Below are 70,735 nucleotides of genomic sequence, written 5' to 3'. Positions count from 1 at the left end.
AGCTATCGCCACTCTTAGCGGAGGTTTTCATGAAAGATTTTGAAACAGAGTTGGCGAAAGAAAAATTCTTCCCTCGAATGTGGAGACGCTATGTAGATGACATCTTCGCAGTTGTGAAAGAACGTTACTTGAAGCAGACGTTGGAGTTGTTGAATTCCCGACATAGGACGATTAAGTTTACCGTCGAAAAAGAAAAAGACGGTACACTTCCTTTTCTGGACCTGTACATTACCCGGAAGGAAGATAATCGGCTAAAGTTTGGGATATACCGTAAACCAACGTCTACGAATAGATATATAACTTCCGACTCTAATCACTTCGGCGCACAAAAACAAGCAGCCTTCCACTCCATGGTGTATCGTCTCCTCAACATACCAATGGAGAGAGATGATTACATAGCGGAGAAAAATAGAATCTACCATGCTGCAGAGCTGAATGGGTACAAGAGATGTTTTGTGGAGAAAATCCTTCGGAAACACGAGAAGAAGAAATGGAGAAAAAACAACACCACATTAGAGCCTGAGAAGGAACAACACAAAAGGATCAGCCTACCGTACTATCCCAAAATAACCAACACAGTCCAGTCTACACTCCGGAAACACGGATTTCATGTGGTGTACAAAAGTGAGAGCACCCTGAAAGACCTTTTGTGCAACCTGAAAGATAGAATTCCACCGGATGAAAAATCAGGGATCTATCAGATTCCCTGCAAAGACTGTACTAGTGTATACATCGGTCAAACTCGTCGGAAATTCAAAATCCGCCTACGTGAACATAAGAATGCGGTGGATAATGAACGAGCCAGCGAATCAAGTGTGGCAGCACATGCTTTAACTCAAGCCCACTGCGTAGACTGGGAGAAGGCAAAAATTATTAGAAATGTACGAAAAGCCTCACAGTTGAATGCATGGGAATCAATGTACATCTCAACCAGCGATTCCCCACTTATGAATGAAGAAGATGCACCAATATCATCTCAACTCTTCCATCTGACGAAGCTGATAACTCAGCAAACTATATCTTCGACAAGTACTGATAACCGTATGAATATGTGTTAGTGCTCCATCGTAACCAGTCGGACACCGTCCAGTAGATGGGCAACATCGAGCCCGAAACCGGTTAAAAAATCCCTAGAATACATAGATACACATCATTACAATCAGTCTTCCGAAAAACACTTACACATGTCCACGCGATGTGAAAATTCCATGTTTTTGTTTGAATTCGAACATGATTCTGTGTCTATCCCCAACACGAACAATGATACACAAACATAGACATGTGAAAACAAACACGATGTTTATAATTCAAGAACATCATGTACAAACATATCACCCGATGTCGCAGTATTCATTGCTTTCGTCTCGTTTCTTTTCATACACGGAAAGAAATTATTCATCCCAGAATACTACTTCACAGAAACGAACTTGAAATTTAGTTTGCATTTCAAAAATTGCACGAACTAAGAGGCTATAAGTTCATGCACCACAATATATATTTTTATTAAGGCTCATATGGAGTCAGCCTAACGGGGCCGGGAGTTCAATATTTTGACAATGTTTGCTTACAACTATGTTAGTAATATGTAACCGATTACTCGCAGTTGGCCCGAGGTTAGTATTACAAGTGTTTTCATAATTGGGATGTTGCAGTCTTCAGTGCTCTGTACGTGTGCCCGACATGGGATACTTCGTATTGGGATGCAGCTGACCGTTAATCAGCAACGACCCCCTAGTCTGCACCCCATATCTAGCGTGGTGCGTCTTTTTCGACTCGAGGAATCCAGGATAGAATGATCACTAGCCGGCGCAATCATCAGCTCGTGTAGAGTTGTCATGAGCGGTACAACCTTTGGCTCTTGTTGAATCATCACAACCTTCGGCTCGTGTATCTGTAAAGAGTGTGTGTATGTATTGCCGCGACTAAGTAAAAGTTTATAGATCGTTCATGCACATTTTGCAAGTCTGATTAAATAATCCTTGGTTTCGTTCAAAGAAAACATTCTCTGAATAGAAAGAAACTTTCTATTTTTTTTTGCGTACATGTTGGCAATTAAAGTCTGGGGAGCCGACTGCATAGCGGGCGACGTCGTACAAATGCTGACCAAAAAAAATAAATACCTAAAAAGTCGGGTGGGTAATGTTGGGGACATAACCGGAGTGACGTAGGACTATACAAAGGGGACAGCTTTTGTTAAATATATATATTAAATATATTGTTTTATTTCCTTCTCCTACGTGAATTCCTACCTATCTACCTGAAAAATGGATTAGTTTACTGTTTACTCTTAATGAATATGTTGATGGTTCTGAAAAGAACCTTTGGTGTTGTGTTTTTGTTATCACTCGATATTCCCATCTTGTTCGGTTAAACCTTCCTGTTTAGCTATTGCGTTTGCCACTCGCCACAGCTTTCACAGTTGGAAAATTTATTCCCATCCAGCTTGTGACATATTGTTCAGTAAATTACATTTAATGCGACGTGCCGGAGAAACACTTTGCCACTCACTGAAACTAATTGTTGCCTTGATGAGCGCCGAACCGAAGCTGCTCTGTTCTTGATGCGGGTTTTCTGATTGTCGTGAGCAGCTTTGCAAGCCAACTCGAGCACTCCGACGGCCGAAACTCTATAATCGCTGTTAGGTATACTGGTGCTCCGGCACCAATCCGAGCAATCAGTGAATGCGACCAACAGGGAACTGGAGACCTGCACGGTTCGAGTGAGACTTTGCCTTTCCCTTAACTTGTCCTCCTTTGTTACGTCCACGATGCCGATGCCGTACAACCACACGGGTTTACGGTTTGAAAGAAAATAAGATATTTTTTTGGGGTCCGCGTGTTTTATACTCTAGCGGTACACACTCACAGGATAGAGACAAATCGGCAGACTCAGCCAAAGAGGCGAGTCCAACGAGACGAACGAATGAGCGTTAAAAGGGAGCGATGGCAAAAAAATACATTCATTATGATTTGTTCGCTCGTTGGATTCACATGCAGGCTAAAAAGGGTCCTTTTCAGGATCACAAAATTATCTTCAATCTAAAGAGTTTATTGTTTTGTTATCACTAGATATCCCCATCTTGTTCGGCTAAACCTTCCTGTTTAGCGATTTGTTGCCACTCGCCACAGCTTTCACAGTTGGAAAATTTCTTCCCATCCAGCTTTGTGACATGTTGTACAGTAAATTACATTCAATGCGACGTGCCGAAGCGCCACTCAGTGTCGCATTGGAGGCGATTTTAACCTGTAATGGAACATTTGCGATGACAGTGGACAGTGTCGACTTTCAATGTGGGGTCATAATTTGGATCTCTATGTTCACAAATGTCCAACTAAATAAGTCGCATTACATGTCCGTCCAATTAGCTAAATGTCGAACAAATTGTAAATTACTGTACTTTCAATCTGGAAACAATTTAAGAATTGGTGAAAATTGAATAATCAGGAAAGTCCCCAACTATCAATAAGCTCAGAACAACTGCCAAATTCACATACTCATCAGATCCTGGCAAACAAATTATGAAAAAATCAATTTGTGTTTTATTATTATTTTGGATAATGTTTTAGAAAGCATTGAACTGTATTTCCTAAACTCTTTTTTGGAAGGTTTAATGGCCCTGAAAAGCGCCTTGTTTTATGGAATGGTTCCAATTTAGAAAACTTTGTACTCGTGGTTTTGAAAAAAACCATTTCGAACGCCCTCGATGCCGCCTTGTTCTGGATTTGCCACCAAAGTATAAAGAACAAACTTTTTTCTTCTGCTACCTGATGCCGTTTTGCGATTGCGTTTGCCACTCGCCACTCACTGCAACTGCCTGTTGTCTTGATGTCCACCGAACCGAATGTGTTCTGTTCCGAATGCGGGTTTTCTTATCGTCGCAAGCAGCTTTGCCAGCTAACTCGATCACTTCGGCGGCCGAAACTATATAACGCCGACTAGGTGGACTGGCGCACTGGTACTAACGCGCTCGGCCTAGCTACCCTTGCGGGGAACTCCAGATCAACACGGTTCGAGCGGGATTTTGCCTTTCCCTTCACTTTTCCTCCTTTACCATGTCCAGACATGGCTGCTTGGGTTGGTTTGTTGATGTGTTGTGATGCGAACCGATGTGGTGTACGGTTTGAATGAGAATGATCGTTGCGGCAGCGGAGCGGGGATTTTTAAGCTGACTGGCTGGCTCGAGAATTACGCATGTGTGAGACTGCGACCAATGTTTCGTTCATTTTTTTCTTTTTCCTTTCCAATCGTGCTTCATACTATTTCGCTGCTGCTCTGGTTGCCCGTTTTGGTCGGTACGATTTGAGGAGCACAAAATGGACCAATCAAAAATGGGCACATAGTGCATTTTGACAATGCTTGATATTTCACAATTATTCAATTATTTATCTCAAGAAAAATGAAATATTATTCGTTATGATAGATGCGTAGATATATTTCCTATCAATTGATGCAAAAACCTTTGCGATCTATTGAGAAATGCTCGAGTAATAAGCGTTCCAAATCTTGCATTTTTTCCTACTTGTTCAGTGCCTAGATTTCCATTTCACCCCCTATATCTTCCGGTTAGACGTAGTCCTACGTCAAAAATTAGTTTTAGATGCAACCTTCAGCGGCACACAGCAGAACCAGCAGAGAAATTTCAGCGGCTAAAACACACCATTAATTTCTCGATGTTATCACAAACTGAATGAAGGAAAAAACTATAAGCTACACTTACACTGCACTACATATGCTATGTGTGCATGCGATTGCATCATCCTTTCTTCTCCTCTTCTCCGCTCGTTTTATAGCTCGGGTCGCGATCGTCGCGAACAAGCAGTATTGGCCATTTGTATTCAAAGATCCAGCCAAAATTGTTGCTCCCGTGGTCGAGTGGTTAGCGTCACGCCTAGCATGTCACTGCTGAATAATTCAATTTTAGTACTTGTTCAAATAGCTAATAAGAGCGAATGTTACATGAATTCAATATATAAATTGATGCGTGCACTAAATAATGATATCAAATGTGAAAAACTCTCATATCAATCGATGTTTATTTTGTTCAGAACAGAAAAAGAGGTTTATTTTATTTGCCCAATATTTTTGATGAAGCACCCATTGTCATGAAAGGAAAGCATTTTTTCCATGTCAACATACCAACGCGTTGAGTGGTGGTGGTGTGGTGTACGATTCGCTTCTTCTACTCTACGCACTGCCGGTGCTTGGGGTGAAAATGCAAGAGAAACTGTACACCATTTGCGTTCGGCGACTACAATCAGTCTGGTTTAGTGTGGAATATCCCGTCGAATGCTCCACCTTCTGTTGACTGCTCACGATCACGTTTTTCGACTGCTTCCTCGGCCTTACTCGATGGATTCTGTTTCCATGGTCTAACGCAGATCAATCCAGTGCCGAACAGGAATGGCCGCTTGCTCGATCTAGTGCTGGCGAATGATGCTGCTTTATCGAGGTGCTCGATCACCGAGGCTGCCGATCCAGTTACTCCGCTCGACACCGATCATCCAGCACTAGAAGTTGACGTCAATCTACCGACGCCAACTGGATTTGAAGATGTACCAGATCTGACTTCCTTCAATTTCCAGAAAGCTGATTTCGCAGCATTACATCAAGCTATAGCTCAAGTCGACTGGGAATTTCTGGAGACCATCGAGGATGTGGATGCTGCCGTTGCCAGGTTTTCTGATGTCATGACCCGTATCATCGTTGATTGCGTTCCTGTGCGGAGGACTGCACGGAGACCAATCTGGGGCAATAGACGACTGGGAGAACTCAAAAGATTGCGATCCTCTGCTCTCCGGCGTTTCTGTAGGTTGCGCTGTCCGTTTGCTAAGCAAGAGCTGAACCGAACGAGCAACGAATACCGTTTGTACAATCGCTTCCTGTATAAACAGTATACGAGGCGTATGCAGAAAAATCTCCGTAGAAACCCGAAACTTTTCTGGTCCTTTGTCAACTCCAAGAGAATGGAAAAAGGCTTGCCCGTGAACATGTTTCTGGTGAACCACTCGGTTAACACTGCACTCGAGAAATGCAATCTTTTCGCTACTCACTTCAAGCGAGCATTCAATTACCGTTCGTCCTCCGAAATGCAAGTTGCTGCCGCCGTTAGAGACACTCAAACCAACGTATTGAATCTTGACATCTTCCGAGTCACCAGCGATGTTGTGGAGGCTGCGATCCGCAAATTGAAGTATTCTTTGACTCCCGGTCCGGACGGTATCCCTTCTTGTGTACTCAAAAAATGTGCGCCAAGTCTTGCCTACCCTTTATCGGTTCTATTCGACACCTCTCTACAGCAGAGTATGTTTCCTTCGCTATGGAAGCAGTCAGTGATGTTTCCAGTACACAAGAAAGGAGACAAACGTAACATAGAAAACTACCGAGGAATCACATCACTTTGCGCCTGTTCAAAAGTTTTCGAAATCATTGTCAATGATGCTGTGTTTTCCTGTTGCAAGAACTATCTGTCAATGGATCAGCACGGTTTTTTCCCAAAAAGGTCTGTCACAACCAATTTGGTCGACTTTGTTTCCATTTGTCTGCGCAATATGGAGCAAGGTACACAGGTGGACGCAGTGTATACGGACCTCAAGGCTGCTTTCGATCGCGTCGATCACAAAATCCTTCTAGCAAGGCTGAACAAACTCGGGATTTCATCAAGACTAACGACATGGTTGAACTCGTATCTGAAAGATAGACAGATGTGTGTCAAAATCGGACCTGCACAATCTGCGACATTCTCTAATCCTTCGGGAGTGCCTCAAGGAAGCAACCTAGGTCCATTGTTGTTCTCACTATACATCAACGAAGTATCCTTGATACTTCCAACTGGGTGCCGCTTATTCTATGCTGATGATGTGAAAATTTATATGGCAATCAGGAACGCACTAGATTGCCATAGGCTTCAGGATCTGGTCAACCGCTTTGAAGAATGGTGCTTGAGGAATATGATGTCGCTCAGTATCTCGAAATGCAGCACTATTTCGTTTCACCGGAAGCTTAAGCCAATAGTGTTTAACTACTCCATTTCTGGTCAAGTTCTGTCGCGAGTGAGCCACATCCGTGACCTTGGAGTGACCCTTGATAATGCGCTCAGTTTCCGACTGCACTTCAACGAAATTATTGCTAAAGCCAACCGGCAGTTGGGATTCGTTCATAAAATTACAAGTGAATTTCGTGATCCACACTGTCTTCGATCTCTATACTGCTCGCTAGTTCGATCTACACTGGAGTTTAGTGCAGTTGTCTGGTGCCCGTTTCAAACTAACTGGATTTGTAGGATTGAGTCTATTCAGCGGAAATTTGTGCGACATGCTCTCCGGAATCTTCCGTGGCGGGATCCACTAAACTTGCCACCGTACGAGGCTCGTTGCCAACTCTTGGGACTGGAGACGCTGGAAAGGAGACGTTTCAACGCTCAGGCTATGTTTGTCGCCAAACTTTTGACCGGAGAAATCGACTGCCCTGCACTGTTGGAGCAAATTAATATGTATGCGCCTGAACGTATTCTTCGTACCAGAAACTTTTTGTATCTTGAGGGACGCAGTGTGAACTATGCGTTGCACAATCCTGTTCGTTTTATGTCAGTCCGTTTCAATGATGTGTTCGACTTATTTGACTTTAATATCTCTTCGGACACCTTTTACAGACGACTCACTCGTAGATGAAATCTTTGTATTGTTTTATTTTGTTGGACCATTGTATTTTGATTTAGTAGTGTCGTTTAGTTTTAAGAAAATCATTAAGACCAAGTGTGAGTCAGATGGTTTAAAGAAAAGAAATAAAGAAATAAAGAAATAAAGAAATGTTCGAACATCATGTGAAACATTGGGATTAAACATCGTATGTCCAAACATACCACGAATACAAACATGTCACATTTTCTAACATAGGTACGAAAAAATCATGTTTGTACTCAAACACAAAACTGTGAACAGCAGCGTGGACATGTTTATTCCGGACGCAGTGTTTTTTGTGAAACATGGAAGACTGATTACAATCATTATATTCACATCATTACATTCAATACATTCATTCATGTTACTACATAGATTACATAATTCACTTCATATTCATTGTCTTCATCACAATAAGCTGTATCAGATAAGTTTCAATTTTTCAGGATCGCTATGTCTCAGGTAAGTATCTATTTTCTAGTATTATTAATCATGATAATCAAACATGTATTCAAAACAATTCTTTCTTTTCAGGTTTATTCCTTGTCTTTGTTATGCAAAATAGTCAACTACTCACGTTTAATCTCTCGCTAAAAATCCCCAATTTATGCGGGCTGGGCTTCTAAGAGTTTTGTTACCTATAAAAGCTTTCCTTTAGAGAGTTTCAATAATGTATACCTGTTACCTTTTTGGAAGGCTAAAATTGGCTCAATTTATATTTGATTATTGTATTCAATTCACTCTAACTTGTATTTCTTTCTATCGATGTTTTTGTTATTCTTATGCTTCTCTTGTGACAATTCGCGATGCAATGTTATTCAAGAGAGGTTAGTCACACTCCGCAGGGGTGTGACAACCACGATCTCGCTTTCTGTGTGAACAAATGATGAGCAAATTGAAATAATTCAATTTCGGAAAAACCTTCTGATCGAGCATTGAATTCTATCTCCTTCAAGAATTCGTTCAATTTTCTCCCGTTATCCATTCCATCGTAACGAATGTTCCATTTATGAATGGGCAAACGGTTTCTACTGTCTATCTCTACCGTTTGAACTTGTCTCACCTTCCTGTCGAACTTGTGGTTGCCTTACCATATTGGTTTCAACACATGCATTACAAAATTTGGAATCGCCTTGGACATCGTCCAGTCCATTCATCATTTTGGAATTCTTCAGCTTGAGCAAATTCTTGTAGCTAAGATGCCCATGCCGCTTATGCCAAAGCTGCAGCTCCTCGTTGCTATCGGCCGCTAAAGCCGATCCATTGGGTAAACAATTCATCCGCAAATGAAAGAGATTACCCTTCAACGTCGCAACACCGATGGTTTCGTCATCTTTTGTCAATATTGCACGATCAGGCTTGAATTCGACGTGCACTCCCGCTTTCATAAGTCTCACCAGCGATAGCAGATTGTACTTCAGTTTCCTTACGAACAAAACGTTTCCGAAGGACAACGTATATCGGTTTCCTCCTACATTCAACTTGCCCTTCACAGTGCCTTCCTTATTGGCTACCAGCACCTCACCATCCTTCGCACTATCGATGTGAATAGGCACGTGTAGTTCGTGGATCTCCTGGAAATAATCTTCGTTGCTGACCATATGACAGCTTGCACCTGAATCCAGGCCCCACTCGATTTCTTGTTGGTCATTTGACACCTTTGCACCGGAAACAAGAGCCACTTCCTTGTCAACTGGAGTCTTCGCTACTTGAGCTTTATCGGAACGATTTTTCATCTTGGGACAGGCAAACTTTTTATGCCCAACCTCTTCACAAAAGTAGCATTTACCGGGGAATTTAACTGATTTTTCACCACGCTTGTTTCGGGATTTGACCGCCAACACTATTCCACCAGAGCCATTTGCAGCACTCGAACCAGATTCCCTTCCAGAACGCTTTTGTTCCTCCGCTAGAAGGCGTGCTTTGACGGTCTCTAGCTTGAGTTGTTGATCGTCCAAATTTTCCATCGCCGTGGTAGCCGCATCGTAACTAGGTGGCAACGAAATAAACAACTGGCTCACCATGTCGAGTTCCGTTACCGTAGCGCCTGCGTCTTTCAGCTGTCTTCCCAGCTCGTCGAATCGTCGGAAGTGATAAGCCATAGACGTTCCCTCCTCCATTCGCAACAAAACCATCGACCGCCGGATGTACGTCTGAACAGTAAAACCTTTCTTCGCAAAGGTATTTTCCAATGACGTCCACATCTCTTTTACTGTCTTCTTGTCGCGAATATACTCCAAATGGCTGTCCGCAATATACGCTACCAGAAGTGCTTTTGCTTTTTCGTCCTTCTCCAGAAAAGCCACTTTCGCTTCCTGCTCCTCAGGGGGATCATTCGTGATGGCTTCTTTCACATCGTGCGCTGAAATCTGAGTCTCCACTCGGAACGTCCACGTATCGTAGCCTTCACCGCCAAACTGCACGATTCCTGCTTTCCTCGCACTGGACATTCTGGAACGACTGTTGCACTTTTCACTTTACTTTCAGGTATGGTGTGACTGGGCCCATAACCTGTTGATAACAGCGTGTATAAGCGTGGTGGCTTTATTTAGCAATACTGATGCTTAACCTATTGATAACGGTTCTTTTTATACCCTAGTGTTTATTATGCAGTTGTTATTTACATCATGCATATTAACCGTTGTTGCTATGAATGTTATATGAAATAAACCTACGAAACTAACTGGAAATCATAGCCTACCCTGGTTTTCAACATATTTTTATTAAGGCTCATACGGCGTCAGCCTCACGGGGCCGGGAGTAAAATATTTCGACAATGTTTGCTTACAACTATGTTATTAATATGTAACCGATAACTCGCGGTTGGCTCGAGGTTAGTATTACAAGTGTTCTCATAATTGGGATGTTGTAGTCTTCAATGCTCTGCAAGATTTCAGTGAATTTAAAGCTGTTTCTTACCGTGTATGTATCTGTGGCATCTTGTGAAGAGGCTTATCAGAGTTGAAATTAATTAAAAATTTGTGGTCAACCAACGCATGAAGACTTTGTGATTTCTTGGTCGTCCTATCTATAATTATAATAAATAATTAATCTTGTTTACATAACTTTGATTTTTCATTCGAAAACAAAAACTAAGTATTATGGGGGGTAACACCCTAGTAACACTACGCCACTGCGTAGCTCTGGTAGATGGTATGACCATCGCGACACGTACGTACTATAGATCCAACACACTTCCCGCAGCGCTACGATGTAAATCTTACGGTTTTTCAACAGTTTGAAAAGTAAACGACTACTTCCGATGAAATTGAGAAATCGACAACTCCACGTACAAATTTTCCAATCGTTAGTCCGTTTTCGTCCCCTGGGTCTACGTCGATAAATCCGGCTTAAATCTTCTTGTATTATTTGGCTACGAAGATCCACATAAGTTCAAACGATTTATAGTCTTTTCTTGTCAATCAGCAATCGTATGAGGAATAAGGAATAAGAAACTTATCAATAAGGGTGCTGTTTCATGGGGAGCGTAGAGGCTATACATAAAGCTAGACATAAAAGTCTTAGCCGTGAAGCTGCCGGCCTAGAATAGCACTTCGGGTCTTGGTCCCTGTCCCTGTCGTAAGAGGCGACTAATCGGGTGACAACGCGAGTAAGGGCGCGGTGAAGCATATGGAGATTGCACGGGGGAAATACCGTGAGCAGGAGCAATGGAAGGAGTGCTAAGCACATCAGGATCGACGCCAGTAAGATCCTGATTACAACAAACTGGTTATTATATGGAAAACGGACATGATATGGAAACGAGTGAGATTTGACGCTAAAGGCTGACATTCGTGCCATCCTGCTCCCTCAGTAAGGAAGGGTGAAACCTTCCTGAAATGTCGTGTGGGTCAATGGCGCGATTGCCCCCGTCCCGATAAAAACCTTGGCAGGCCTTCGGGTACGTTCGATGCTCGTCTAGGCTCAGGCACTAGGTACTAGGCATCAGATGTCACATTCCTGACTTGCGCTGATCTGGCTCTGAACACGGTCCCCATGAAGAACCGTGTCAACCCTTTGCATGGCCTCACTGCTTGCATAGATAACCATGGGATCACAAAAAAGCGACTATGTACAACGAGCGGAGATAGCGGCCCGAAGTGGGGACCCAACAAAATATGAATTTACAAAAAAATTCCACAGAATTCGAGAACGAAATTGAAGAGGTAGGCATCTTTGCCAGAAGGGGTGATTGGTGATGAGATCACCAATATTGACCCAATCTCCAGCACAAAAACCGAAATCCATCGACGTTCAACTACACCATGAAAAATCGAAGCTGAGTGAAGCCAAGAGAGCATGCGAGGAACTTTACGAATATATCAAGCCTCGCAGTAATGTACACGCCGTGATAAGAAACCTCACGATAAAAATCAAATCAGCGCTTGCTGCAGCTGATCGTGAGCAGCAATCCTGGAGAGCTAGAGCAGAGAAGGCGGAGAACGCACTGAACGAGGCTGCGCAGAGTAGACCGAAGGAAGCGGTTTCGACCCCAACGGGAGATTCTACCCCATTAACCACAAAACGAAGAAGGCAAACCCCAGAAGAAAAAAGACAAGTAAAGAAACAGAAAGATGCCTGCGAAGGTACTAGTAGAGAAAATAGTGACAACAACCAAAATCCTAACGAGTGGCAGAAAATTGAGAAAAAAACAAAAGGAGAGAAAGCAAAAGAGAAGCCGAAACCCCGAAAAGAGAGGCAGAAACCAGATGATCTAATTGTTTCAGCAGCAGGCGCTCCAACCTACGCTGATATCCTGAAGAAAGTGAAAGGCGATCCGACCTTGAAAAATCTGGGTGAGAATGTGGCTAAAGTGAGGCGCACCCAGAACGGTGATATGTTGTTCGAGTTGAAAGGAGATCCGACGATTAAGAGCTCAGCCTATAAAGATCTGGTAGAGAAATCGCTAGGGGAAACGGCAAAAGTTAGAGCACTATCACAAGAAACCGTGATCGAATGTAGAAATCTGGATGAAATCACGACGGTAGACGAACTGAAAGAAGCCTTGAATGGCCAGTTCGAGCTGACAGACACTTCCCTATCAATACGCCTGAGGAAGGCTTTCGGAGGTACGCAAATGGCTACGATAAGACTGCCAAGGAGGGCAGCAACTAAGATTCTGGAGGTTGGCAAGGTGAAAGTAGGGTGGACAATATGCCCCCTTAAAGTTGTCCAACGAATTGTAAGGTGCTTTAACTGCTTGAGCTTCGGTCATCTCGCGACAAAGTGCAATGGCCCCGATAGATCGAAGCTTTGCCTAAGATGCGGCGGAACGGAACATGTAGCTAAAGACTGTAGCAGGCCACCGAAATGTATGCTCTGCAAAAAAAAAGGAAAGGAATGACCACTTTACAGGAGGCCCAAGATGCCCGGTCTTCAAAGAGGCATTGGTTGACAGAAGAAAATGGAAGTAATCCAAATCAACCTTAACCACTGTGACACGGCACAACAATTGCTTTGGCAAGCCGTAGTGGAATCATCATCAACTCGAAGGCCAAGGCCCAGAGAACGGAGGTGGAAGATTAAGAATTTTGACAAAGATCTCTTCATCGAAGCACTTCGTGTACAAACTCCGCCCAACATGAATGCAAGCGAACTGACCGATACTGTGACAAGAGCCTGTGACACTGCCATGCCACGAATGCTACAACCAAAAAACGTACGCCAATCAGTTTACTGGTGGAGCGAAGAGATTAACTCTCTACGCGCTAGCTGTCTTCGAGCTAGGCGGAGCATGCAAAGAGCTAGGTCTCCCGCAGACAGAGAAGAACGCAGGGAAGCACTTAGAGTGGCGAAATCTTCACTAAAACGTGAAATCAGGCTCAACAAGAGACGATGTTTTAAAGAACTCTGCCATGACGTTGATGCAAACCCTTGGGGAAACGCGTATAGAGTTTTGATGGCAAAAATCAAAGGCCCGTCGACCCTCACCGAACAGTGTTCGGAAAGGATAAATAGCATTATTGATGGGCTCTTCCCGCAGCATGCACCGACGAGTTGGCCACGTCCACCATACAGCCAAGAACGAGAAGGAGTCTAAATAGTAACCACGGAAGAACTATTAGCTGCAGCAAAAAGATTGAAGGGAAATAAATCCCCAGGCCCTGACGGAATCCCCAATGTGGCGTTAAAAGCGGCCATACAAGCGAACCCGAATATGTTCAGAGAAACTCTGCAAAATTGTCTGAATGAAGGAGTCTTCCCCGATATATGGAAGAGGCAGAAACTCATACTACTGCCGAAGCCGGGAAAAACACCAGGAGAGCCGTCATCATACAGGCCTATTTGTCTTCTAGATACACTTGGTAAGCTGCTGGAGAGAATTATACTAAACAGGCTGACGAAGTGTACAGAGAGCGAACATGGACTCTCATCGTCGCAGTTCGGGTTCCGGAAGGGTAGATCGACTGTGGATGCTATTATGCGCGTCATCGAAATAGCCGAGAAAGCTCTGAAACAAAAAATACGGGGCGACCGGTTCTGCGCCGTAGTAACAGTGGACGTAAAAAACGCGTTCAATAGTGCCAGCTGGGAAGCCATTGCAAAGGCGTTACACAGGATGTTGGTACCGAACTACCTGTGCGCGATCCTGAAGAGTTACTTTGAGAACAGAATCCTGCTCTACATCGCAGGAAAGGCAGAAAAAGTGTTCAATATAACTGCAGGTGTCCCCCAGGGCTCCATTCTGGGCCCAACTCTTTGGAACGAGATGTACGATGGAGTGTTAAAGCTAAAATTGCCAAAAGGCGTCAACATCATTAGATTCGCAGATGACATCTCTCTAACAGTAACGGGCGAGACACTGGAGGAGGTGGAAATGCTGGCTACCAAGGCGATAAGAACGATAGAGAGCTGGATGCTCGAGGCAAAACTGCAGATAGCGCATCACAAGACGGAAATTATACTGGTCAGCAACTGCAGGGCTGTACAAAGAGCGGAAATGACTGTGGGGGACCACACCATTACCTCCAAACGGGAACTTAAGTACTTGGGTGTGATCATAGACGACCGACTTAACTTCAGGAGTCATGTCAGCTACGCCTGCAAGAAGGCGGCAAAGGCCATAACGGCGATAGCCAGAATCATGCCGAATAATGACTGGAATAGTAGCAGTAAAAGGCGACTTCTGGCTTGCGTATCCACATCGATACTCAGATATGCTGGTCCAGCCTGGGTGGCAGCGATCAACAATAAACAAAACAGAACGCTGCTGAACAGAACCTACAGAGCTATGGCGATGAGAGTAGCGAGTGCATATAGGACCATATCCATGGAAGCTGTATGTGTCATAGCGGGAATGATTCCCATCGATATTGTTCTGGCGGAAGACAATGCGTGCTATAAAGAGCGTGCTTCAACTGGACGGAATACCAGAGATGCTCGAAAACGAGCAAGAAGTGACTCGTTGAGGAAGTGGCAGCAAGAGTGAAACAACACCTCAAAAGGAAGATGGACCCACAGGCTGATTCCAGACATAACCAAGTGGATTACCAGAAATCACGGAGAAACGAACTTCCAGCTGACGCAGTTCCTGTCAGGTCATGGTTGCTATCGGGAATATCTCCACAGATTCGGACATGCGAATTCGCCCCACTGCCCCCAGTGTGCACACATAGTGGAAACTCCGTTCCACGTAGTGTTCGAATGTCCTCGATTCGTCCAAGAACGTTCTGAAATGCTCGCATCTGATGTCGAAATCAACGAGAGTAATGTGACCCAAAAAACAGGAAGTGGGTTATATCTATGGTATAACCGCAAGGGTGACGTAGGACTATCGTTGATTTAGAGATCATTTGTTTGAAGTTGAATCTAAATCCATCCTGAATGGATGAATAAATAAATATTTGGGTGACTTCAAAAACGAGAGTGTTACGTTGGAGACTCAAGGTTTTATGCATCCAATATTGGATACAAAAAACCTTGTTCTGAAGAATAATCTTCAGAAGCTTTCCTGCTAACAGCACTTGATTGACAAATCACAAAACCATATGTATGTGGTCGCAGTATTATATGGATAGAAAACATTAAAATAAACTCGCTTGAATGTAATTTTCAATTCCAAGGGGAACTGGCAGATTATTTTTCAGCAACGATCATTTCTTTCCAGGTTTCCTCTCGATAACCAGCAAACGAAAAGAGTTGCGCGCGTGTATGTGTGTGTGTGGCGGCTGCTTCTATGTCTTCCCGAGGAACCGTATTTCGATGCTGATACTCTCTTGGTCACGAGAGTATCAGCATCGGCTTTTCTGTGCTCCCTCACAGTTAAAACAAACTGATTGCATTTCAGGTCAGGTCAGGCCAGGTAATGAATCCCTCGATCCCTCGCCGTTCAGCTCGTTCAGTAACGATGTTGTCTTGTCGATGTCCTCAGGCGTCGTGCACAAATTACGTAACGCTAAAAATCCGAATTTTGAACCACCTCTCCCCCCCCTTTCGTAACGCAATTTCCTATCACTCTCCTCCTGATGAATTTCCTTTTGGCCTTAGGTGCACAAACAGGCTCTTGGTGACACCGTTCATCAGCGCTTTCATGATAAACGAAATTAGCTTCACAACAACAGCGATAACATGCTCCAATCGCTGTTCAATCATAACTGAGTGGGTTTACGAGCGGCGCTCGCTTATATACCGATTTTTGATTTCAATAGCCTGTTTTGAATGCAATTTTAAGACTATTGAAACAAGTTTTTGGATGAAAAAGTAACAAGAATATGACGCGTAGACATTTTATCTTTCAAATGAAGTGTTTATCATACCATTTCGTTCAGTTGTTTAAGAGCTATTAATGCTCAAAATCTCGGTCTCCAGCGTAACGCTTTCGTTCTCGAAACTTTGGTTTTACACCCCGGTATAGAAATGAAAGACGTAGTCCTACGTCAAAATGTGCCGCGACGAGAGTACGTGGAATGCAGTAACAAAAGCGATTACGCTGATAATGTCAGAGCTTCAACGCAAATGGAGAGAAGACCAGAGAATGGCCCAATGAAATGAGTGCGTGAGCACTGCCTCCCCCTGAAGTAATACCAATGGGTGGTTCCGGGGGGGAAAAAAGGCACAGCGCATAGGAGGTGGTTTTAGTGAGTAAGAATCTCACACTACCCAGTCAACATGACGACTGGGTGTCTATAAAGATCTCCACCTTCTTCACCAAAAAAAAAAAAAAAGACATAAAAGTCTGATGGACGGTATTCGGAATTGTGTCAGACAATTCACAAAAAACACAATTTTACAAAAGGACACTTTATTTCAACGGACACTACATTTATTGGGGACAACTATTTTACGACTAATTTAAATCTGTGGTGGCGAACAAAAGCTCATCAGCTGTGTTATGCTGTTGTATTGGTGAATTTCTTGTTGATGTAACTAAGCGAGATGGACGTATAGCCTATTTCGAAATGCAATCACAGGGTTGAACAGCAATTGATTTCGGGCGAAATTCAATCGTCACTCACCCGTTGCTTATTAAATACACTAACTACTAACTCAACTCAACAAAGTCGATTAGTCAGGTCTTCTTCTAAATGGTTGCAACTAACCATCTTTGTGTGTTATTCTTGCTACTATGTCCACGCAACAATCACCATGTGACGGTAATCCCAGTCCCTTACGGCTCACATTTTCGATCTGCTGCATCGGTGATTGGCACTATTAATAACACAAAAATAGAAGCCTCATATAACAGCCCCGCTGTGAACAGTCCAACTGTGAACATTCGAATGATAAGAATATTCTCACGCCGAAAAAGGCGACATGTGTTGTGTATCGATAGAATAGGAATACTCTTACGCCTAAAAATGGTAACAGTGTAATATACAACAAAAGTTATCTTAAGATAAAAATGTACACGAATGAATTCGAATCTGTTACAGCTGAATTGCTAAATGAGCCTAATGAAATAAACTGATGAGATGAAAAAATAAATAAAAGTCGATTAGGAGCTGAACTTAAATGCGTTCTCAAAAATAGGTTTATGGTTGTTGGAGCAATAAACGGATAGCATAGATAAATTGTTTATTTTTAAAGTTACAAATGTTTATTGAAATTATATTGTGACATCATGATTTTATTTAATTGTATGTCATATATCTCGGTGTAGCACTGAACTTGGCGTAACTTTTAATAACTTTGTTGACTGCCTCAAGAAAATCTTTCTCCGTTGCAACCTTGCGTCTGGCTCTGATGGCAAACATGCCTGCTTCGGTACACACTGAACGAATCTCAGCACCAGTTGAGTTGGGACAGAGTCGAGCTAGTAATTCGAAACGAATATCTCTCTCTACGGACATTGATCGCGCATGTATTTTGAAGATGTGGGTTCTGCCCTCCAGATCGGGAAGGCCAAATTCAACTTTACGATCCAAGCGACCGGGACGCATGAGAGCTGGATCTAATGTGTCCGGACGATTGGTGGCCATCAATACCTTGATATTTCCACGTGGATCGAAACCGTCCAATTGGTTAATCAGCTCCAACATAGTTCTCTGCACTTCATTATCACCACCCGCCCCATCATCGAATCTAGCTCCTCCTATGGCATCTATTTCGTCAAAAAATATCAAGCATGCTTTTTTAGAGCGCGCCATTTCAAACAATTCACGAACCATGCGAGCGCCTTCGCCGACGTATTTTTGAACCAGTTCAGACCCAATGACTCGGATGAAACAGGCATCGGTTCGATTGGCAACGGCCCGAGCGCATAGGGTTTTACCCGTTCCAGGTGGACCAAACAACAGCACACCTTTTGGCGGCTCAATACCGAGGTTAACAAATTTCTCAGGATGCAGAAGTGGAGTCTCAACCACTTCACGCAGTTTCTCGATTTGTTCCTTACAACCTCCTACGTCACTGTAGGTCACATCTGGCTTCTCCTCTACCTGCATCATCGTTACTGTTGGATCAATCTTTGGTGGTAAGGGAATATGTATTTGATACTTGTTGCGGTCCACGCTAAGGAATGTTGACATTGCAAAATCATCCGATTATTCCATGAAAAAGCAAGAAAATCGAATTAATTGATTTAGCAAATCTGCACTGCATTCACAAATTTGATAGTTTCAAAATCGAAATTTATGCAAATTATTCACTCACCCAACGCGCATCCCCTCTTCAATATCCGTTGGAGCCACAGAGTCAGCCAGATCAACTACGAATTTTGCGAATTGCTTTACGTTGATAATATACTTAGGATCGTCTGAATCAGCGTTGATAATTTTAGTACATCGGGCAACCTATAGTTGTTCCATTAATTAGTGGTGATAGTGATTACAATGATACCATACCTGTAACGGCTGCTCATTTTGAAGGATCTGTTTATCGGCCGCTAAGTCCCACAGTGCTGGTGGAGCCAAACCTGTATCGCTTTCTTTTATTCCAGTTAACTCGTTAACCTGTTTGATAGACTTCTGGATATCGTCCTCGATTTGCTTTATCGTTTTATGATACTGCCCTTGGCCCTACAATTTAACGTTTTAGACTTGACAATTGCAATTCGTCCCATTCATTTACTTACATATGTTTTAAGAAGTTCAATATCCACATCGTCAAGAGCTGTGACATAGATTGAATCAGTTAATGGAGATTGGCAGTTTCAAGTATAATACCTTCTATTTCCGGTTCAACCTCTTTGTTCTCCGATTTCACTTTGCGCATATCATCACCTAAATGGTCGGGCATTTTGTATATTTAGTTCAAAAATGTTCAATTTAAGTAAGAAAAACTGCTTCGATAGCAAACTTGGACCAGTAACTTAAATGATTACAAGCAATTTTATTTCTTGACAGCTAGCAGAACTGTTCACTTACTTGTCAAAATAACCCCACTTTCAAAAGGTAAGTGTAAAATCAATGTTCTGTGTAATTATTGAGGCTGATATCAGTATGAAGTCTTCTTGACTGTAGACTCTGCTATTAAGGTTGATACTGCTCAGGCAAATACCGCGATCGAAGTGATTTTAGGAAGAGCGAGCGACGTACTTTTAATGTGGACAAAATTCTCTTCATTGATAGGGATGCCAGGCGTTGACGACATCGAGCTTTTTTTTTGAGTTTGGAATGAACACACGTTTGAAAAAAAAATAAATGAAAATTAACTTAACACTCCTATACTCGCGCATTGGTCTGTCAGACTGAGAAATCATTAATTCGTTCATTTCTCAGAAAATATCAACACTATGACTTTGCGATTCTCTCTAGCTACGTTATTCGTCGTTCGTCATCGTTTAACGTATCGCATGTGTTGGTAAGAAGGGGACGTGTGCCAATTTTCTAACACTTTCAGTCTGACACACCGACGCGAGTATAGGAGTAACTTTTTTGGACAAGTCCCTTTTTTCATATTCTAAAATATTGTTGAATGAAATGTATAAACTAATGTTAGTGGGGTGGAATATTTATTGAATATAATACATAAGATCATTACCGGTCTATTCTTATTTGATTTCAGTCCCTTTTGTAACTGGATTGAACGGATCCATATATTAACTATTTGTTGATATTTTCGCCGTTAGATTCATACGTTCAAAAGCAAAATATAAATGTTTGGCTTTCGTATAGTTATTCGCTAAATATAAGGGTCATACTTATACACACTTGTGAAAGAATTTCACTTGTGGAAGAATTGTAAACAGTAAACTATAAACTAATCGGTGGCTTATGGTAATTTTAAACAGTTACAGGTTCAGGGTTTTTTTTTCTAATGAATAATATCGACAGGAAAACAAGAAAAAGAAAAGTAAGTTTCTAGAAATCCTTTTATGTCATCTTTTTATGCCCCATATAAAAAAGGCATCAATTCTTAGTTTACCAAGAGGAGGCGGGCCATCATCACCATCATCATCATCATCATCATCATCATCATCATCATCATCATCACCAAGAATACAGACAAAAAGAATATTAGAAATGTGCAAACTTTATATTCCAAAACCTCTATCATCTGGTAATTATCTAGAATGTCGTTATACATTCTTCTCTTCGATAAAATACCCGAAAAACATGCACCAACTGCATGAAATGTAAAAAATATGTTTGTTTCGAGCATGCAGTTATGCTATGTTCTGATTCTTACTCCAATGAAACCACAATCGATTAATACATTTCTATGTTATTTTATAGCTCTTTGTACTTCCATGAATTATATTCAGTTGCTTACTTTTAATTTATAACAGTGAAAAATTCGAATTTCGATATTTGTGTTGGAGTATCAAAAATTACTCGGTTTTGAGGAGGCTGAATTAGATGACTATTAAAACATAATAAAGACGAAGAAAACATATTTTTTGGGGTTTTTTCATTTAATCATACCCTCTTCTTCAAATAAATGCCTATAAAGCCTGAAAAATACACAATGGCAACATTACAGAGAAGTTCAATTTTCGGTCTGTGACACCGTGCGCGAGTATACGTGTTATGATTTTTCACGCGAGTACAGGAGGGTTAAGAACACTTATCTTCGTCAATCGTGAAAAAAAATACTAAACGAAAATGGTATTTAATAACATTTTTATATTATAATGAAGAGATTTAGTGAAAATATAAAGAAGTATATAAACAAATGGTTACGTAAAAGCCAGGATGCCATCTTTCAAGTAATGAAACTGTGTTCGTTCACTAGTTGGACTGCTCCTTAAATGGGCGTGCGAAAATTAGGCTACTGTTAAAAAGCAGTTATGTATCAATAGAAGACGTTATATTCAATCTGAAGTTTTTCTGTCAAAGATGTGGGGGTCATTGGAATAAAAAATGACATTATTTCAGCATGAGAAAAGCATTTTATGAAATTGCATGAAATTTTGGTGTAAATTTTTTGTGTATTTAAAGCTGAGAAAATGCAATTTAAAACGTTACACTTTACAGGCAACTGCCTCAATGGCCAAATTAAAGCAACTGGACTGAAGAGCAAGAGCATAATTGAAGGTGAGGGACGGTTCCTTCGGTTTTTGTCTGGGATTTGTGTCTCTGCTTTTGTTTTGATTTTGGTTGTACAGTAATTTACATCTAATTCGACATTTAACTAATTGGATAGACATGTGATGCAACACGTTGAATTGGAAATTTTTACCTCTAATTGGACGTTTTTGTAAACATTGAGCTTGGGGCCCAAATTATGACCCCACATTGAAAGTCGCCACCAGTTACTGGTCAAAATCGCCTTCAATGCGACACTGAGTGGATGCCGCATTAAAAGTAACTTACTGTATTTTTTATGCCAACATATCTCTCAGTTCCAAATTTCGGAGTGAAAATCATTCGCGACTAGCTGAGAGAAATAGTCTATATATTATTATTGTTGAATAATGGTCGAGACTACGGGGTTTAAGCATTTGAATAATTTTTGAATTTTTCAAAATTTAGGACTGATTCTAGGCATGCTGATTCGAAAGAGGACATTGCCATTTAAAATTGTTGTAGGTGGTGACATCATTAATAACATTAAATAAAACATTCGTTTGACATATGAAGTGACGGTGCTGATGCAAGCATTGACTGCATGTGTGAATTGGTGGAGACGTTGACGGAACGTAGACGTTCTTCTCCGTAACGTTCTATGTGAATCGCACATTATTGTGAGTTCTAATATTCAATTTAAGCGTTTATCACAATTAAAGAAAAATTTACAGCAAAAAATATAAATATGACCATTATATTGCAAGTGGTTTGGCGGTGGTTGGTATCAAGTTGTCTCGTTTCAAATACACTGGGTTTAGCAGTAAAACATATGATTTCTATATTTGTTTAGAGCATGCGTAATGAAACGCGGCATACCTAAAAATTTCATATGCGTTGCTCTCCAACGAGCAATTCGTGTGACCAACTAACCCCTTTATATATAAAGAATATTCATAAAAATTCGATAAAATTAATTTTAAAAGCGATTTCCATCATCATTCAAAACTAATACATACAATAAACGTTCGTTTCACGTTAGAATGTTAGGTTTTTAGATTGATAGATTTTTGACGTAGGACAACGTCTTACATTAAAGGTGCCAAATCAGAAAACAGGTGACGATTTTATGAAATAAAGTTAACGTTAATAACTATTTTTGCTGCGAACGGATTTTCACGATCGAATCGGAACTTTTCTAAGATTTGTTTAAAATACTATACATTACAATCCCATAGTCTGTATATGGTTGAAATTGATGAAAATTGGAAGCGTTACAATTTCCCCATGCATTTGTTCTTTCCATATGTGTGCTTTCCAGAACAGAGCAGTCAATAACGGGCAACTTGTGCCGCTAGAATGGAAACAACGAAGGGGGATAGCGAAAAGAGAATATTTATGAAGTAAACTCCACCCTTCCATAGTAAATAAACGGTCGCTAGCGTATAAGTATTGCATCTACTCTAAGAAAAATTCTCAAAATATTTCTGTTCCCGAAACAACAAAGATCGTTTATTCTGCTCGTTTTGTGTTTTATGTTTCTCCTCGAGCTGTGAACGCTAGCGAATATTTCACATGAAGTGCATCTGGCGTTGCAATTAACACAACGCGTGTTTGAGGCTTGTTGAATGGCGATACACGGAAGATGCCAATCGTTAAATACTCAGTGCAATGCGTGTATTGATATAAAGAAACAAATTGCGATACATGAGCAATTAGTGTATTGTTCTAGCAAAGGCAAGAAAGAATCGTCGCTTCTCGAAATGATTCTACAATACCACGCAAGCCATTAAATCTTTTCTGTGTCCCCGGAACTTTTTGTTAATGAATTATTTATGAAATTTCGACGTATTCGCAAATAATATCCGAAATGATAAACAAATTAAAAAAAAACAAAGATTGTGTAGTCCTACGTCCTAAGCGGTCGTGTCTCGGATACAACCCCTCGAATTTTTTCATGATTATTAACCCTTTTCAGAACCAATTTTATAATGCGGATACAGTGAATAATTTTTGGGAGAATCATGAAATGATGTTCGTATTTCTTAACCTACTTAATGAACAGTTTTTCCAATTTGCTTATTTTTTTGCATCAGCAATTCTCTATGTTTCATCCATAGATCGCTAATTTTTTGGACGCTCAGATTCCAAGATATCGTCACTGACCAACTTACCCCTATGATCAACTTGCCCCGCCCTACCCTACTGAGCCATTAAGGGCCCCCGAACACTGCAGACTTTTTTTCAGCCGATAGTTTGGTCGGATTGGTTTGCTAGTGCGCACACTAGCCAACTGTCTGTCGAATCAAGGCGCGTAGAAATATATCCTAAGGTGGGCCAACTTGCTAAAACCACTCTTCAGCCATCTTGGTAGTCTACTGTGTTTTTTTTGTAAACAAAACACAATACGCTAGTGCCGAAGCTCGTTCCTGATCAGTCTGTCTCTTTCACGCTTCAAGCAAATAATTCCCCTTCTGCTTTTTTCCGTACTGTTTTCATATACCGCTCCCCTAACCAACTTAGTGACGAAACGGCCTCACCTAGTACCATAGACCCGTCTTGTGTCGAATATTCTCGAAAGACAATATTTAATTTGTGTTTGACAACGGAGAAGAGAACGGCGAAGGAAAATCAAAAAGAGATTCGGAGAGCATTGGGTGCATCTCACTCTCAGTGATTCGCACGGCGCGTATGTCGGATGCCAAAATTGAGAGCAAATTGAGAGCGAATTGAACTATCGACCGATAAACAATCGTCGTGTGTGCGTAGGTCGATGCTAGCCAGTACTGATTAAATGGACGGCCGATAACTGGCTGACAGAATAGTTTAAATGCAATCGGGAAGCCTATCAAACTTTTTTATCGGCCCAAACTGAATCGGTGTAGTGTGCGCATATACATATCGCTTCATACTGATTAAGTCGTTCGACCTAAATATCTGCCGACAAAAGTCTGCAGTTTTAGCAATAGGTGCACTTCGTTTACCTGTTCGGTTGTTTGTACCCCGGGTAATGAAATGCAACAAATGTATGCAACTCGGTCACACGGCCGCCTATTGTTGCAATAAAAAACGTTGCGCAGATTGTGGAGAGAGCCATGATGAGAATCCTTGCGCGAAAGAGCACAAGTGTCTTCATTGCGGCGGGACTCCTCATGATATTATTCAATGCCCGGTGTACAAACAACGAGGGGAAAAAAACCATTTCGAACGTCCTCGATGCCGCCTTGTTCTAGATTTGCCACCAAAGCAGTTTGAATAAAGAACAAACTTTTGACGTAGGACTACGTCTTTCATTTCTATACCGGGGTGTAAAACCAAAGTTTCGAAAACGAAAGCGTTACGCCGGAGACCGAGATTTTGAGCGTTAATAGCTCCTAAACAACTGAACGAAATGGTATGATAAACACTTCATTCGAAAGATAAAATGTCTACGCGTTCTATACTTGTTACTTTTTGATCCAAAAACTTGTTTCAATAGTCTTAAAATTGCTTTCAAAACAGGCTATTGAAATCACCAATCGGTATATAAGCGAGCGCCGCTCGGAAATCCACTCAGTTCTAATTGAACAGCGATTGGAGCATGTTGTCGCTGTTGTGGTGGAGCTCTTCGTTTATCATGAAAGCGCGGATGAACGGTGTCAATTTTTCGTAAATTTGGAAAAATGTCGTCGAACGAAAAAGAGCGTCGTGAATTAATCCTGTGCAATCATTTCGAGAATCCGGAGTTGTCACATCGGGACATCGGTAAGATGCTGGGAATCGTCCAATCCACGGTCAGCAGAGTACTAAAACGATACTTCGAGAACCTAACCATCGACCGGAAGGTGAAGAACGGCAAAAATGGATGCTCCGTCAGTGAAAAAGATCACAAGCGCGTAGTTAAGCAGTTTAGACGTGATCCGAGAAGTTCGGTCCGGGATGTCGCCAATAAGCTGAATTTGTCAAGTTCATTCGTTCAGCGGACCAAGCAGCGGGAGGGCCTGCGTACATACAAGGTTCAGAAGGCTCCTAACCGCGACGGAAGGCAAAACATGGTGGGGAAGACGCGAGCCTGGAGCTGTATACCGAAATGCTGACGAAGTCGCATTGCCTGGTAATGGACGACGAAACCTACGTCAAAGCGGACTTTCGTCAGCTGCCGGGCCTGTTGTTCTTCTCCGCAGAGGACAAATTCAGCGTTCCGGAGGAGATTCGCAAGCAGAAACTATCCAAGTTTGCCAAAAAGTACATGGTGTGGCAAGAGATCTGCTCTTGCGGAAAGCAGAGCGCCGGTGTCACCAAGAGCCTGTTTGTGCACCCTAGGCCAGAAGGGAATCCATCAGGAGGAGAGTGATGCCACAAACGGTTCCCCGGGAAGACATCGCTACACACACATACACGCGCGGAATTCTTTCCGTTTGGATGCCATTCAGCATTGAGAAAGTTCCGTAAAGATCTAATCATTGCTGGAAAATAATCTGCCAGTTCCTCTGGGAATTTAAAAATACATTCATGTGAAAGAGTTTATTTTAATGTTTTCTATCCATGTAACACTGTGACCAAATATGTTTCAATCAAGTGCTATTAACAGGTGGTTATCGAGTTAGTATTTACCACTGGTGGGCTTCCAGTATCGAGGAAAATGTGGAAATATCTAATCGTTACTGAAAATAATCTGCCAGTTCCTCTGGGAATTTAAAAATGCATTCATGTGAAAGAGTTTATTTAAATGTTTTCTATCCATGTAACACTGTGACCAAATACATTTGGTTTTGTGATTTTCAATCAATCGCAATTAACAGGATAGCTTCTGAAGATTATTCTTCCCCATCAGTAGGATATTTCCGTATCCAATATTGTATGCGCCCGCAATCGATTATTGCTCAGTCGCCGAAAGTTCCGAGCTCAGAGAGTTCATTCCCCTCTAGTTTGCCTTCCAAATTGCCATCGTAAACTACACCTTCTCTCGATTCAATCACACACAAAAAGCATACTTAAGCGATATTCTGGTGGTGAGACACATTCATTTTTCGTGAGGACATCGACAAGACAACATCGTTGCCTAACGTGCTGGAGGAGGTGGACGGCGATGGATCGACACATACACGCGCAGAATTCTTTCCGTTTGGATGCCATTTAGCATCGAGAAAGTTCCGGAAAGATCTAATCATTGCTGGAAAATAATCTGCCAGTTCCTCTGGGAATTTAAAAATACATTCATGTGAAAGAGTTTATTTGAATGTTTCCTATCCATGTAACACTGTGACCAAATACATTGGGTTTTGTGATTTTTCAATCAATCGCAATTAACAGGATAGCTTCTGAAGATTATTCTTCCCCATCAGTAGGATATTTCCGTATCCAATATTGTATGCGCCCGCCCGACCAAATATGTTTCAATCAAGTACTATTAACAGGTGGTTATCGAGTTAGTATTAACCACTGGTGGGCTTCCAGTATCGAGGAAAATGTGGAAATATCTAATCGTTACTGAAAATAATCTGCCAGTTCCTCTGGGAATTTAAAAATACATTCATGTGAAAGAGTTTATTTGAATGTTTTCTATCCATGTAACACTGTGACCAAATACATTGGGTTTTGTGATTTTTCAATCAATCGCAATTAACAGGATAGCTTCTGAAGATTATTCTTCCCCATCAGTAGGATATTTCCGTATCCAATATTGTATGCGCCCGCAATCGATTATTGCTCAGTCGCCGAAAGTTCCGAGCTCAGAGAGTTCATTCCCCTCTAGTTTGCCTTCCAAATTGCCATCGTAAACCACACCTTCTCTCGATTCAGTCACACACAGAAAGCATACTTAAGCGATATTCTGGTGGTGAAACGCATTCATTTTTCGTGAGGACATCGACAAGACAACATCGTTACTGAACGAGTTGAACGAGCTGGACGAGCTGGATGGTGAGGGATCAAGGGATTCATTATCATTAAGAGAAGAGAAAACGACCGAGAGAATACCAGCATCGAAAATTGGTTCCGCTTGAGACATCGGAGCAACCGTCACACACACACATACACTCGCGCAACTCTTTACGTTTGCTGGTTATCGAGAAGAATCCGGATAGAAGTGATCGTTGCTGAAAAATAATCTGTCCGTTCCCCTTGGAATTGCAAATTACATTCAAGCGAAAGAGTTTATTTTAACGTTTTATATCCATATAATAAAGGGTGTGTCACACAAATTGCATCACGGAAAAAACGTTGTAGAAATTTAATTTTTAGGAATTATATCTTCAGCTTTCGCTTATAATCAGATAAGAGTGTATAGATCACGTTGGCCATACTTCACTGTCAATTTTTCGTAAATTTGGAAAAATGTCGTCGAACGAAAAAGAGCGTCGTGAATTAATCCTGTGCACTCATTTCGAGAATCCGGAGTTGTCACATCGGGACATCGGTAAGATGCTGGGAATCGTCCAATCCACGGTCAGCAGAGTACTAAAACGATACTTCGAGAACCTAACCATCGACCGGAAGGTGAAGAACGGCAAAAATGGATGCTCCGTCAGTGAAAAAGATCACAAGCGCATAGTTAAGCAGTTTAGACGTGATCCGAGAAGTTCGGTCCGGGATGTCGCCAATAAGCTGAATTTGTCAAGTTCATTCGTCCAGCGGACCAAGCAACGGGAGGGCCTGCGTACATACAAGGTTCAGAAGGCTCCTAACCGCGACGAAAGGCAAAACATGGTGGGGAAGACGCGAGCCCGGAAGCTGTATACCGAAATGCTGACGAAGTCGCATTGCCTGGTAATGGACGACGAAACCTACGTCAAAGCGGACTTTCGTCAGCTGCCGGGCCTGTTGTTCTTCTCCGCAGAGGACAAATTCAGCGTTCCGGAGGAGATTCGCAAGCAGAAACTATCCAAGTTTGCCAAAAAGTACATGGTGTGGCAAGCGATCTGCTCTTGCGGAAAGCGGAGCGCCCCCTTCGTGATGACCGGCACGGTAAACGGGCAGGTTTACCTTAAGGAGAGCCTACAGAAGCGCTTACTACCACTATTGAAGCAGCACGAGGGCCCGACCATCTTCTGGCCGGATCTCACTTCGTGCCACTATTCAAAGGACGTGTTGGAGTGGTACGAAGCCAACGGGGTCACCTTCGTGCCAAAGGAAATGAACCCGCCCAACGCGCCGGAGCTTCGTCCAATAGAGAAATATTGGGCGATTATGAAGCAGGCCCTCCGGAAGAACCCAAAAGTTGTCAAATCGGAGGCGGACTTCAAGAGAAAATGGATTTCTGTTAAAAAAAAACTACAACCTGACGTTGTACAGAACCTTATGGACGAGGTAAAGAGGAAGGTGCGAGCATACGGGCTTGGGCACGAAGTATGAATAAAAAGAAAATGCCAAAAGTTGTTTAATAGTTTTTATTTTACTGTCTAAAATTTTCAAAAGGATCGGTCTACTGGGCGAATTTCTACAGCGTTTTTTCCGTGATGCAATTTGATTTGACACACCCTTTACTGCGACCAAATAAATTGATTTTGTGGTTTTTCAATCAAGTGCAATTAACAGGTGGTTATCGAGTTAGCATTAACCACTGGTGGTGGACTTCGAGAAGAATCCGGAAAGATATCGCTGCTGCAAAATAATCTGACAGTTCCTCTTGGCATTGAAAATAACATGCAAGCAAAAGAGCTCTCGTTTTCGAAGTGCCTCGAATATTCATTTAGTCATTCATTCAGAATGGATTCAGATTCAACTTCAAACAAATGATCACTGAATCAACGATAGTCCTACGTCACCATTGCAGTTATACCACAGATATAACCCACTTCCTGTTTTTTCTTCTGCTACCTGCTGCCGTTTTGCGATTGCGTTTGCCACTCGCCACTCGCTACAACTGCCTGTTGTTGGCTTGGTGTCCACGGAACCGATTGTGGTCTGTTCTGAATGTGGGTTTTCTTATCGTCGCGATCCTCCTTTGCTCCTTTGCTCCTTTGCCATGTCCAGACATGGCTGCTTGTGTTGGTTTGTTGATGTGATGTGATGCGAAACGATGTGGTGTATGGTTTGGATGAGAATGATCGTTACGGCAGCGGAGCGGGGATTTTTAAGCTGACTGGCTGACTCGAGAATTACGCATGTGTGAGACTGCGACCAATGTTTCGTTCATTTTTTTTCTTTTTCTTTTCCAGTCGTGCTTCATTCTATTTCGCTGCTGCTCTGGTTGCCCGTTTTGGTCGGTACGATTTGAGGAGCACAAAATGGACCAATCAAAAATGGGCACATAGTGTATTTGGACAATGCACTAATATTTCACAATTATTCAAATATTTCACAATTATTCAATTGTTTATCTCAAGAAAAATGAAATGTTATTCGTTATGATAGATGCCTAGATATATTTCCTATCAATTGATGCAAACACCTTTGCGATCTATTGAGAAATGCCCGAGTTATAAGCGTTCCAAATCTTGCATTTTTTCCTACTTGTTCAATGCCTTGATTTTCATTTCACCCCCTATATCTTCCGGTTAGACGTAGTCCTACGTCAAAATCAAGCGTTCCTTAAAGGAACGTTCCAAGCGGACTTATGCAGAAATGCTTAAGAGTTCCGTTCCGACGACTCAGGACAATCCCTACTCCATTCTGCAGAACGACGAACCTGTTGCTGACGCTCCCAATGCAGGAAGTTTCGGTGCATCGCATGGTTTCTGACCTGGTGGACAACCTTTCTGACCTGGTGGACAACATTTTAAATGCTCTTAATATAAATGACCCTCTTAAAAGCATAGTATTATGTTTGCTTCCGATTGTGAGAACATTTTTGAAAGAAAAATGTGGTTTTTTAGCAGCGTTCATTTCCCTCGATGCCTGATTCAGTGCAAGAGGTCAAGGATTTGACCACTGTAATACAGTGGAATTGCAGAAGCATCATCCCTAAACTAGATCAATTTAAATTTTTAGTTCATAGTTCTAACTGTGATGTATTTTCCCTCTGTGAAACATGGCTTTCTTCAGCCGACGAGCTGAATTTCCACGATTTCAACATTATTCGCCTCGATCGAAATGACTCGTTTGGTGGCGTACTATTGGGGATCAAAAAATGTCACTCCTTCTATAGAGTCACTCTCCCATCGATGACAGGCATTGAAGGCACAAATCAATGGCAAAGACTTCTGCATTGCCTCGATATATATTCCTCCAAGAACCATGGTCGGCCGCCATCAGTTTTTTGATATCATCGCGGCATTGCTGGAGCCGCGGCTAATCTTAGGTGACCTCAACTCCCATGGAACAGCATGGGGGTCACACTATGATGACAACCGTGCCACGTTGATTTATGATCTGCGCGACAACTTCAACATGACAGTTTTAAATACAGGGGAAGCAACTAGGATAGCCAACCCTCCTGCACGGGCAAGTATGCTAGACATATCACTTTGCTCTTCTTCATTATCCCTGGATTGCACGTGGAAGGTAATCCAAGATCCCCACAGTAGTGATCACCTGCCAATAATTTTATCGATCGCCAATGAATCAGGTTCTCGTGAGTCAGTCGATATTGCGTATGACCTCACGAAAAATATTGACTGGAGAAAATTTGCAGAAATAATATCTGAAGCACTTGTTTCAATGCATGAACTTCCTCCACTCGAAGAGTATAACTTTATATCGAGTTTGATTTACGAAAGCGCACTTCAAGCTCAAAAGAAACGTGTTCCTGCTACCACTTTCCGACGTCGTCCTCCATCACTTTGGTGGGAAAAGGAGTGTTTAAAGGTCTACCTTGAAAAATCATCCGCTTTCAAAAAATTCAGGAAAACTGAATTAGTGGAATGGTTTCGAAAGTACCAAGCTCTAGAAGCCAAACTAAAAGGTCTGATTAAAGCAAAAAAGCGTGGATATTGGCGGAAGTTCGTCAATGGTTTGTCAAGGGAGACAGCTATGAGCACTCTTTGGAATACGGCTATGAAAATGCGTGGCTGGAACCATACAAATGAAAGTGAGGAATACTCTGACCGTTGGATTTTCAAATTTGCAAGAAAGGTTTGTCCCGATTCCGTTCCTGCACAAAACGTTGTACGTGACATTCCGCTCCAAGACGATAATGAGAAACAGCTCCGGGGTCGGACAAGATTAAATTCAACATGTTGAAGAATCTTCCCGACTTGGCAAAACAGCGTTTGCTGAACTTGTTCAACAAGTTTCTGGAGCTGAATATAGTCCCGCATGACTGGAGACAAGTGAGAGTAATAGCCATACGAAAACCCAACAAGCCGGCTTGCGATCACAATTCGTATAGGCCGATTGCAATGTTATCCTGTATTCGTAAATTGTTAGAGAAAATGATTCTACTTCGTTTGGACAAGTGGGTTGAAACGAACAATTTGCTGTCAAATACGCAGTTTGGTTTCCGCCGAGGTAAAGGGACGAACGATTGTCTCGCGCTGCTATCTTCTGAAATCCAAATCGCATTTGCTCGCAAAGAACAAATGGCTTCCGTTTTTCTCGATATCAAAGGAACATTTGATTCAGTTTCCATGAACATTCTCTCAGAGAAACTTCATAATCGTGGACTTTCGCCAATTCTGAATAATTTTCTGTACAATTTACTCTCACATGTTTTTCAATCATGGCAGCTTGAAATCTTCTCGATACAGTTTTATGGGCCTGCCACAAGGCTCCTGCCTAAGCCCCCTCTTGTACAGTTTTTACGTCAATGATATAGATGATTGTCTAACTAGAGATTGCACGTTGAGACAACTTGCAGACGATGGAGTTATTTCCATCACGGGTACTAATCCCGCCGTTCTGCAAAAATCCTTGCAAGATACCCTGAACAACCTGTTCACGTGGGCTCTCAAGCTGGGCATCGAATTCTCTACGGAGAAAACCGAAATGGTCGTTTTTTCTAGGAAGCACGAACCCGCCCAATTCCAGCTTCACCTATCCGGCAAAGCGATCAGGCACTCGATGTTTTTCAAATACCTTGGAGTATATTTTGACTCTAAATGTACCTGGGGAATACACATTGCGTATTTGAAACAGAAATGCCAGCAAAGAATCAATTTTCTCCAAACAATAACCGGAACATGGTGGGGCGCCCATCCAGGAGACCTCATTCAGTTGTACAAAACAACGATATTATCAGTGTTAGAATATGGCAGTTTTTGCTTCCGATCAGCTGCCAGGATTCATATTCTCAAGCTGGAGAGAATACAATATCGTTGCTTGCGTATAGCCATGGGGTGTTTGCATTCGACACATACGATGAGTCTCGAAGTTTTGGCAGGAGTACCCCCGCTTACTCTTCGGTTCACAGAATTATCCTACAGATTTCTCATCCGTTGCAAGATCATGAATCCATTGGTGATTGATAACTTCGAAAATCTACTCCAACTGACTCCTCAGTCAAGTTTTATGTCTTTATACCATGAGTACCTTACCCATGAAGTGCACCCTTCACCGGGCATCTCCAACCAAGTTTGCTTCCCATACTTTTGCAATTCCTCTGTCAATTTTGATCTGTCCATGCGACAAAAGATCCATGGAATCCCAGATCATCTACGCTCCGATTATATTCCGGAGATATTTTCGGCAGAATATGGGAAAGTTAGATCTGATAAAATGTTTTTTACTGACGGTTCATGCATAAACGGGTCCACTGGCTTCGGCATCTTCAATGAAAATTCCAGTGCCTATTTAAAACTCAAAGATCCTTGTTCCGTGTATGTCGCTGAACTGGGTGCGATATACTACGCTTTAGGGATCATTGAAACATTGCCCATCGACCACTATTTTATTTTTTCAGACAGTCTCAGCTCAATAGAGGCAATCCGCTCAATGAAAGTTGATAAATGCTCATCTTATTTCCTAACCAGAATAAGACAACTATTGAGTGTTTTGGTCGAAAAATTATTCAAGATTACCTTAGCATGGGTTCCCTCTCATTGTTCGATTCCTGGGAATGAGATAGCGGACTCGCTAGCTAAGGTGGGCGCTTCAGAAAGCACACTTTTTGAAAGGCAAATTGCTTATAACGAATTTTTTCACATTCCTCGTCAGGACACACTCGTTAGTTGGCAGCGCATGTGGAGTGAAGATGAGTTCGGTCGTTGGTTACACACGATTATCCCTAAGCTTTCGACGAAAGCTTGGTTTAAGGGATTGAATGTCGGTCGTGATTTCATTCGCGTGATATCTCGGCTTATGTCCAATCACTACAACCTAAACGCGCATCTCTATCGCATTGGGCTCGCAGCAAACAATCTTTGTGATTGTTGCGATGGCTACCACGACATCGAGCATATTGTCTGGTCGTGTATCCGGTTCCATGCTGCTCGCTCTCAGCTCTCTAGAGCACTGAGAGCAAAAGGCAGACAATCGGATATCCCCGTCCGGGATATCTTAGGTAGCCGTGATCCTGATCTTCTGCTTCATCTATACCTGTTCCTCAGAAACGCCGATGTCAACGTTTAATGATGTTTCCTTCGTTGTGTCCCTGTTTCGTATCCCTCCTATCCGATCTATAAACTTTTACTTAGTCGCGGCAATACATACACACACTCTTTACAGATACACGGGCCAAAGGTTGTGCAGTCCACTGATGATTCAACAAAAGCCAAAGGTTGTACCGCTCATGACAACTCTACACGAGCTGATGATTGCGCCGGCTAGTGACCATTCTATCCTGGATTCCTCGAGAAGACGCACCACGCTAGATATGGGGTACAGACTAGGGGGGCGTTGCTGATTAATGGTCAGCTGCATCCCAATAGGAAGTATCCCGTGTCGGGCACAGGTACAGATCATTGAAGACAGCAACATCACAATTACGAAAACACTTGTAATACTAACCTCGAGCCAACCGCGAGTAATCGGTTACATATTACTAACATAGTTATAAGGCAAACATTGTCGAAATATTGAACTCCCGGCCCCGTCAGGTTGACGCCATATGAGCCTTAATAAAAATATATATTTTGGATAAAAAAAAATAAAAAGTCTGCAGTGTACAGAGACATAAATAAAACATCAAATCATTATCAAACACAAGATCGCCTCTACTCGTAAATCTATTTATTTAACGCTTTTCTCGGACGGCCCATGCGGTGAAAATAATCCGGAGGTGATAGTTTCTGTTCTGTACGAGAACAGGAGAGTTTTGGGCGGTTTCCGAGTCATCAAATATCATGCGCAATGATACCGGAGACAATCCAGGGATTTGAAACTTTTATGTTGCATGAAACGCAAGATTTTCACACCACATAATTCAACATGGATTTAGAAGAGGATTCCATTTGAATATTCTTGCAATTTTTCGATGTTTGGATATGCTTTTCCAAATCAGATTTACCTGTAATGGTTCATTGTGAATACAAAACTTCTGTTTCAACTAAATGACAAAATGAACGCGGTATATAATAGCGGTATATTGACCACCAACACTTATAAATCGCAGGTCTCATAATCATTAGTTCTTTCTGTGAGACAATGGTACTTTCGGCACAATTCGTCGATAAAATGATACTCCCGTTTAGACATTTTAAAATTTTGGTCGCCAATAAAAATTTACAGGAGGATTGTGACCGGAAAACGACGGCATATAACGTAGGATTTCGTTAAGCTGTTATTGCAAATTGACTCTGGATATGTTTGAAATATTTCATCATTTAACTCTTGGATAATAACTTTATGGCCCCCAAAAGGAGCGTTTAGTTTGACTGTTGAGTATTCTTTGTTCACTCCACCAGTGCTACACCGTGCAATGATGGCAGAAGGATGATTATTAGTTTTTTTTAATAATTTATTTATTACATAGACCCGTATTCGTTCTGAATGAGCAACTGAAAATGCCCAGATTGCTTATGCCAATTGACCAATCAGAGTGCGGGACTTTCGTGTAGAAAATGCTTGTCATTTTCCAATTGTTCAATGTTTAGTTTCATAAAATATATAATTTTCTTCATTCTATTAAATTATTGGGGAATGCCTAAATCGATTGATTCAAATATCTCAACAATCCAACAGCAAATGACTGAGCAAGGAGCGCTGGAAATTGGACAATTTTCACGATACGGCAGATTTTTCGTTTTTCGCTTTGTACCCCAATATGTTCCCGATAGACGTAATCAACATCAAAATGTTTTAATTTAAAAACAAAATACAAAAAAAAAATAATCATGATCAGAGTTTGACAATTTTGAAACAAGAAGATGAAAATGATTTTTTACTTCATCTTTTCTCATTAGAGAATACTCACAATCTTTTTCGATTGTGAGTATTCTCTACTCAAACTGAAACGTTCTTATTAACCATTAAACGATAAACGAATCATTAAACGATTCTTCAATTTCGTTTTCTGTTGCCATTTCCTTTCAATTTGAAAAAAAACTCTTTCTCTTGAAGATTGAAACTGCTCATTATCATTTGAAAGGGCTCGTGTAAAAGAACGATCGTTCCTTCAATTGAATGTTTCATTCGGTTTAATATCTCCATACTGGATTTTCCCGGACTGTCATTAAAAAAGGGGAATTATTTGTCTTAGAACCAGCGTCAGCAACTGATTATTCCTGCTGACACTTCCACATCGTCATTTTCATTACATTCAGTGTCAGATATAAGAAACTTTCATTTTCATTTCAAGAATTGATAACTTCACTTCAGTGCGAAAAAGAACCGAATGAACGTGAAACGTAACAAAACTGTTCAGAGATGAAATGATATTCTTTTTATTGAGCATAAAGAGAGTAGAATTATTTTAGCCGGCATGAGTTTGCAGCAAATTGAAAGGTGATAGGCTCATTAGTGAGTGAAGATGTGTCAATTGAAGCGAATCTGTAAGGCCCTGATTATGATGCATAAACAAAATTAATTTCTTTCAAAAATCAGGACAAATGGTAGAATATGAAAAATAAATCAGAACACCCTAAAGCATCTCAAAATCAGGACATGTCTTGCTAAATCAGAACAGATGGTAGTCCTATATTTATAATATATATTTGAAAGAAAAAGTTTATTTTTATTAATTTTATTTATTATTTTGAAGATGGATTTATTCTACTCTGGATTATTTTTTACGCGATTTAGTTTTAATTTTATTTTGCGCGAGGGCGTTTGCGAGTGTGGTTGTAACAAGTGCGTGCCGGTGATGTGGCACCCCTTTTTTATGTGATTCTTTCGAAATTGTGCGATTTTTATTAATCCTTTCGTGTACAACATTGAACGACACTCGTGGCGATTAGACTGTGCCATAACGTACATCATCGAACCTCATTCGTGGTGTATCGATATGGAATGATTGCATCATAGCTCCAGGCGCATGGTATTCTTGAGAAAGCAAGACATAGCTAAAAACTTGTCTCATCCACCGGCACAACTCAGATACGCACGCACAGCATAATAGGGGAACAACTCGTTGTGTTCGTGTTTGGTCCATGCTGTTTTAAATCAAATAAAGTGCGCTACACATACAACGTCCCGTCACCGTGAAATCAACGTAAAGGAATGAAACGTCAATTATTTTCCCATGAAAATCGTATGGTAGCATCCACATACACCATCAAGGCAACTTTTTTTTTATTAATCCGTTTATTTTTACAGGCTCAGTTACATAGGTTTAAGGGAGTCAGACTCTTAACTGTATTTTTACTAAAATATATTAACATGTTTCCTTCTAAGGCTAATAAAATAGGAAACCGATTACTCGCGGTCGACTCGAGTTTAGAAGGGCTCAATTCTTAAAACTATCCTTACATCTAATATGTATTTGTGATTTAGCTTATTTTAATATTAGTAGGAAGAGAACCGAAAGCTCGCGAAGGACGAAAAGGACGAAAGCTTTAAGAAAAACATATTTGGGACATGTAATCAAGGTCTAACAACACATCTCTCACTGACACATTGGGCTGCCTACCTTCCGAAGGGAATTTACTAAATTCGATCTGGCGACAAGATACAACTCGCACGACCAAACAACGTGTTTGATGTCGTGGTAACCATGGCCACAAACACAGAGATTGCTGTCCAGCACCCAGTGAAAAGACAACTTTAACGTCGGAAAAATAAGTCCAAGAGAATAGTTGACGGAATGGTGACGTTGACGTTGTATGTGTAGCGCACTTAATACAGCAAGGGGTTAACGCGAATTATTTTTTGCGTGCACACATCAGTCGCGCAAAAAAAAAATCAGTGTACTTGGAAATCCATTATCATTTTCGCTCAACAAGTCGAACACACGTAGCTCAATGCTGTCAACGGAAATCGTAGAACTTGATAATCTGATGGTTCGTCGGAATTATGAAAGTAAGAACGTATGCAATCGATCGAAACCTGATCACTCTCTTGAAGCAACACAAATGACCAAATATTACGATAAGAGTATCCGATGAGTAATAATTACCGGTGTGGCCATTATAAAACTTTTATGGATCCATGAGATTCATTTTTTTACAAATATGGTTCAAGTAGTTGGCTCATGTAACAGAATTCTTCTCGTGGAATCTTGACACCACCATTTACGAATTATTGATGGTAAGATGTCATGCACAAATTACGTAACGCGTGTCGAGGCTGCGTTACTTATAGCGAATTCGTTTTTAAAACTGAGTCAGTGCCAAACTGACTCTGTAATAAAAAAAACGTTTTCAGTTTTACGAATGCGGTGGTTTGTTGGTGTACCTTATATAGTCTGGTTTGTTTATATTTGCGACGACAAATGTACAGTGTCGACGTCTGGTGGCGATATTAGTGCTTGGGAGGTAAATTATTCTCTATCAGATCAGAAGGGCCAAGTGCAGTGTAAAAATATAAAAGTTTCAATGAAAATTTTTACCTAACACATGTAGTTCTGACACTCACTTAACCATTTGTCGATGCATTTCCTGTTTGTTCCACACAGAATTACTATTAGAATATAAAATCATCATTAGACACATTTTTCGTCCTATATGTTTCTGCGATATCGGAAAAAACCTCTTATTTCATCACATAAAATAAATATTCGATACGCTAAAGTAAATTTTCATTCTTAATTTTGATTTTGAAAGCAGGTTTATTCCACCTGAATATCCATCATTATTTTCGCCTCCCAATGCAAGCACACGTAGCTTAAAGCCGTCTGCTCGAATATACTCTTCAAAATCAGAATCCGAATTGGATTACGAATTCCAATAAAACAAAAGCAAAAGCAGCAGGTTTTCCATTCTCATAGTCTTCATTTTTAGATATTCCAAAACAATACTCGGGACTTGACAGTTCAGTAAAGTTGTATTGGTGAACCCGATTGCCAACCCGTGAAACATCTCAGTGCGAAACTAACATCTGTCGGGGCGAACTAGTGCGAAACTGAGCGAAGCTCTGGCCGGGGTATTTTTCGTCAATGAAATTTCCTTCGACTTGCGCTGTGGTCACGCGTATTCAAGAGCTTGCCCCTCGGAATACATTCAAGGCGTGTTATTTGGCTTATGAAATCTCAACTAAGTATTAATAAATGACGCTAGTTAATGCATACGTTGAGACGGCAAAAGTTCCACAGGGAACGTTAACGCCATTCAAGAAGATGGGGGTAACGGATAGCCATGATCGTAACGTAACAAAATTCCATTTTTATGCCTATATATAAATATGGTTGAGCAACTAGCTTCGATTCTGGGACCGAACAAGGTGTGTTTCCTGAGCCAAGATGATAAAGCACATGTTCTAATGGGCTTAACAGCAGCTAGTAAGCAGGCACCGATTAATACATCTTGGATATCGTGTTAATCTACAGGATCGTGATTTTGTCATGGCTGCTAAACATAAGCTTGTTCTGTCTGTTATCGTATGGTGCGAAACAAATCTAGGGCACCTTGGTCATGCTGAAGCAGTTCGTTCAGTAAAGCGCTGTTCTTCGAACACATTTTCTCATGGGCTCGATTTTAAAAGGGTGTGCACGTTGCCTGAATTCTAGATTATTTGGTATCAACACGCCTAAAGTGTGTAATCAAGTTGAAGCTCTATACACTGACTTTAGTAAGGCTTTCGATCGCGTTGATATACCATTACTGCTTCTTAAAATTCTAAAAATAGGGATAGAAGTCAAGCTACTGAAATGGCTAGAATCATATTTGACTGACCGCACGTAAATGGTAACATTTAACGGGAAAATTTCAAAACCAATATTTGTTACATCCGGAGTTCCTCAGGGCTCTCATTTGGGGCCACTTTTGTTCATTTTATTTGTTAATGACGTTTGCGTTTTTTCTTAACAGTGTTAAGGCACTTATCTGCGCAGATGATATGAAGCTGTGGAAATAAAGAATGAAAGAGACTCTCAAACATTCAAAAATGAAGTTGACATAGTATATAATTGGTGCACTAAGAGTTTATTACAGCTCAATGTTAGGAAATGCACTTTGATGACTTTTACAAGAAGAAGAACACCATTGAACAATGGTGTTAAGCTGGGAAATCAACCCATCAGTAGATGTCAACGAGTAAGAGACTTGGGTGTGGTCTTAGATTCGAAACTAACCTTCATTGATCATTATAATACAATCATCCATAAAGCAAATAATATGTTGAGCTTCATCAAACACTTTAGTTGCCATTTCCACGATCCGTACACAATAAAAACATTGTATATTACATAAGTCAGATCAATTCTCGAATACTGTAGTATTGTATGGTACCCCTACATAACTTCACACGAAGACAGAATTGAATCTGTGATAGAACTCAAATCGGACTGTCCCTGTAGTTATAAAAAAATATTTATAGTGTGTTTCATCCGTTTTCTGATATACATTTTTGTGTAAGCTCGCTAGTCCCATTCGAATTATACTTCCCAATTGAAATACATCGTTTTTGACGTAGGACTACGTCTAACCGGAAGATATAGGGGGTGAAATGAAAATCTAGGCACTGAACAAGTAGGAAAAAATGCAAGATTTGGAACGCTTATAACTCGAGCATTTCTCAATAGATCGCAAAGGTTTTTGCATCAATTGATAGGAAATATATCTACGCATCTATCATAACGAATAACATTTCATTTTTCTTGAGATAAATAATTAAATAATTGTGAAATATCAAGCATTGTCCAAATGCACTATGTGCCCATTTTTGATTGGACCATTTTGTGCTCCTCAAATCGTACCGTCCAAAACGGGCAACCAGAGCAGCAGCAAAATACAATGAAGCACGATTGGAAAGGAAAAAGAAAAAAAATGAACGAAACATTGGTCGCAGTCTCACACATGCATAATTCTCGAGCCAGCCAGTCAGCTTAAAAATCCCCGCTCCGCTGCCGTAACGATCATTCTCATCGAAACCGTACACCACATCGTTTCGCATCACATCACATCAACAAACCAACACAAGCAGCCATGTCTGGACATGACAAAGGAGGAAAAGTGAAGAGAAAGGCAAAATCCCGCTCGAACCGTGTTGGTTTGCATTTCCCCGTAGGTGTATTCACCAATTGCTCCACAAGGGTAGCTAGGCCGAGCGCGTTAGTACCAGTCCACCTAGCCGCCGTTATATAGTTCCGGCCGCCGAAGTGATCGAGTTGGCTGGCAAAGCTGCTCGCGACGATAAGAAAACTCGCATTCAGAACAGAACACATTCGGTTCGGTGGACATCAAGACAACAACAGGCAGTTGCAGCGAATGGCGAGTGGCAAACGCAATCGCAAAACGGCAGCAGGTAGCAGAAGAAAAAAGTTTGTTCTTTATACAAACTGCTTTGGTGGCAAATCCAGAACAAGGCGGCATCGAGGGCGTTCGAAATGGTTTTTTTCAAAACCACGAGTACTAAGTTTTCTAAATTGGAACCATTCCATAAAACATGGCGCTTTTCAGGGCCATTAAACCTTCCAAAAAAGTGTTTACGAAATACAGTTCAATGCTTTCTAAAACAATATCCCAAATAATAATAAAACACAAATTTATTTTTTCATAATTTGTTTGCCAGGAGATAATTTGTTTGAGTATGAGAATTTGGCAGTTGTTCTGAGCTTATTGATGGTTGGGGACTTTCCCGATTATTCAATTTTCACCAATTCTTAAATTGATTTTAGATTGAAAGTACAGTCATTTACATTTAGCTCGACATTTAGCTAATTGGACGGACCTGTAATGCGACATATTTATTTGGACATTTTTGTAAATATAGAGTTCGGGGTCCAAATTTTGACCCCACATTAAAAGTGGACACTGTACCACTGTCATCGCAAATGTTCAATTACAGGTTAAAATCGCCTCCAATGCGACACTGAGTGGTGTTTCGGCACGTCGCATTAAATATAATTTATGTTGTACAGTAACTCACAGTCACAGTCACAAGCTGGATGGGAAGAAATTTTCTAACTGTGAAAGCTGTGGCGAGTGGCAAACGCAATCGCTAAACAGCCGAACAAGATGGGGATATCGAGTGATAACAAAACAATAAACTCTTTAGATTAAAGATAATTTTGTGATCCTGAAAAGGACCTTTTTTAGCCTGCATCTGAATCCAACGAGCGAATAAATCGTAATGAATGTATTTTCTTCTTCTTCTTCTTTTTGGCTTGAAGAGGGTTTAAACTTTTCAGTTCATTCGCCTCTATGAATGTATTGTTTTGCCATCGCTGCCTTTTAACGCTCATTCGTTCGTCTCGTTGGACTCGCCCCTTTGGCTGAGTCTGCCGATTTGTCTCTATCCTGTGAGCGTGTACCGCTAAAGTACAAAACGCGCGGATCCGCTGAAAAATATATCATTCTCTTTCAAACCGTAAATCAGTGTGGTTGTATGGCATCATTTCACATCTCACCGCATCAACGGATTGGTGCCGTAGCACCAGTATACCTAATAGCGGTTATAGAATTTCTGCCGCCGGAGTGCTCGAGTTGAGCACATTCGGTTCGGTGGCAACAACTAGTTTCAGCGAGTGGCAAACGCAATCGCAAAACGGCACCAGGTAGAAGAAGGAAAAAGTTTGTTTATACAACCTGCTTTGGTGGCAAAACTAACCTCCGTAAAACACGGCGCTTTTCAGGGCCATTAAACCATTCAAAGAAGAGTTATTAAAAGTTATTTACAATACCAATGCATTCTAAAGTGACATAATATGACATATAATATTATTTTATTTTTTATTTATCAAATCGTTTATTTTTACAGGCTCAGTTACATAAGTTTAAAGGAGCCAAACTCCTATTTGTATAGTTACAAGTATATATAAACATTTTTTATTAATTCTAATGTTAATGAAGTAGAGAACCGATTACTCGCGGCTTGCTCGAGTTTAGAAGGGTGACATTTTGTTTCAGGAAAAGGATGGGATATAAGGATATGTTGACAATGTTCACACTCACATTCGCACTCACATTCATCATACTCAATTCTTAAGCCTATCTTATATCTAACATGTATTTACATTTCACCTTATTCTACTGTTAGTAAGAAGGGATTTGATTTCTCGCGAAGGAAAAGGAAAAGGAGAATATAAGGATATAAGGACAATCACACACGAAGATCGATAGCTTTTAGGAAGACATATATTTGGGACATGTAATCAAGGTCTAACCGAGCCAACACATCTCTCACCGGCACATTGGGCTGCCTTCCTCTAGCCCGAAGAGAGTTTTCTAAATTCGATCTGGCAACAAGATACACCTCGCACGACCAAACAACGTGTTCGATGTCGTGGTAACCTCGGCCACAAGCACAGATATTGCCATCGGCAAGATTAAAACGAAAGAGTAGCGCGTCTAACGAACAGTGATTGGACATGAGTCGAGAGAAGGTGCGAATAAAGTCCCGACTCAAGTTCAGACTTTTGAACCATGGTTTGAGGCTAACCTTAGGGATAATCGAGTGAAACCACCGGCCCAATTCATCTTCGTTCCATTTACGTTGCCAGTTTACGGACTAAAGAATAAAATTCATTGAAAGCGATTTGACGCTGATAAATATCGCCTTCAATTGCACCTACCTTTGCCAATGAGTCAGCCCTCTCGTTACCCGGAATTGAGCAATGTGAAGGGACCCAGACAAAGGTAATGACATAACAGCGTCTGGTTAAAGCACTCAAATTTTCTCGTATTCTCTCAAGGAAGTACGGCGAGTGCTTTTCCGGCCTCACTGAACGGATAGCTTCGACAGAGCTAAGACTATCCGTTACAATGTAATAGTGTTCAACAGGTCGTGAGTCGACGCTGTCCAGCGCCCAATGTATTGCTGCCAATTCAGCAATATACACTGAGCAAGGATTCTGAAGACTGTGGGAGGTGCTAAAAATTTCGTTGAACACTCCAAATCGTGTGGACTCATTCATAGAGGACCCATCAGTAAAGTACATATTATCACAATTGACACGCCCATACTTTGCATTGAAGATCGTAGGAATGATCCCCGATCGATGATAATCTGGAATTCCATGGATTTTCTCCTTCATGAACAGATCAAAATGTACAGAGGAATTGATGTATTCAGGAAAACAAACACGGTTGGGAGTATACGAAGAAGGATCAACCTGCATGGAGATGAATTCATGATATGAGCTCATGAATCCTGAATGAAAATTTAGCTCGATAAGCTGCTCAAAATTTCCGATCACCAATGGGTTCATAACCTTACACCGGATGAGGAACCGAAGAGATAATAAATTGAAGCGATCTTTTAGTGGGAGTACGCCTGCCAAAACCTCGAGACTCATGGTATGCGTTGAGGGCATACATCCCAACGCAATACGGAGAAAAAGATATTGAATTCGCTCGAGTTTAATGAGATGTGTTTTGGCAGCTGATTGAAAACAGAAACTGCCATACTCCATCACTGAGAGAATAGTTGTTCGATACAACATTATAAGATCTTCGGGATGGGCTCCCCACCATGTGCCGTTAATTGTACGGAGAAAGTTTATTCTTTGTTGGCATTTTTTACTCAGATACCTAATATGGGCCCCCCAAGTACATTTGGAGTCGAACCAGACCCCAAGATACTTGAATGACATAGCATGAGTGATCGGTTTACCCAAAAGTTGAAGCTTTGGTTTTGCTGGTCTATGCTTCCTAGAAAAAACCACCATCTCTGTTTTCTTCGTGGAGAATTCGATCCCTAGCCCAATGGCCCAGGTTGAAAAATTGTTCAAAGTATCTTGTAAGGGTCCTTGCAGGTCGGATTCGTTTGATCCTACGACAGACACCACTCCGTCATCTGCAAGTTGTCTTAGGCTGCAATTTTGTGTAAGACAATTGTCGATGTCGCTTACATAGAAGTTGTACAAAAGGGGGCTTAAACATGAGCCCTGGGGGAGGCCCATGTAGGAGACCCGATTTACTGTCGAATCCCCGTGAGAAAAATTCAACTGTTTCTCACAAAGCAAGTTATATAACATATTATTCAACAGAGGCGGCAGACCACGAGAGTGTAATTTGTCTGACAAAACCTCTATTGAAACAAAATCAAAGGCCCCCTTTATGTCCAAGAATACTGAAGCCATTTGTTTTTTTTCGGCGTAAGCCAGTTGAATTTCTGAAGATTGAATAAATTCAACAAGCGATGTTTCGCCACATCAGGGAGGTTTTTTAACAAGTTGAACTTAATTCTATCCGTTCCTGGAGCAGAATTGTTACAAGAAAGGAGAGCAAGAGAGAATTATACCATCGAAAACTCGGAATCAAGATCGCACCTATCTTGTGGTATATCTCGAACAATTTTTTGCACAGGAGCGGAATCGGGACAAACCTTCCGTGCAAAATTAAAAATCCATCGATGTGAATATTCTTCGCTTTCATTCGATGAAGAGCGATTTCTCATGTTTCGAGCCACTTTCCATAATTTTTTCATTGACGTTTCTCGTGACAAACCTCCCACGAAATTTCGCCGATAAGCACGTTTTTTCCCTTTGATCAAGTTTTTAAATTGATTTTCAAGGTCCAAATACGTTTGAAAATTCTCAACGGTTCCACGTTTCCGAAAGGCTTTAAATGCGTTCGATTTATCCTGATAAAGCTTGGAACATTGGCTATCCCACCATGGATTGGGAGGCCTTTGACGAAAAGTGGAGCCTGGGATGGGTTTCGTTTGAGCGCGAACCGATTATAGATTCAGAAGAATTCGAACCAATGGTGATGGAAATTTTGATTGGCATGTGGTCACTGCCGTTGGGGTTCTGGATTACATTCCACTTGCAATCTAACGATAGTAAATTCGAGTAAAGCGAGAGGTCAAGAACACTTGGGTTAGCAGGAGGTTTAGGTACACGTGTTGTTTCCCCAGTGTTCAAAACGGTCATATTGAAGCTGTTACAAAGGTCATATATCAACAATGAACGATTGTCGTCGTACTGTTCCCCCCAGGCAGTTCCGTGAGAGTTGAAGTCTCCCAAGATCAATCGTGGCTCAGGAAGGAGTGAGCACATGTCAACAAGTTGATTGCGGCTAACCGCAGCTCTCGGAGGCCAATACAAGCTGACAATACAGAGGTCTTTTCCTCTGATGTTTGCATGACAAGCAACAGCTTCGATCCCTCCAATAGGTGGAAGGTCAATTCGAAAAAATGAGTGGCACTTATTGATACCCAATAGCACCCCTCCGTATCTGTCATCACGGTCCAAGCGTATGATATTAAAATCGTGGAAAGAGAGATCATCTCGCGAAGAAAGCCAAGTTTCGGACAGAGCAAAAACATCACAATTGAACTTATGAATTAAAAATTTGAATATATCCAATTTAGGGATAAGACTACGACAATTCCACTGTAAAACAGTGATATCTCCGACCTCTCTATTTAAATTAGACATCAAGAGAGATAATCATTGCAAGGAGGGGCCATGTTTGCATCAATTGTTGCAAAATTGTCTTTAATACTGGAAGCATTGAGATGACAATGGTTCTGATGGAGTCGGAAACATTAAAACACTTGAAGATTTGATCCAAAAGGTCAGACAACTTTATAAATCCCGATTGGGAAGTTGAACTGGACGGAAAAATAGGGACAGTTGGGGTTTTTGATGTCCCCTCGAGTGCTGGGCCATTCGAAGGTGAACTATTCCCACGGAAGCCAGGAGGAACCTGATTTTGCTTGTCCGCTGCACTCGATTTTTTAGGCATGCTAACAGGGGGTATCACCGGAGGGGCTTGTCCTTGAACTTTGGGAGTGGTCACATTTTTGCGCCGGGGATTCCCTTGGAAAATGAACGGTGTGCCCCCGTTAGCTGTATCCGCTTCTATTTCGTCAACGGGCAACGTGGCGAAGACATTTTGTGTGTTGATTGGTTGTTGTTGTTGGGCCAGTGGAGAAGCGCCCTTTAATATATCCGGAAAAGAGCGTTTCGAGCGTTCCTTCAAAGAGCGCTTCTGTTTCTCCCAGCGACTCTTGTAAGTTTCACAAACTGAGAGCTCGTGTGGGGATCCCCCGCAATATGGACATTTATGCTTAGTCGCACTGCAGGATTTCCCCTCATGTTGCTCTCCGCAAGTGGCACAGCGCTCCTTGTTGGCACAATAATCTGAAGTGTGACCAACTGACTTGCATTTTTGGCAAGTCATGGGCTTTGGCACGAAGAGTCGCACAGGCAATCTCAATTTGCCCACCATGACGTAGTCAGGTAGAGCGGAACCAGCAAAAGTTACTCGAAACGAGTCTGACGGCGTGAATTTAGTTTTTCCCTCTTCTTGGGATACTTTTCCTAGTTGGCGGCTGTCCAAAATTTTAACACCCACCAACGGGAGTCTCTTAAATTTACCAACTCATTCTTTCATCATTTCGCACGTCAGACCAGTTTCAGTTACCACCCCCGAGATTTCTACGTCATGGGAGGGCACGTAGACGCGATACTCTAGGGAGAATCGCTCGTCGATCACAATTGCATTCGCGTGTTTCCGATCACTCACGACAACACGCAGTTTGTTCGGTCTAACCTTAGAGATTTCGACCACGGAGGAATATAATCTTGCCAGATCTTTCGAAACCTGAATGACATTAATTGACTTTCCTTTTGGTTTAGGCCGGAAAAAAACAACCCATGGACCAGCTCCAAGTGCATCGTCTGGATAGACCTTGACACGAGGAGAGGAAACAACTGAGGGGGAGGACGAGGTCGATTGTTGAACGGGAGCGGGATCAGTAGGGCTGGGAGGCAAGTTCGGTAGTAGAGCGGAAGCGGGAGCGGGAGATTGAGGGGGCGAAGAGGAAAAGTTTGCCAATTTTCTTGAGGGGGGCTTGTTAAGGTAGATTACCTCTTTCTCTGAAGAGACATCTTCTGAGGGGGGAACACGTTTAAGCGACTTCCCAGCCCCCGTTGTAGCTAGTGAGGAGGAAACAGTAGTTTCAATCTCCATGTCAACATGACCTTCTGCCATTACGGCAGATATAAAATAATATAATTTTTATTTTTTTTTGTATTTCTAAACCTAATATATATTATACCTAAATCGCACACCAATGCGAATGAACTGAAACGGTGTCCCAATCGAACCGCGTGGCAATCGCTCGGCACAGATGCAACGGTATATCGCACCACAACACGATGATGGAATCGATGACGATGCTAAAGCACACACAGCGATGATACGGCACACGCACCGCGTCCGCCGTGGAGGACTTCTTCCTCACGCTGGTAGTGATTACTGCTCTCCCCACTCGCGCAATAAAGAGAACCCCGTTAGGGCGAAATAACTTCACCAGCCACGAACTGATAACGGTATAATCTCCACTCTATAATAGACGCGAACAAATTTGCGACCGATGTCTTCGGACTGCGCGAGCTGAATGACATATAATATGAACTGAATTATTTTGTTTATGCGTGTTTTTGAACTTATTGATGGTTGGGGTCTATTAAATTGATCATTCAGTTTTCACAAACCCATACATGGTTTCCGAATTAAAAGTGGCTTCAAATTACAATACATTGTATGCAGGATGGCATTAACGAATTTTCTCGATAGCATGAACTGCTTTCTTTGGATGATAACTGATGTTGAAAATTGACTGACGTTACATCTGCATTGTATAGAAAAATAACTAAGGAGCAACATGATGAGCTATGTAGTTCCTGCTGCTCTGTTCTTATTTTAAAGGACTTTAATCCGAAGGTCATCCGTCCCTGTACTGTTGGTTTTTCAGAACGCTTATAGCTCGTTTATTTCTCGACAGATCGTAGAGTTCGTCTCCAAAACCTCAGTTCTTTTTCATTTTTATTTACTTTGTTTGTGGAGACTACAAATCTTACAATTCATTCGTCTCCGAAACCACAGTTTAAGGTACGGTAATGTGCTCAATAGAGAAATATATGATAGTGAATGAGCTGATGACCACCTATGCATTCCCTATCACAGCCATCATTTTGATTGTACGATATGTACATACGCCAAAAGAAGTTTGTAAAAAAAAAAACGCAAAAACACAACACCAAAGGTTCTTTTCTGAACCCCCAACATGTTCATAAAGAGTAAACAGTAAACTAATCCATTTTTCAGGTAGATAAGTAGGTATTCACGTAGGAGAAGAAAATAAAACAATATATTTAAAATAGATATTTAGCAAAAGCTGTCCCCTTTGTATGGTCCTACGTCACTCCGGTTGTGTCCCCGACATTACCCACCCGTCTTTTTAATACCAAGTTACAAGTTGATAGTTTTCTTTTGAGAATTTCCCGTTTCCCGCAAAACTACGTGCGCAAATATCGTTTGCGTTAAGGATTTTTCCCGTGATTTTATGCTGTTTTGTGTAAAGGTTCAGTTTTCACAATTCACGTCTGCTCCCGTTCGCCGATGAAATATACATTTCGTATTTTGAATGAGCGAAGAAAGATAAAAGATCATCCCAAAGTTGCCCAGGTAAACCAATATTTACTCGGAGAGTTAACCCTCGCATAACCTCGCTTGCCAGTACATCGCACCGTTTCTTCGTTCTGTTGCTGGATATAACCTCGAATCGATTCCGTCCCGTTACGTTATCTGCCCGAATCTCGAGTGCTACTATACATCACCGTTTTGGACTATACTGTTGGATTAGATACGCACTCGAATTGATGCCGTTCCGTTACACGTGTTGCTGCCAGCTCGTTTCCCAACACACTTCGCCGTTTTTTGGAGTCTATTGCTGCTATTTACATACAATACAAGGCCTCATTTCAAGAGGTACCAGGTGAGTACCTCTCCAATACAATTACGTCCTTTTTTGTGGTGCTTCCTGGTTTTTGTCGACCGTTTCGGCTTCATCATCATCGTCGATAATACTACGCCGGAAGCCGATAATATCACTTCAAAAGAATGCCAGACGATAAAAAGTTGAAGGCGAAGGAAGTAAAACGGAAAAATGCCATGCTATGAACCGAGTGATCCAGTTCCTCCACAATTATGATCCCGTGAAACAACAAAGCGAAATTCTTCATCGGTTAGAGCGTCTGGAGAAAATTTGGGAGACGTTCGAAGTCGTCCAATGCGACTATGAAGAACTGAACGACAGTGAGGAACTACAAATCGCAGGTCAATAGATCAGAGCCCAGATGGAGGAAAAGTACTTTCAAGCAAAAGCAGGTTTGGTTTCTAAATTACGACCTGCTACTCCCGTCGCTTCCACATGTCCCGCAGTAGCTCGTGAGGCACCTGGCCCTAACAACGTGAAGCTTCCCACCATTACCCTTCCCGAGTTTGATGGCGACTTCAACAACTGGTTGACATTTCATGACACGTTCCGATCCATGATACACTCATCCACGGAAATTTCTTTTGTTCAGAAATTTCATTATTTACGAGCATCGCTGAAAGGAGAAGCTGCCAATCTGATCCAGTCTATTACGATTACCGCTAACAACTACACCGTCGCTTGGGACACATTGGTTCAACGTTACTCGAACAAGGCCCTACTGCGTAAGAAGTAAAAAAAAAATGAAATACTCGAAAATTTCCAACCAGTCTGTTGATGCCCTTCACAAAGCAGTAGATGAGTTCCAGCGATACATCATGATTTTAGAGCAATTTGAGGAGCCTGTCGAACATTTTAGTTCGATACTAATGGAGCTATTAGAGGACAAGCTGGATGATGCTCTCTCGCTGCGTGGGAAGAGTTCATCGCCACTGAAAATCAACCCACTTTTGCCAAGATAATTGAATTCCTCCAAAGGCGTGCCCGTATACTAGAGTCGATATCGGTCAACCGTCCGCACCACAACCAAGTGAAGTCAACGAACCATTCTTCCACCACGAAACGTTCCAGTATTTCTCGTGTGAGCTCCAACGCCGCAACCGAAGTGTCGCCGAAAATATTTCCACTATGTCCAGCCTGTGAGAAGCAGAAGCACTCGTTATACGATTACCCCGTTTTCAACAGCATGGATCCGAAAAATCGCATGAAGATCGTAACCGAGAAGAAATTTTGTAGCAATTGCTTCCGCAACGATCATTTTGCTCGATCATGCCGATCGAAGTTTAGCTGTAAACACTGCTCGAAACGTCATCACTCTGTTAATACGCCCGTCGATTTGGCGACCCCCTCGTACAGTACACAGTAGCAATGTAACTGCTTACCTATCGATCGTCGTTCGTCGATCGTCCAGTCTGCTTGACCATCACGTAACAATCGTGATCTGTCAGTGGACGATGATCAGCATTTCTTTATCTGCGACGAGCACAAAAGAAAAGATTACTTGCAAAAATCCTTAAGTTATACGACCTTGTGCTTGATAATAATTTCTAAAAACTAGTGCTAGTGCCTATATACCTAAATTACTTAAAATTATTTTTTATAAATACTAGGATAAAAAAGGTAACAAGTACGTTGAGTTTGCAATCAATTTATCTTAAAACCTAGTGTCCTTAAAAATAGGTTACAGCTACAACTAGAAACTAAGAAGAAATTATCTACATCTATCGCTTATTATACTACGCTAAACCTACAATTTACCACATCGGTGAGAATCGAACATTAAACCTATTATACCATTCCTTATATATACAATTTACAAATTTACAATATAGGGCAAATTAGGAATATTGACATAACCTTGAATTATTATGTGGAAGAGAAGTTGAATTACTAAAAGTAAGTGAATTAGATTCGAAATTATGTATTTAAAATATTTATTGTATCTATCATTCCTGTAGGAATTTATAACTCGATATACTCTCAGTAATTGTGCTCCCTTGGCCGAGTGGTTAGCGTCATAACTAACATGCCGGGTGTTCGGGTTCGATTCCCGTTCTGGTCGGGGGAATTTTTCGTCAAAGAAATTTCCTCCGACTTGCACTATGATTACGCGTATTCTAGAGCTTGCCACTCAGAATGCATTCAAGGCGTGTTATTTGGCATAGAAATCTCAACTAAGTACTAATAAAAATGACGCAAGTAATACTACGTTGAGACGGCGAAGTTCCTCTAGGAATGTTAGTGCCACTGAAGAAGAAGAAGATACTCTCAGTAATAAAGTTCATGAATTCGGTTAATTCTGGCGACGCCCGCGACTATTCTTCCAACATTTTATAAATTCTTTTAACCGAGCCGAGAGATGTCGTCGAAGCATTCCAAAGCCGAAACCGCGAAAAAGGCGAGTAAAACGGTCACGATGAGCAATCAGCAAGTCGCAGAGCCCGCGACGAACGCTACATCCTGTTCAACAAATACCGTTGCTATTCCCTCTACTAGCGGCCAGGTAATAGTAGTTAGTATCGATCAGGCCGGGACTGGAGCAGCCCCTGAGAAGCGTATGGCTGGAGAAAAGCAAACCGGTAAATCTAGTGGCGCCACCAGCGCAGCGGTCATTCACGAGTCAGACTGTCCCTTGTGTGATGAGCCAAATGATATGGAAATGGTCCAATGTGATACTTGCCAAAGGTGGTTTCATTTTCGGTGCGTGGAGGTAACGCAGGACATTCAAAACGTGAGCTGGAGCTGCACCGACTGTCCTACTGTGAGTAATCAACAACGTACGACTGCCCCCGTACCTACTCAAAACCAAACATTGCCTACCCAGTCGCAGACGGCGAAGAGCGTTGTAAAGAGTATACAAAGTGAGGCAAGTAGGAGATTGAAGCTGCAGTTGCTGAAAATCGAAGAAGAGAAAAAACTTGAACAGAAGTACCTGAAGAAGAAATACGATGTGCTTCTTGAGTACGGAAGTGATACTTCAACGGAGATAAGTGTCAACGAGGCGGAGAAAATATCTAAAATCGAGGAATGGGTAGCCGATACTGAGCGTTGCGATAACCAAGCGAACACCGGATTAGAGCCTGAAGAGTTGGAAGAACTTTTGCCAATCCAACTGGCTGGATCTACAGAGCAAACTGCTCCGAATCTTGAACAAGGCACCGTGCAACCCACAAATCCACAACAACATCCAGTGTCTTCGGATGTTCCTGGTATTCATCGTGTTAACCCTCCTTCGCTAATCGACCCCCGCATGTTCGTTCCAGGACAAAGATCAACACCGATGCGTCCGAGTCAGCAAGTATCGATGCCGCCGTCTGCGCCGCATGTTGCAAATGAAACTGTATACATTCTAAACAGGAGTCAACTAGCCGCACGACAAGCGGTTTCGAAAGATCTCCCGGAATTCAGTGGCAACCCCGAGGACTGGCCACTCTTCTTGTCGAACTTTAGTAACTCCACCCAGATGTGTGGGTTCTCCAACGAAGAAAATATGTTGCGGCTCCGAAAGTGCCTCAAAGGGAGAGCTCTAGAAGCAGTCAAGTGCCGCTTGCTTCATCCATTTAACGTCGCAGGAGTTATGTCAACATTGAAAATGTTATATGGCAGGCCGGAAGCGATTATACAAGCAATTGTAAAAAAGGTTCGATCGTTACCATCGCCAAACATCGATAGGCTAGAGACCGTCGTCAACTTCGCGCTCACCGTAGAGAACTTGGTCGCAACAATCCAAGCATGTGAAGTACACGATTTCGTCTATAATGCTTCTTTACGATACAAACTGGTGGAACAGTTACCTTCGACGTTGAAGCTTGATTGGGCCAAGCACTCTAGGGATAAGCTCAATCCAAATTTGCTCGACTTCAGCTCGTGGCTGAATTCAACAGCAGAGGATGCCAGTGCGGTAATGGCTACGATAAATAACGACCCAAAGCCTCGTTCCATTAAGAAGGACGGATTTTTGAATATACATTCAGAAACCGAGTCGGGAAATAACAGATCGTACATGTCACCATCTAAAGTGAAACCAACTTCTTTCAGTGGGTTTGAGAAGCATTGTCCCATATGTAAGGGCGGGTGCCAGAGCATTCCAAAGTGCAAACGATTTGCCGAGTTCAGTTATGACTCGAGATGGGCTGCAGTGCGAGAGTGTAAACTCTGCCGAAAGTGCTTACGGAAGCACAACGGATCATGCTGGCAACAGAAGCCATGCGGAATAAGTGGTTGTACTTATTTACACCATCCTCTTCTCCACAGTGAGAAACAACAGAGCAATAGTTCGTCAAATGGTTCAATTACTGCTACGCTATCAGAAGGGACATCTCAGCAGAGTTGTAACATTCACCAAGGTCAATCGAAAGTTTTGTTCCGAATACTCCCAGTTCGTCTCTATGGACCCTCGAAAACAGTGCAAGCCTTCGCGTTTATCGATGATGGTTCGGAACTCTCGTTAATGGATCAAAGCTTGGCTGAAGAGTTAGGTCTGAAAGGCCCCAGGAAATCCTTATGCCTGAAATGGACAGGAGAGACGCAGCGTTTAGAAAAGTCGTCACAGATTGTAAGTCTGCAAATTTCAAGTTGCTTCAGTCAGGCAAAAAGGTACGAACTTTCCGTACATACCATACAAAGTCTACAAATAAGACCGCAAACACTACTCTATTCTGAGATTCAGAAGAAGTACCAACATCTTGTCGGGCTTCCCATTCAATCGTACGAGAACGCCTGTCCTCGTATATTGATAGGTCTTGATAACCTCAATCTCGGACATCCACTGAAGTGTAAAGAAGGACAATCACAAGAACCAATAGGCGTCAAGACGCGTCTTGGGTGGACCGTCTATGGAAGCTGCGTGTCAGAAGATGCTGCTGAACATTCCGTTAACTACCACTCCTTGCAGATTTGTCAATGCAACCAATACAATGATGAGGATCTCCATAGAACAGTTAAAAGCTTCTTTTCGTTAGAGAGCATTGGAATTACAAAGCCCGAAAGACCCTTACAGTCTCAGGACGATCAGCGCGCCCTGATGCTTCTGGAATCCCTAACAATATTTCGAGATGGAAGGTATGAAACGGGACTTCTATTTAAGTACGACAATGTGCGTCTGCCGAACAACAAAGAGATGGCGCTGAAGAGGTGGCAGTGTTTGGATCGGAGGATGAAGCACGATCGAGCATTAGCAGAAGCAGTAAACGCGAAAATCGAAGACCACATCGAGAAGGGTTACATACACAAGCTAACTGACGAAGAGGTTCAAGCCTACCCTAATGTCTGGTATCTCCCGATGTTTCCAGTGGTAAACCCAAACAAACCCGGAAAAATAAGGCTCGTGTGGGATGCTGCAGGCACAACTTACGGAGTTTCTCTGAATTCCGTGCTATTGAAGGGTCCGGATCTTCTAACGTCGCTGTTATCTTTACTGATACGGTTTCGCGAATGCCGTATTGCAGTATCCGGAGATATCCGGGAGATGTATCAGCAAGTATCAATACGGAAGAAGGATCAACCGTACCAGCTATTCTTCTATACAAACAGTGGAATCAATCCGAACACGTACGTCATACAGGTCATGACGTTTGGAGCCTGTTGCTCGCCTAGTACTGCACAGTACATAAAAAATCTCCATGCAAGGAAGTTCGAACAGAGCTATCCTATAGCTGTTGAAGTAATCGTGGAACGCCACTACGTCGACGATATGCTTCTAAGCGTCGAACATGAGGAAGAAGCAATAAAGCTAACGAGAGAGGTGAGGAAAATTCATGCATCTGCGGGATTCGACATCCGAAATTGGGCCTCCAATTCTCCCGCGGTACTGAAGGCGCTGGACGAGTCCCCCACAGCAGTCAAAAGGCTAAGTGGTGATGGTTCAGTTGAGAAAATCCTCGGCATGTGGTGGGACACTTCTACAGATAACATTACGTTTAAAATTTCCGATCGTATAGATGCGCTGCTCTTGTCCGGTACCCGTCGACCTACCAAACGAGAGGTCTTGCGGACTCTCATGATGGTTTTTGACCCGCTAGGGCTTATCAGACATTTTCTGATGATCCTCAAGACGCTTCTCCAAGAGATATGGCGCTCGTCAATCGGCTGGGATGATTCGATCAACGACTCGCATTTCGAAACGTGGTCTTCGTGGTGTGTGTCCCTCCCCGGAATAACGACGCTTCAGATCCCTCGCTGCTATCGAACAAAATCCTCTACAGCCAAGCACAATGACATCCAGCTACATACCTTTGTTGATGCGAGTGAAACCGGCTTCGCTGCAGTTGTATACCTGAGATTTCAAGAAGACACCACCATCGAATGTGCATTAGCTGGATCGAAAACTATCAAATTTCTGTCCATTCCCCGTTCAGAGCTTCAAGCCGCCATAATTGGAGTCAGACTAGCAGAAACGGTGAAGCAATCGTTATCGATCAAGATAAGGCAACGATACTTTTGGACGGATTCGAAGGACGTACTCTGCTGGCTGAATTCCGACCATCGTCGTTATAGCCAGTTTGTGGCCTTCAGAGTCAGCGAGCTTCTCGAATCCTCAGATGTGCGCGAATGGAATTGGATACCTAGCAAGCAAAACGTGGCGGACGAAGGAACGAAATGAAAGACCAACTCCGACTTGTCCGCTTCTAGCCGTTGGTTCCGTGGGCCAGAATTCCTGTGGAAATCTACGGAACATTGGCCTATGTCTAATAGTCGCATCGGAGTAACCACTGAAGAACTACGTCCTCATCTGTTGTTTCATACTAAAATTGTAGAAGCTGTAATCGATCTCTATCGCTTTTCCGATTGGCGGAAACTAATTCGCTGCACGGCTCATGTTTTTCGCTACATAAATAATCTGAAATCCTGCGTATATAAAAAGAATGTAACCAACGGACCACTGCAACGTCGAGAGCTAAGCGATTCCGAATGCTGCCTATTTCGTATGGCACAAAACTACACCTACGCTGACGAAATCACCATTCTCTCTAGAAACCGGCTTGCAGAGAATCCAGACAAAACCATTCCGAGAAACAGTCCATTATTTCACAAATGTGTCTTCCTCGACGAGAACGATGTTCTAAGGGTTCGAGGTCGAACACGAGCTTGCCAGTTTATCGCCCGAGATGCCGCTCAGCCAATCATTCTACCACGCGAGCACCCAATCACACGGCTTATTCTTCTTGATTTTCACAAGCGGTTCAACCACCAGAATCACGAGACGATTCTCAATGAAATACGTCAACGTTTCCACGTTCCAAGACTGAAGGGAATATACAGGAAGGTACGCAGGGAGTGCCAAAAATGCAAGAACGACCAAGCGTCTCCACAACCTCCCGCCATGAGTGACCTGCCACCGTACCGTCTGGCTGTTTTCACAGGACCCTTCACATACATGGGGATCGATTATTTCGGTCCCATGACCGTCGTCATTGGACGACGCTCAGAAAAAAGATGGGGAGTGCTGGCAACATGCCTCACAACTCGCGCTATCCATTTAGAACTAGCTCACACACTGACAACCGATTCGTGTATTCTAGCAATACGTAACGTAGTGGCTAGGAGAGGGACACCTGCAGTTATTTTTAGCGACCGTGGCACCAACTTCCAGGGCGCCAGTAAAGAATTGAAAGAAGTGCTGCAAGACATCAACCAAGAACAGCTCATGCGGGAATTCACAACATCCAATACGGAATGGACTTTTATACCGCCAGCTTCACCACACATGGGCGGAGCGTGGGAGCGCTTGATTGGCAGCGTAAAATGCAACCTTCATAAACTGCAGTGGAGGAAACTTCCCACGGATGAAGTTCTTTACAGTACACTGCTAGAAATTGAGAACATTATAAACTCGCGACCACTTACTGACATCCCCATGGACGACGATGAATCTCCAGTGCTGACACCAAACCACTTTTTGCTGGGGTCATCAAATGGACTAAAACCATGGGTACAGTACAACGATAACCCCATCGTGCTCCGGAATTCCTGGAGGCAATCACAAGTTATGGCCAATGAATTTTGGCGTCAATGGTTAAGAGATTATCTCCCTGTAATCACCCGTCGCACCAAGTGGTTCTTGAAGGTAAAACCGATCCAAGTGAATGATGTGGTAGTCATCGCAGATCCCAAGGCCCCTCGCAATAGTTGGCCTATGGGACGAATCATCGCAACCAGAGCAGGACAGGACGGGCAAGTCAGGAGTGCCACCATACAGACTAATCAGGGCATCTACGAACGTCCCGCGGTTAAACTCGCCGTACTCGACGTGGGCGTTAGGAACCAATACGCCTCCGGAGAACCCTCTGCGCATTCGGGGGGGGGGGAGTGTTAATACGCCCGTCGATTTGGCGACCCCCTCGTACAGTACACAGTAGCAATGTAACTGCTTACCTATCGATCGTCGTTCGTCGATCGTCCAGTCTGCTTGACCATCACGTAACAATCGTGATCTGTCAGTGGACGATGATCAGCATTTCTTTATCTGCGACGAGCACAAAAGAAAAGATTACTTGCAAAAATCCTTAAGTTATACGACCCTGTGCCTGATAATAATTTCTAAAAACTAGTGCTTGTGCCTATATACCTAAATTACCTAAAATTATTTTTTATAAATACTAGGATAAAAAAGGTAACAAATACGTTGAGTTTGCAATCAATTTATCTTAAAACCTAGTGTCCTTAAAAATAGGTTACAGCTACAACTAGAAACTAAGAAGAAATTATCTACATCTATCGCTTATTATACTATGCTAAACCTACAATTTACCACATCGGTGAGAATCGAACATTAAACCTATTATACCATTCCTTATATATACAATTTACAAATTTACAATATAGGGCAAATTAGGAATATTGACATAACCTTGAATTATTATGTGGAAGAGAAGTTGAATTACTAAAAGTAAGTGAATTAGATTCGAAATTATGTATTTAAAATATTTATTGTATCTATCATTCCTGTAGGAATTTATAACTCGATATACTCTCAGTAATAAAGTTCATGAATTCGGTTAATTCTGGCGACGCCCGCGACTATTCTTCCAACACACTCTATGATTCATCCTGGGCCATACGAACTGAATTCGACAATTCATGAAGAGAATGCTGCTACAGGATCATCCGCATCTAGGCCTGCGAATCCAGGTGCTTCCAGCGCTCTCACCGTGTCCGTTGCTCCTGTCCTTAAATCTCCGCCTTCGAAAGCAGGGCTCCATCCAACCAGCGTTCTGCTGACCACTGTTGTATTAATCGTAGTGGATGTTTATGGTCAAGAGCACGCCGCCCATGTCTTGCTGGATACCGGCTCTCAACCGAATGCCATTAGCGAACGTCTATGCCAGCAACTTCATTTGAGCCGCAGATCCGTCAACGTACCAATCGCCGGCGTAGATGGGACCGTTACGAAAGCAAAACACGAAGTATCTGCTGAGATTCTATCACGCGTGTCAGATTTCCGTGAAGTGTATGATTTTTTAGTATTGAGGAAAGTTACTTGCGACACTCCATCGGTACCATTCAGTACTTCTGAACTAGAGATTCCCGAGAATCTAGTTTTAGCTGACCCTGGCTTTGGAACTCCACGTAGAGTGGATATGATAATAGGTGCCGCTCATTTATATTCTTTTTTGCGGAATGGCCAGTTTCGTTTACCGAATCTCTTGTTTATCGAGACGGTGTTTGGATATATTGCGTCCGGGAAGATCTTCAGTACCAACGAACACTTCCAGAGATCGATAACAACTTGTCATGTAGCGACAATCGTACCGATCGATGAGCTTCTGCAGCGTTTTTGGAGAATAGAGGATGTGAGCGCTTCCCATTACTCTGTCAACGAGCAAATATGCGAAAATTCCTACCACGAAACAGTCTCCCGTGATTCATCCGGACGATACGTCGTTCGAATGCCCAAACGTCCCGAATTTGAACAAATGATTGGGGAATCAAGATCCAACGCGATGCGACGTCTCAACTTGCTGGACAAAAGGCTGCAGAAGGATAAAGAACTGATGATTCAGTACCATACATTCATGAACGAGTATATAAGTCTTGGCCATATGATACCCGCTCCTGATGATTATGAAGCTTCCACAATCAGTTGCTACCTCCCGCACCATCCCGTTCCAAAGCAATCAAGTTCAACGACGAAAGTACGAGTCGTGTTCGACGGTTCAGCGGAAACTAGTACCGGGCACTCACTAAACAACGCACTATTAGTAGGGCCAGTCGTCTAGGATGACATTCTTGATATTCATCTGAGGTTTCGAATGGTAAAAATTGCATTAGTGGCGGATGCCGAGGAAATGTACCGGCAGGTACTCATGCATCGTGAAGACCGGCCGTTGCAGAGAATCTTATGGTCACCTGCCAGTAGTGGATCCATGCAGACTTATGAGTTGTGTACGGTTACTTACGGTCTCGCACCGGTCTTGCTTCAGTTGGCTGAAGATCATGGCGATCACTTCCCGAAAGCGAGCAAGGCTCTGAAAAGGAACGTATATGTTGACGATCTCATTAGTAGTGACGATACGGTCGAAGGAGCAATCCAATTACGTAATGAATTAGTGGAACTTCTGCAGAAGGGCGGCTTCCGGCTAAGAAAGTGGTGCTCAAACTCGCTACCGGTTTTGACTGGTCTTTCTGCTGAGTTCCTTGGCACTCAATCATCAATCAAATTCGGACCCAATGAAACTGAAAACCCTCGGTATTAGTTGGGAACCAGAGGCCGATTTTTTCAAAATTGATACGTCAATCAAGAACCTACGAAGCGCAGCATTCTGTATACAATCGCCCAGCTGTTCGATCCCCTAGGGTTCATTCTCCCGTCGTAGTTCAAGCAAAAATAATTATGCAGCATCTGTGGCTTCAAGCACTGGAATGGGATACCGTGGTTCCTCCAGATCTCCATCATCAATGGATTCGATTCGCCGAACAGCTACCGCAGCTTTCTAACTTCCGTATCGATCGATACGCTCTGGTTTCCGAATTCCGGTGTACAGAACTACACTGCTTCGCAGATGCTTCGAAGGCAGTATATGGTGCGTGCATCTACGTACGTTCTGAGAAATCAGATGGCAACGTTAAAATCAGCCTGTTGGCATCGAAGTCCAAGGTGGCGCCCTTGAAGCCACTCAGTATTCCAAGGCTAGAATTGTGTGCAGCCCTTATCGCCTCCCGACTGTATGAGAAAATTTCGAAGGCGTTAGGTATAAAAGACGGGTGGGTAATGTCGGGGACATAACCGGAGTGACGTAGGACTATACAAAGGGGACAGCTTTTGTTAAATATATTGTTTTATTTTCTTCTCCCACGTGAATACCTACCTATCTACCTTAAAAATGGATTAGTTTACTGTTTACTCTTTATGAATATGTTGATGGTACTGAAAAGAACCTTTGGTGTTGTGTTTTTGTTTTTTTTATCTCATTTATTTATTTATTAGGCTCATTAGCATTTTAGCTGTAACAGAGCCGGGTTTTATTCGTGTACATGTACATATGTTTATGTTTCTATAAATTATAAATTACACAGTCGTTAGTAGTAGCCATTTAGGCGTTAAGTTTTTTCTGTTCCATTACATTATGGTAAATTACACAGTAGTAGCCATTTAGGCGTAAGGGTATTCTTTCTGTTCTTCCATTGTTCAGCAGAGCGGACAGCGGAGACAGTTGATATTGATCATTGTTGAGTTATTTATAGAACAGCAGCCCGATGTTTCTTGCAGAGCAGAGCAGTTGTATGGATGAATCGATCTTATTTCGACCGTGGATCGATTTCCATCGCTGATGATGGTTGCGTGGACGTAGTTATTCTATAACAACACAAAGATGGTCAATTGAGGGCCCTGAGTTTGAACTCACGATCGATCGTTTGGTAAGCGAACGCGTAACCAAGTGGCTACGAAGACCCCTGTGTTTTTGTTATTACTCGATATTCCCATCTTGTTCGGTTAAACCTTCCTGTTTAGCTATTGCGTTTGCCACTCGCCACAGCTTTCACAGTTGGAAAATTTCTTCCCATCCAGCTTGTGACATGTTGTTCAGTAAATTACATTTAATGCGACGTGCCGGAGAAACACTTTGCCACTCACTGAAACTAATTGTTGCCTTGATGAGCGCCGAACCGAAGCTGCTCTGTTCTTGATACGGGTTTTCTGATTGTCGTGAGCAGCTTTGCAAGCCAACTCGAGCACTCCGATGGCCGAAACTCTATAATCTGTTAGGTATACTGGTGCTCCGGGACCAATCCGTTCGGCCTAGTTACCCTTGCGGAGCAATCAGTGAATGCGACCAACAGGGAATTGGAGAACTGCACGGTTCGAGTGAGACTTTGCCTTTCCCTTAACTTGTCCTTCTTTGTTACGTCCACGATGCCGATGCCGTACAACCATACGGGTTTACGGTTTGAAAAAAAATAAGATATTTTATTGGGGTCCGCGTGTTTTATACTCTAGCGGTACACACTCACAGGATAGAGACAAATCGGCAGACTCAGCCTGAGGGGCGAGTCCAACGAGGCGAACGAATGAGCGTTAAAAGGGAGCGATGGCAAAAAAATACATTCATTACGATTTGTTCGCTCGTTGGATTCACATGCAGGCTAAAAAGGGTCCTTTTCAGGATCACAAAATTATCTTCAATCTAAAGAGTTTATTGTTTTGTTATCACTCGATATCCCCATCTTGTTCGGCTAAACCTTTCTGTTTAGCGATTGCATTTGCCACTCGCCACAGCTTTCACAGGTGGAAAATTTCTTCCCATCCAGCTTGTTACATATTTTACAGTAAATTACATTCAATGGCACGTCGCATTACCACCACTCAGTATCGGATTGAAGGTAATTTTAACCTGTAATTGAACATTTGCGATGACAGTGGTACAGTGTCGACCTTCAATGTGGGGTCATAATTTGGACCCCGAACTCTATGTTTACAAAAATGTCCAACTAAATATGTCGCATTACTGGTCCGTCCAATTAGCTAAATGTCGAGATAAGTGTAAATTACTGTACTTTCAATCTAGAAGCAATTTAAGAATTGGTGAAAATCAATAAGCTCATGTAGCGTGCAGAACTCCCAGCTACGGTTTCGCCACTGTTCCGGGGATTCTTTAAAGGCGAGTGGCTTAAGCGCCACCTCTAAGAGGACCACTCGCGCGAGATTTGCCCGGCAAAGGACCAGTCTTATAACTAGCCTCTGAAAATGGTTGAAGAATCGCTCGAACAGTGACTCTTTCCCCAAGTGTTTCCCAATAACGTTCCTATGACTTTTTGGCCGCCACCAAAGAGATCTGGAGGAAATCCGCAGATCTACCCGGGGAAAAGAAAACAATCAACTACCTTGCTGTCCACTTATCACCTCTCGCTTCAGGCGCAAAAGTGAAACTCCAACGTAAATCCAAACATGTAAATTCAACAATTATAGTATACCCGATACGAGACGCAAAACGGTTTCTCCAAACGAAAATTAACACAAATACATATATCTCATATAAACATTTATTCCTAACTATTTAACACAATACTTTCCCAATCCTAATGTATACCCTAATGTGTCCCTCGTGCGTCTCCATGAATTTAACAGTATTGTTTATTCTTCCTAAACGTCTTCTTTTTTCTCGGTGGTCACTGCATCATCATTTACCGTTCAATAAGAAATACCCACCCACATGCGCATGTTATAACGGGTTAGGGTACTCACGGTTTGAATTCAAACTGGCTCTGCCCGGAGTGCTGTTATAGCGTAGCACTCCCTTCCGACGGAAATGGCTTTGTCGGGAACTTTGACTCCAGATCGTGGGGTCAGCAGTGCGTCACGTTGTCCTCTGCGGTGTGCCGAGCCTCGAAGGATGTGTTGGTTCTCAGGAAATCAACCCTAAATAAACCGCCGTCGAACGGCTTTTGGAGCTTTATTTCAAAGCACAGACACTTAACGAAACCTTGGTAAATTTGAATTTCTTCGTTAATTTTCCTTCAAAAACACACCGCGACGCGATTTCAAAATCGCACTCCTGCCTCTTCCACAGATTGGGTCAAAGTCAACGAGCAAAAAGTATGACGATTGCTTCAAACAATTAACCCTTTCCTCCAGGAGAACAATATTTGCCGAAGCCAATAAGGTTCTTTTTGAACCGCGAATTTCCCCAGACCCCCAGTCCTACAGCTAAACAAGTCATAATTGTCCGCTCTTTGTTTCAAGGTTGAGTCAGCTAATTCTCGCGATTCTTCCACGAAACCTGGCTTCGTTATTTTCCTCGCGCATGAGTGACCACTTAAGCTAGCGTCGCTTAAGCTACTCGCTCTTGTATTGGTGTGGCGGAACATGAGCTTTGCCTCGCTCTTAGATGTTGTGTTGCGTACAACAGCACAACGATTTCATGCAAGTTATGAACATCGTCGTGTGCAATGATCGACGGGAAAAAGTCTGTTTCATTTGTACTGAGTACTTATGTTTCAGCAGAAGTTTGGCAAGTGTGATTTAAATATTTTAATTATATTAACATAATAATTCCTCCAACAAATAAATAAATAAATAAATAAATAAATAAATAATAAATAAATAAATAAATAAATGAAATAAATAAATCTACCAAAAGTGGGTGAATAAATATATAAATAAATTAACTAGAAAGTAAGTGTATGTACAACATTGAAAATAATTACATTACACTTAACAGAATATTTACAAGAAATGTTAAACACTACAATACACAAATGTACACCTGTTACATCACTCCATGCTTAGTTTACGAAAATTTAGTTGAATGAAGTCAACTAAATTTTCGTAAGTGCATACGAAATTTAGAATTTTTCCCAAAAACAACAGACAACAGAAGTACAGCTATTCGGGGTCATATGTTATCATCATCAACCTAGATTGACTCCTCCTCTGTTTATAGTTCACGCTCCATCACAGAACGTGTCTACCACTGACCTTCAACGTCTTTCGACTCTGGTCTCCAGCGAATGCTTGTTTCTTCCATTGAGGGAATATGAAGTATTACGGAACTGATATATATGGAACATAAACATGAAGTCTACCAAAAGAATTATACTCACAAAAAAAAACAGATTTATGAAACGTGAAAAACACTGACAGATTTTCCCTACCGCTTGTATCAGGTGGCATAAGTCCAACACCTTACACTTTCACTAACAAACACACTTCTACGTGAATTCGTCTCTGAATTCACTGAAGCGAGTTGTTACCTAAACTAATCAAATCTCCAGAACAAATCAGGTTTATTCAGCCTCAGAAAACCTCAATCCTTACGTTGAGAACAATATTCTTTGCTAAACTCACCGCACAAACTGTTTTGTGAAGAAATGGCCTACTCTGAATATCAACATCAGAAACATATCCACTTCTGCCACAAAACGCAAAACTACCTTAAGCGAACGAAATTCTACATCAAATCTCTATTTGATAAAATGAATTTCGATGTATTGAAATATTTCCGTATAACTGTTATACGAAATATTTCACCGACTTATGCACGCCCTAACAATTTGCAGTGGGTTGAAATGTCAAAACAAAAATAAACAAACAGATGACGAATTCATACGGATACGACGGAAGGAAAAGCACAGAAGGCGTACCAAACTAGCATTGGATGCTAAATTTCGACTGGAAAAAATAGAAGGAAGAATCCTAGAAGAACGGATTCTACGAGGAGAGTATTTATTTACATAATTTGTTCTCTGAATTGATTCTTTATGTATTTTGCAGGGTGTATACGGACAATGTAAATATGGAATAAAAAGAGAACATGCAATAACGAAATGTGCGCCTGGTATGCACAACCTTTGAACCTATTGGGATTCGCTGGTTAAGCGAAGGCATTCGCCATTAAAGAAGACTGACATTGCCAGGACATTGAAGCTGTATCCTTTTCAAAAAATTAACACTAATTGTAAGTACTAACATAGGTTATGATAGGAAAACTAATTCTAACATTCGAATCATCTGATAGGTAGGGTTTTTAATTTTTGTATTGGGATTGTCTGTCCTTTCAGATTAATCCAAAAATTTTCGATGGTCATTAGACCTTTATTTTTCTTTTAACCAAACAGTCTCGCATAACGTCACCAGTAAATATTGTTTTTGTGGGACGGCTCAACTCAGTGTACTGAGGAGTCAAATGGATATGTTGGCTGTTTTTACGCAAGCTTTATGCTGCATTGTCCGCTAAAAAGCTTTACATAGCTCAATCGTTTCACTCAACTCGCTATACGAGGAGGAATTTATGCAATAGCATTGGTTTCTCGCATTTTATTAATGCTTTGTTCCCTTCAAAGAGGTACCATAGCTTGAACATTTCAATGACTGGTTTCATGTGTTTACCATGAAACGATTTGGTTGATTTCCCTATTGGTGTTTTCACTAGATTTGTTTTATTGTTTACCTTTAGTAAGGTGACATAGCTTTAAAAAGCTAGTTTCATGTATTTTCCATGAAACAATATGTTTCATTTCCCTGTTGGTATTTTATTTAATTTTTGATATTGTTTACCTTTAGTAAGGTGACATAGCTTTAGAATTTCTCACGCTTTACTATTGAATTTCTTGAGGAAACTACAGTTGAATACTCCCAGCTTTTTCCCTTTATCATCCATCAATTCGTAACAGTTTTCCCCCGCGATTCTTTTAACCGTGGCTGGAATGTATTTTGCTGCTAACTTTGCGCAATAACCTTTACCTTTATCAGAATGTTCGGTATTTTTCTTTAGAACCTTCTCACCCACGCTGTATTTTGGGCAATTTGCATTTGACCTCAGATTGTAGTGCTTAGAGTGTTTTTGAAATGCTGCTTTTAAATTTTCCCTAACTTCTGAGTAAAGCTTTTCTCGCTCCGAATTGGTGATGCTTTCATACGGGGCATTTGTATCCCGCAACCGGCTATATTCCCGCCCATCTGTAACCATATTTCTTCCAAAAACCGTGAAGAATGGTGTGTAACGCGTGGCTTCGTGTACTGAGTTTCTGATAGCGTTGGCAATAGATTGTATGTTATTTGACCACTCCTTGTGATCCTTCTTAATGGTCGCTCGGATTGCGGTCACATTGCAAGATAATTTCGTGCTGAAGTAATGTGGTTCGACCTAATATATTGTCCGATGTACAAGGGAATTTTCGTATCACCTGAGCCAATCGCTGCCTTTCTCCGTTCGTTAATTCATGCTCTGTTTCTACTGTTTCCGGTGTGACTACTGATGGTTCTGGAAGGTCTAATTCTGGGATGTCCAGTGATTCATCCGGTGCAGTTTTTAACAAAACCGGAATTGAATCGATGGGATGTATATAAAAATGCATACAATCTTGTTGTGACCGATTTCCTCGTTTTGTGTCGATCTGAGCTACCTCTACTAATCCGTAGGTTCCTTTCACCATTGGCTTGATGTTGAAAGCATTCCAGAAATTAATCCCTAGAATGAGTTTCCGTTTAATCTCTGGAACGATCACGACAGCAATCACTTTTGTGACATTTTGAAACGTGATGGGGAGGTTTACGTAACCTAGACATGAATATTGGGTACGATCGGCTGTGCAGATTTGTATTGGACAATCGAGAATTTTAAAACCGTACCGGTCAATTATATCTTTAGAATTCAACACACTAATGCTAGCGCCTGAATCAAGCAGCGCTTCTATTTGTGTTTCAAATATTTTTATGGTTACCTGAGGACACTGACTAGTTTGTATACGGATCTCTGATAAAATCAGGAAAGGGTCTACGTAAGGTTTCGTCTGATTGGGAAGAATGTTTCTATTTGGAGTACTAGACTTCCCATTGTCGCACTCCATCTTCAGTTTTCCGTGTTGTGAGATGATTCGCCAACTCTTCTGGGATGCTTATCGCAAGTTGAAGAGATTTTTCCCGGGTTACCACAAACATAACAGAATGTAGTCTTCGGTTCGGAACATTCTCTCCAGAAGTGTCCTTGATGACGGCAATTCCAGCAACTAGGGACCCTGGCTGTTACTTGACGATTGTTCTGTTGTGCTCCATGCGATTGTTCCTCTTGACTTCTGAATTGATTCCGTTGCGTTCTCCTATTAATCATGTTCACTTCTTCTTGATCTGATTCGTCTTCATTTGAACTTGCTTCTATGTTGTGAACTGAGTACCTCGGTCCAATGGGATGTAATGTCGGGTCATTTGCGTCTATGCGGTAATTCATTTGAATCAGTTCATTTAGGCTGTTAATGCTGAAACAGGCCAATTTGGCACGATAGTGTTGACGCATATTCTCCCAAATGATCTCGAACTTTCTTCGGTTGGACAGTGGTATGGTCAGTAATTTATTCAGTCGCTCAATTTTAGTCACGAATGCGATGAAAGTTTCCCCTTTTTGTTGTTTCCGATCATAAATTCGTTGTCGGTTTCCCTGGTCTTGGTTAGGGTTCCCAAATCGAAATCTAATTTGCGATTCGAATACGTTCCAGTTCCAAAACGGTTCATAGTACGTGAAAAACCAATTAGAGGCCTCTCCTCGGAGTAGCAGATGGATGTGGCACAATAGATTATCTTTGGATATTCCATTCATACTAGCCAGAATTTTTACCTTGTATACAAAGTCTTCTAAGCTTGTCGATCTCGTGTCGCCTGAGAAGCTGAGGTTCCATTTCTCTATCCTTCGATCGTAATGATTTTCTCTGTAGGGGTTTCGTTGATTCCTGATTGCAAACGGTTCCGTAGTATCTTCAATGTCACTGCTTTCCCCATGAGGTTCCTCTAGACGGAGTTGCCTTAGTGGTTGGTTATTTTGGGTGTCTCGTTGATCATTCGAAGGTCCTGCTCCATATGTGGGAGGGTGTCTGGAATGATTCTTCGTCTCATTAATTGATCGAGAAGCCGGTTCCCGATTTCCGTTCCTCACAGGTTCGCTAGGTTGGAAGCATCTAGAAGGTTCTGTTGGTAATTGTAATCCCCTTGCTTGGATTATTGAAGTTTGTGATTGTTTAACATTAGAGAGTTTTGAAACCATGTCTCTGAGTTCGTTAACTTGTGCTTCCAAGTTGACAACTTTTATTTTCAATTCCTCTTTCGTTGGCTCGATGTCTCTGACATTATGTTGAGCAAAAACGTTCGGAGGGGGAAACTCAAATACTCTTGATGGGCTCTCCTCTGACAACCGCGTTGTTTTTTTCGTTGCACCTAGCCTATTAGCCGATTGTTGGTCACATGATACATCCAATGCAGGTATCACTTCTTCGTTTGGTGTACCATTTTTATTTCTAGGCGAATCCTTTTCTGACGAGCTTACATCCTCCAGTTCATCATTGTTACTAACTGTGGTTTTAGTACCTAAAGCGTTCATTATTTCATCGATGTTTTCTAGAAGCATTCGTTTCATTTTCAATGAAGCATCATCGGGCGCATTGCTGCGCTCAGTTCGTAAACGATAATGTTTTAAACGTGAAATTAGTTTAGAATCTGGTCCTTTTATAGCGGCTGATCTAATTTGGTTCACTCTAGAATCAATGAGGTCAAATTCTTGCTCAATTGAGAAAGGTGAACGGTACTCGCGGTTCTCTTTAGAATCTTTGTGGAATAATCTTCTTAGTAAACGTTGTTTTGCATCTAATGTTTTATTTATTTCTTCACTATAATTTTTCAACCTAAGCTCGTAATCCACTTCATCATCCAACAGATGCGAAGCATACGGCATTTTCATAGTCATTTTGAAATGTTCTATATTATTTTCAAATTTATTTTTATTATAATGATACAGAAAATATTAATCTCTGGACACCAACAATACAAAAATAATTCACCACTACTATAATTATTGTAAAATTGTATATTGTATAAAAAATATATAAATATAATAAATATGAATAATTCTAATAAATAACATGCATTTGGTAATGCACTTATTTCCAATTTAGAAAACGAAATCTCAATGAACCAACACTCTATGAATATTCTAGAAAAATAAATTATTAATTATTTGTATTTTAATAAGTATAACATGCAAAAATCTACTTAATTTTAATAAATAATTCCGAAAACAATAACTCAATAAACACAATGATCTGCCAGAATTATTCACTGTTTCCCCAAATCTGTTACTCAAATATCAGCTTTATCCGAACAAAAATATTTCGCAAGACGAAACAGAACTATATATAGTATATTTAAGTATTTAACGTATAACATACAACAAATTCACAATGAAAATTGCCATAAAATTGAAACTAATAAATTCACACAGACTAATAATGCCAACATCAAATGAAACGCGTAGGTTCGACATGAGTTGGGCGCCAAAATGTAGCGTGCAGAACTCCCAGCTACGGTTTCGCCACTGTTCCGGGGATTCTTTAAAGGCGAGTGGCTTAAGCGCCACCTCTAAGAGGACCACTCGCGCGAGATTTGCCCGGCAAAGGACCAGTCTTATAACTAGCCTCTGAAAATGGTTGAAGAATCGCTCGAACAGTGACTCTTTCCCCAAGTGTTTCCCAATAACGTTCCTATGACTTTTTGGCCGCCACCAAAGAGATCTGGAGGAAATCCGCAGATCTACCCGGGGAAAAGAAAACAATCAACTACCTTGCTGTCCACTTATCACCTCTCGCTTCAGGCGCAAAAGTGAAACTCCAACGTAAATCCAAACATGTAAATTCAACAATTATAGTATACCCGATACGAGACGCAAAACGGTTTCTCCAAACGAAAATTAACACAAATACATATATCTCATATAAACATTTATTCCTAACTATTTAACACAATACTTTCCCAATCCTAATGTATACCCTAATGTGTCCCTCGTGCGTCTCCATGAATTTAACAGTATTGTTTATTCTTCCTAAACGTCTTCTTTTTTCTCGGTGGTCACTGCATCATCATTTACCGTTCAATAAGAAATACCCACCCACATGCGCATGTTATAACGGGTTAGGGTACTCACGGTTTGAATTCAAACTGGCTCTGCCCGGAGTGCTGTTATAGCGTAGCACTCCCTTCCGACGGAAATGGCTTTGTCGGGAACTTTGACTCCAGATCGTGGGGTCAGCAGTGCGTCACGTTGTCCTCTGCGGTGTGCCGAGCCTCGAAGGATGTGTTGGTTCTCAGGAAATCAACCCTAAATAAACCGCCGTCGAACGGCTTTTGGAGCTTTATTT

The 70,735-nt window shown here is 41.8% G+C and overlaps 5 protein-coding genes across 5 annotated transcripts; 4 read left to right on the top strand and 1 right to left on the bottom strand.

Annotated features, from left to right (window-relative positions):
* Positions 1 to 17,686: 17,686 nt before the first annotated feature.
* On the bottom strand, positions 17,687 to 19,453 carry LOC129770808 (26S proteasome regulatory subunit 7). Its single transcript, XM_055773908.1, has 5 exons — positions 19,280 to 19,453; positions 19,189 to 19,226; positions 18,959 to 19,132; positions 18,768 to 18,907; positions 17,687 to 18,626 (listed from the first exon to the last, which is right to left on the bottom strand). The coding sequence occupies exons 1-5, from the start codon at positions 19,350 to 19,352 to the stop codon at positions 17,747 to 17,749; spliced, it is 1,305 nt and encodes a 434-aa protein (XP_055629883.1). The 5' UTR covers positions 19,353 to 19,453; the 3' UTR covers positions 17,687 to 17,746.
* Positions 19,454 to 49,985: 30,532 nt separating this feature from the next.
* On the top strand, positions 49,986 to 50,360 carry LOC129766320 (uncharacterized). Its single transcript, XM_055766842.1, has one exon. It carries the CDS (start codon positions 49,986 to 49,988, stop codon positions 50,358 to 50,360), a length of 375 nt encoding a protein of 124 aa, XP_055622817.1.
* A 1,623-nt stretch (positions 50,361 to 51,983) lies between these two features.
* Positions 51,984 to 56,225, top strand: LOC129766319 (uncharacterized). Its single transcript, XM_055766841.1, has one exon. It carries the CDS (start codon positions 51,984 to 51,986, stop codon positions 56,223 to 56,225), a length of 4,242 nt encoding a protein of 1,413 aa, XP_055622816.1.
* An 81-nt stretch (positions 56,226 to 56,306) lies between these two features.
* Positions 56,307 to 57,938, top strand: LOC129766318 (uncharacterized). The gene has a single exon (XM_055766840.1). The coding sequence runs from the start codon at positions 56,307 to 56,309 to the stop codon at positions 57,936 to 57,938; it is 1,632 nt and encodes a 543-aa protein (XP_055622815.1).
* Positions 57,939 to 58,662: 724 nt separating this feature from the next.
* Positions 58,663 to 59,841, top strand: LOC129766317 (uncharacterized). Its single transcript, XM_055766839.1, has one exon. It carries the CDS (start codon positions 58,663 to 58,665, stop codon positions 59,839 to 59,841), a length of 1,179 nt encoding a protein of 392 aa, XP_055622814.1.
* Positions 59,842 to 70,735: the final 10,894 nt, after the last annotated feature.

This window comes from Toxorhynchites rutilus, chromosome 2, assembly GCF_029784135.1.
Source record: "Toxorhynchites rutilus septentrionalis strain SRP chromosome 2, ASM2978413v1, whole genome shotgun sequence".
Lineage (NCBI taxonomy): Eukaryota > Metazoa > Arthropoda > Insecta > Diptera > Culicidae > Toxorhynchites > Toxorhynchites rutilus.
Note: the sequence above shows the minus strand (reverse complement) of the source record. Positions and strands in the feature narration are given on the sequence as shown.

Bases quoted from the DNA above. Each gene is read 5' to 3' on its own strand.
- LOC129770808 (XM_055773908.1), bottom strand. From the start codon at position 19,352: ATGCCCGACCATTTAGGTGATGATATGCGCAAAGTGAAATCGGAGAAC. The intron at 19,227-19,279 runs GTATTATACTTG...TCTATGTCACAG, and splicing joins GGTTGAACCGGAAATAGAAG to CTCTTGACGATGTGGATATT. The intron at 18,627-18,767 runs GTGAGTGAATAA...AACATTCCTTAG, and splicing joins GAAGAGGGGATGCGCGTTGG to CGTGGACCGCAACAAGTATC.
- LOC129766320 (XM_055766842.1), top strand. From the start codon at position 49,986: ATGGAGGAAAAGTACTTTCAAGCAAAAGCAGGTTTGGTTTCTAAATTA.
- LOC129766319 (XM_055766841.1), top strand. From the start codon at position 51,984: ATGTCGTCGAAGCATTCCAAAGCCGAAACCGCGAAAAAGGCGAGTAAA.
- LOC129766318 (XM_055766840.1), top strand. From the start codon at position 56,307: ATGTCTAATAGTCGCATCGGAGTAACCACTGAAGAACTACGTCCTCAT.
- LOC129766317 (XM_055766839.1), top strand. From the start codon at position 58,663: ATGATTCATCCTGGGCCATACGAACTGAATTCGACAATTCATGAAGAG.